Source organism: Agelaius phoeniceus, chromosome 1 (assembly GCF_051311805.1).
Source record: "Agelaius phoeniceus isolate bAgePho1 chromosome 1, bAgePho1.hap1, whole genome shotgun sequence".
In the NCBI taxonomy this organism is placed as follows: Eukaryota; Metazoa; Chordata; class Aves; order Passeriformes; family Icteridae; genus Agelaius; species Agelaius phoeniceus.
This window is the reverse complement of record NC_135265.1, coordinates 33,156,187-33,208,077: the sequence shown is the minus strand read 5'-3', so window position 1 is coordinate 33,208,077 and position 51,891 is coordinate 33,156,187. Positions and strand designations below refer to the sequence as shown.

The following is a 51,891-nucleotide window of genomic DNA, read 5'->3' as shown; positions in this document are numbered from 1 at the left end:
GAGGCAAAAAGACACAACAGAAGAGTTACCAAGAGTTGCCAGTTCCATATGGAGCTGATGAGCAACCAAATTAACATCTCCTACCAACAAGCAATATATAATATAAATATATCTGCAGATACATTTAAAATAAGTATGCTAAAACACAGGTTCAGAAGTGTTCTAAATTTAGTTTATCAAGTGAAATCTTAGAAATGGACTTCATCAGGAATTTTTAAGTATCCACAGAAGATTGACTAGAAACCTTTTACCTGTAACAAACCAGGGCAGAATGCGATCCAATGGTTGGAAATTGCAAGATGGACAAACCCCAACTAAAAGTAAATCCCCAAGTTGTAGCACATGCTTCTCTAAAAGCTTAGATTAGCAGTTGAACAGTTGCTGTAATTCATCCAGACATTAAATGGGCTGGATAACAAAAGACACTTCATTAAGTTCTACTATAGAAGGTGAACACAATTTATTCATTCCACACTTAAAAATATGAAACAACAACAGAAAAGATTTAATAGGCACTCCTGCACTTTTGGGCATCTCTGCTGACCAAAAATACACACTTTTGTTACAGGGTTCCTTCTGTTTTTCTTGCATAAGACAAGAGCTACTTTGTAAAAAAATACTGTAGCACACTGCATGAAAAATAATAAGGATCCCATCTCATGAAGAACACTTCCCAATGCAAGATTTCTGCAGGATATTACTTCAAAAACTAGAGGAATAGAAAGTTAGTGTAGCAGAACATTCAACCAGGCAACCAAACTCCGGTCAATACCAGTTCAAGCACTAGAGAAAATTTAACAGTCTACACATGACTACATGAAAATCCAGGAGCTCAACAGATGGCTTGGGAGCCACAGGACAAATCTCCTTCCAACTTGTGTGCATGAGACCTTTAATGGCTGAGATAATGCCCATTAGATAACTTCACAGAGCATTAAGTACACAGGCATCATTTTAACAGTCTGCTTTACAAAGATGCAAGCTCTTTACACTAGCAAACAGTAGAATTAAATTCCTTTAAAATTGCTAAAGGCTTTTCAAACTACAAAAATAAATTTATTAAAAAAAAAAAACCACCATGCAAACAACCTCACACAATCAACCACCAGACTCAGTCATATCACCTTCCAAGCCAGCTTCCCATCTTGTTTCTGATAACCATAGCAATGCTTATTAAAGTCCACAAGAGCAGGTCTTGGCTCCCTTCAGTGCAAGGGATACTTTGCAGTATATGGAATAGCTAAAGCTAGCTCTGGCATCAACTTGCATCCTTCAATGGCTCAAATTATCTCACCCTCCCCCACTTTTTTATTTTAATGAGCAACTGAATAGTTCCCCTTATAGTTCCCCTTTTTTAAACATTAGCATGAATATTTTTTTATTCTTCCCACCACAAAAAAAAAAAATATATATATATATACACTACAATCTCCAATATGTTTCAAAATTAAAATCACAAATTAGCAGACACATCCACATTAAACAAGCCACAGTGTCTGAAAAGTCAGTATGTACATTACACTCTATTAGTGTGAGTACCTACTGAGCTGCAATCAAGGGAACTTCTAATTACCCCTGTTATTTTATCTGTAAAGTTGCCATCCTCTCAGCAACATTTCCTAGGAGAGTTGGTAAATTGGTCAGCACCACTACATTCCTCTTTGGACACAATTTACATCAAGTTCTATTAGTTTTGAAATTATTTGTCAGCCTTTCCACTCGAGAAGAACTATCTTTGTTATTTTCATACACACCATGTCCGAGTGATATCCTAGCTCACTGACAATCTCCTTATGTTTCCAAGACATAAGTTTTACAAGTACTTCATTAAGAACAAATGTTCCAGTCACTCATCTTTGGTTTTGGGACAGTATCCAGGACAGACACAATTAAACCAGCATAAACCAACTAAGAAAGCACAGGCCATGACAACTGAAATAATGCCATTTACTCTGCACTCCAACTTCATTTGGTTTACTCACACCTGTGATAGTTGTTTGACATGCACCAGGTTTCCCCAAGGCATGACAAGATGTTCAGCTCCAAGAGCTTCCAAACAAGTGAGGCTTGTGGCAGTGGGAGAGGGCAGCAGCACCTCGGGGATCTTGAAGGAAGAGCACATTGCTCAGGCAACTGAACAGCAAGATCTAACTCAGTAAAGCCAATTTTGACAGTTAGGTTGACAGATTAGGCAGAATTAAACAGTCTGCTTCAGTTTAATAGCCAGCTATCTCATCCATCTGTTGGGGCTCACTGGGCTTCCTGTACAATGAATTTGCATGAACTTCATTTTAACTGAGCTGGAAACAGAATCAGTGACATCATCACACTTGGTTGCACTATCAAAAATATTAGCTCGTCTACCTACAGTCAGTATGGTTTCAGTGGGTATGGCAGGCAGAGTACTTCTACTGTGTGCATCTTGGACATTTCTTCTGTTCTCTTCATTTCTTCACAGCCAAGATTCTGTGGAATGGTACAACACAGAAAAAAGATCCTTAAAAATTAGTTTCAGCAAAATAAAAAGTTAAGTCACTACACTGTGCATTAAAACAGGACAACTCTAGCATGATGCCAGCAAAACTTGTGTTCTGTATCCTTCACCTACCAAAGATTTCACAACACTTAGGACAAGTTCCACAAGAGCCTGAAGATGGGCTGCTTCCAGCTGGTACTTAGTCATCTTGAAAACTGCATTAATTCTGCAGGGAGCTCTACACTTCCACACTCATTAGCACTTGCATGGCCTTTGCAGCACTCAGACCCTCTGGGGGATACCTGGTTCAGCAGAACCCTACTCTTCTTCATTGTTCCCCATTTAGAATATTTGTGAGATTGCTATGATCACTTCCCCACTTCAGATAGCAGGGTTTTTTCTTTTCATTTTTTACAATGGCATGTTCTTGAAAAGTCATATTTCATATCATCATTCATTTGCACCTTAGCTTACCAACCAGGAATAATGTCAGAATGGATGAGGAGATGGGGTAGGGGCTGTGGTGTTCCTTAATAAAAAGAGTTTGCAAGCCACACATGAGGCCACACATTGTCAACATGAAACAAGAGGGCTACACAAATATATGTGGAGTTACCAGAAGCATTAATGCTCATTTCAGCAGCACTTCAAATATTCTGGCAGTGTAAGACATGATGCATCATGCAGACGTGACTTCACTGTTATTCACAATTGAAACAGGTGTCAATGTCCAGACTGTCAAATATTTCAACAATTTAGTGCATCACTCAAATAGTCTTCAAGAACAAAAGCACTTTTCATTCTGTTTATCATGGAAGAATGCTACTTGCTGGGGTTGGGAACACAAAAAAAAAGAAAAACAAAAGAAAAATCCCAAAGCACCTCTCACACACTGTCATCAGAATGGCACCAAAGAAACTATCTCTTCTGTGAAATGAATGCCTTTGGGACTCCCCAGTCACAACACTGAATCTGTTCCAACTCTGGTCCACATTAATAGTTTTCTTTCCCTTTATCTCCAACCCAAATCAAATCCAAACCAAACTGGAATCAAAACCAAATTGGACAATGGGGTGAAAACAAGTTCCAAGGCAGCTTTGCTTTGCTCAGGGACTGTTGTTGAACATGGCTTATGGACCCCACTGAGCTCATTCACCCCTGTGATCTCCAGAAAGCTGCAACTGCTGCTATTTCGTGTGGGACCAGTAAAGTTTGTGAAAGTCAATCCCTAAACAGCCCTGCCTCACAACCTAGATACTTCTGCACAATACTCCCCCACACAGGATGCAACACTAAAAATGCACCTGCTCATCAACACATACCTCAATGTTATCAAGTTAAACATTGAAATTGGGATTTAGCAAAAGAAATAATTTCTGTTCTCCAACAGCAATCAAATGTATGCCATGCTCTACATGTTTTCTGTGAAAAATGCATATTTTATGATTGGCTTTTCGCAAATATTAAAATGAATATTATATGTGTTATGTTAGAAAGTTGTGTTGTATTAATTTTTTCAAGTAGTGTGTTAAATATAGCTTAGGTTATAACATAATGTTAAAATAGAAACTATGTATGTGAGATATTTTTTAAGAAAGGAATGAGGTACTCGCACCAGATAGCAGCCACAGGACACCTAAATCTTTCAGAGAAAGAGAATTTATTGCTCTCTTATCAGAAGAAACAAACTTCTTCCTGCCTTGCTCAGCCAGGAAGATGCCGTCAGGATTATGAGGAAGAAGCTGACACTGCCCAGGCAGAATCCTGTGTTTGAATGGAATTTATGCATCATGTATGAGGTGTATGAATATGCAACAGGCTGTTGCTTTTAAGGGTTAATCCTCTGTTAACGGGTGTCCTTTTTCAGGCTTATGTTGCCCAGAAAGAGGCACCCGGATATCCATAACTCTTTGTTTCTATTGTCTCATATGTCTCAATCCAAATTGTCCAAATTATTATTACTCTAATTATATTACTATTTTTATAACCTTTTTATTACTATTAAACTTCTAAAATTTTTAAAATAAATGATAGGCGTTTTTCACATTTTCCCTTCACAAGCTGTTAAATTCGGTATAAAACAGCAAAGCTTCTTTAGCAAACACATTTAAAATGGTTCAGGCTATACTTGAAAACAGCCACAACGTATTTGCTGTCACTGTCCCAGATGCACAGCTGCCATCCCATTCCTTTCCACGGCCCCTGCCGCACACCAGGGAATCAAAAGCTCCCAGAAGCAGCGCAGCCCCATCCTTATCACAGCTTTATAGTGGCACAAAAGCGCAGGCGGGCTCCTTCAGTTCTGTGGCTCCAGAGAAGTTGCGCTAGGTGGCAGCTTCCCCCCATCCAAACCCATCCTCCCGCAGTTCCCCCCATCCAAACCCATCCTTCCGCAGCTTCCCCCCATCCAAACCCATCCTCCCGCAGCTTCCCCCCATCCAAACCCATCCTCCCGCAGCTTCTCCCCATCCAAACCCATCCTCCCGCAGCTTCTCCCCATCCAAACCCATCCTCCCGCAGCTTCTCCCCATCCCAACCTGTTGTATTGCACTAAATAGTTTATTTAGTAGTTGTTCTGCCCTGGGTAACGGGAATTTTGTACTGAGGGTGGTATGTCATGTAGATTATTCCCCCTTCCTCACCACATGGTTTCTCCCCATGCTCTCCTTTCTACACCCCTGGTGGTCTGCCCCATGGATCCCCTCCCCTCGCCCCTCCCCAGTGTTATCCCATTAGCCACGGTCCTCTTTCCCCGCCCCCTTTCCCTTTGGGGATAAAACCCCACTGCAGGTAAGGGTTTGGCCTCTTTTGCCATCTGGGCGGTCGCTGCGCCTGGCAGTGTCCCATCCCAAGCCAATGAACAGGATACTTGTCCCCACGTGGCAGTGTCCCATCCCAGGCCAATGAACAGGATACTCGTCCCCACGTGGCAGTGTCCCATCCCAAGCCAATGAACAGGATACTCGTCCCCACATGGCAGTGTCCCATCCCAAGCCAATGAACAGGATACTCGTCCCCACATGGCAGTGTCCCATCCCAAGCCAATATACAGGATACTCGTCCCCACGTGGTGGAAGAGCGCTCCTCGTCTTTTATCTTCAGTCCATGCAGGTCCGTGTGGGCTTGGGTTCCAGCTAGCCGGATTGGACCCATACAAAGCCCAGAGAACCACGGATTATTGCACCAGCCCATCCTCCCTCATCTTCCCCCCCATCCCACCCCATCTTCCCGCAGCAGCGCGCTCCCAGCCCGCCGGAGGGAGCGCGCACCGAGCGGTGACAATCCTGCTTTTGAAAACGGGCACTGAAGCTGCACGGCTGAAGAGGTTTTTAACTATTTCAGGACAGAAACCTTTTAGCTACCGTGCTCTGATTTCCTTACATTTCTTTACAAAAGCAAGGGTGTCAAAAAGTTGAGATTTAACGCGCACAAAAAGTAAAACTCCACAAATGCATCAATTGTGGTGAAAGTGGCAAAGCCTTTCATGCTATCCAGCAAAGGACAGATGTTTTCATGCAGTGCTGAAGCTGTCCAGCTACTCATATAAAACTAAAAAAGTATGTAAATAGCTGTTAAAGTCTGGTTTTTAAGACAAAAATAATTCCAATATACCACATGTTTGCATAATTGTATCCTTTTTTGAGTTAAGTCATTCTCTGTCCAATGTTTTAGAGTCAAGTCACTCTCTGTCCAATCCTTTTTTGAGTTAAGTCATTCTCTGTCCAAGTCTTCTGTAATTTTTCCAAGGAACACAGAACAGTGAGACAAACTCCTGCAACCACTTTTATGGCTTGTGAGACCTGCTCCCCAAAAGAACTGTACCTATGTGTGATGCCTAAGTTGTAAGGAGGAAACAACATTTTGCCAGGATTTTTTTTTTCTACAACTCAAATAGTTTAAAAATTAACTTTATTCAGGCCCCTTGACCATACAGATTTTCAGATAACACCTGCTATGTTAATAATTTAGTTTCTTTCAAAAGGTAGCAGCAGTATTTTGTCTCATTCAGCTGTTAAATCATTTATTGTTTTTGTTTTCTTTCTTTTAAGGAATGTGGAAGGACCAAAAATACACTCATGGCACCTCAGTATTGACCAGGCTGCACATGGCAATTCCCTCCTGCTCCTAATTTCCCTTTTGTCCTATTTCCTCTCTTGGTAGTTCTTTAACTCCTCTTTCACACACACATATACCAATGTACACTTTCCTTCTTAAAGGAGCTGAAGCCACTTCTATATCAAATCTCTTCCCACTGCACTTTTGTCTTTTCTTTTAAAACTAGAGAAGTAATTTGGGCTACTCGAAGAGATACATCTCTTACAGCAGAACAAACACCCAAGGAACTACCCAGTTACCTCTAGCAGCTAGGTGCTTTTACTAATGGGCATCTTCCTTGGAGATGGAATTGAAATCTCTTCCAGTAAAGGGGCAGAAGGGAACCAAAGTCATCTGATAAGCACTGAGAGGCGGATAGTGCAAATTCCAAAAGGAGCTGCCAAAAGAAAACCGGGTTTCAGCCATGCTTTTGGGAAATACTCCCCTCTCCATACATGCAACACTGCATCTTTCTTAGAAAATTAAGAAAATGAAACTTTTGAGAAACAAAAAAGCAGGCATGGCTTCAAGAGATAAGCAAAGCAATGATTATAGTCCTATTTTAGAAAAAAAACATACCTGGTTTTTTTTTTCAATGCTTTCACCCTAGTAGCCAGACTTCATATTTTTGTTTCAATATAAGTATGTAGAGTTTGTTCAAAGCTTTCAACAGTTTTCTTAGATGCTTCCTTCTCTATGAATTATTTATCATTTTTGGAGCAGTGTTTCAACAAAGCCAGGGAAAGATACATCAAGAGTCACGACAGCCAGCTAGTGCTACTAACACACAGACCACAGTTTAGACTTCTGAAAACTTGAGATAAACACACACAGAGCTGGCCCTCTCAAAACACTAACAAAATGCCTAGAAAGACATACAAACCAATGAGAATAATTTTATTTTCTTTAATAGTTTTGAAAAGGTTAATGGCTAATTTCCTTCCTCTCATTTCAGTACTGCATTTCTCCAACTATTCCCCATTTGCTAGCAGGTCTCAAAAAAATATGGAATTTCTTCTTCCCTGGCTGAAAATTCCTACCCATTAATTCAGGGAGACCATGTCCAGGGTCTCATTAAACTCCTCACTCCCGTCACTGCCACACCTCAAAATGGTGCAGCAAAACTCTCACTCTGTGTACAGCCAGCCTGACCTTCCTACAAGGAGTATTCTTAAGACAAAATAAGGAATATTCTTGACCCAAAAAAGCCCAAACATCACATCAGGCTATATCCCTCAAGGGGCAACCTAAATTTTAAAACTCTTGCTCTCATTCCACAAAGATGTTTTTATAAAGTCCTCTTTAGTTATTGAAACAGTCTTTAAATGTCATAGCCTTTCAGACTCACTTGTATGATAATAAAACAAAAAAACAAAACCAAGAATACCAACAGAAAAACAAACAAACAAACAAAACAAAAAATAGAAGTTTTTCAGTAACTCTGTATTTTCAGATGTGCACCTATCGTATTATGATGGTGCTTTTTTTAAGTACTCCTCAAAGCCACCACAAATCAGCCTTCTAAAATAAATGATTGCCTACCACAGTGTTTTTAGCAGTGAGCAAATAATTTCTCACTTTTAAGTGAATATCCACCTTTTCTTTCAAAGTCATTTACTTGCATTCAGCACAAAATAGTAACTAAAATTTGTAGAAAGCAGTCTTTTTAAAAAATCATCAGACTGCATGTTACATTTCCTTACTTCAAGTATTTTTTCTTAGCTGTGTTCTGTGGAAATTTCCTTTGCACAGAAGTGCACAAACATTGCATCTTCAGTAGATGGAGGATCCATGCAATGACAGTCTGGTTTATGTAGAAACAGATGTTCTAGGAAAAGCTAAGCAAGTAACTAAGCTGGTTATGACTAATTTTAGTCTGCAAGAAAAAGAAACAGCTGTATGCAAGTTCAGGTTTGGGGGTGTCAAAGGCATTTCCACACTGACAGATTTTCCTTCTGTATCTGTTGTTTGCACAACATTTTTCCGAATTCATGCAAACATAACATGTTTTCACACAATCCCTTCATATTTCTACTGTTTATCACACTTAAAACCATTCACAGCCTTTTTATGCGTATCAGTAACTATTAATGAGTACTGTGTTTCTCAGATAATGCCAGAAACAAAAGCATCCTTTATATAAAGCAGCAGTTAAGGAAATACCCTAAAATTCCACAACTGCTGTGATTATGTGATGCTTAGGAACTTTTAGCCAAACACACAGAAATCTGGTTTTTCCTCTGTGTAGGGGAAAAAAATTACCGAAAACTCCTTTTGTTTTCCCAGTCACTAACTCAAAACTCTTTTTCATTCAAAAACCATCTTACAATATCTTATAATACAAGACCAATTCAATTGGTCTAATACAATTCAAGGTCCATTGTAGCTCAGATGTCCCATCTACTAAATAAGCCAAAGCACTCTAGGGTTGGTGTTTGGGATCTCTACCCTAAAAGTTGTTTCTGTAACAAAAAGCAGTGATGTGAAGCAATCTGTCTCTGAGTACTGTGAAGATACTGCACACTACCAAAGCTGCACTACAGCCCTCATCAACTCCATCCTCACCTGCATGGCTTTGGTGACATCCTAGCTTGTTTCCTTCCTGGGCATGCTACCCCAAAAATGCCTCTGATGTGCAAAACATACAGACATGGGACAGAAAATCTGCTGGCTGCTCCCTGCTCAGGCCAGTCAGGGCAGCTTTATACATAAAAGTATGTCAACACTGTGTGCCAAAAACCCAAAAGCCCTCTTCCTTTTAAAAAAATCAGATTCACAACTCTAACTCAAAAAACGGGGCAGATCAAAGTATCAAAATAATCCAGTATGAGGCATTTTGCTATAAATTTAGACTGTTTTGAAGAGCACCTCGTTTCATATTAGTATTTGTTAAAAGCACAGACTTGCCTAAATTATCTGACTTCAAACCAGAACTGGATACTCTGCTGGTATGTGGAAGGCTGTGCCCTCAGGTGATTCATTAACATGTTGCAAAAGCTCAAATTATGGAACATTAGCAAATCCTAAACAAGTTTTTTTGGAGAACATTATACTCCTTACACCATCTCAACTTTCTGAATGCCAAGTACGGTTTTTTTCCCACCCACAAGCATTTTCCTCAGCAGCCTGTTGCCATGGCAATCCTAGCAACTGCAGGACAAGTCTCTTAAAAAAGATTTCTGACAACAGCTGTATCTGCCAACTTAGCAGCACCTCTTGTCAATGTAATTCCAAGTTGCAGAGAAACCCGTTATCCCCTAACAGCTTGCTTCAAACTGTGATAGCTGGCTTTCTTTCATATAAGCACAACTACATCACCATAATATGTCTGTCCTGGTAGGCAAGTATGCTTTTGCAATCCATGGTTGTGTACAGTGAGTTTTTAATAGAGATAAATGAAGAGGGGATGCCTCGAGGACAAGCCTATGGAAATTACATGGATATTAAAGACACTGTGAAATCTGCTTAGAGGTCTCATGTCCTGCAACCTTCACTTTCAACAAAGCTTTTTGGTATCTTCTCCTCTACTTACAAGCTGCTACCCCTTCCTTCTTTTCAAAATCTTGCACTAAGACACATAAGATCAATCTGTCCCTGGAAATCAAACAAGGAAGAGCAAGCTCTCCAAGCAGCAACACTACTAATGAACCATTTCCTATAGATTAATGTCCTAATTCCCACCACCACAGCTTGCACACATACCCACAAGTATTTTCTTCCCATTGAGTACCAGTACTGCCTGCTGCTGAAAACACAGGAATTAAAATTCATATTTTAGCTACTCACTCCCATCTTCTCATATACTCCCATCCCAGCAACTAAGCTGATCAGATCACTCATACCAAGTGTCCTGTGACATTCCACTGCCTTACTTTGGGCCAAATAGCTACGGTTTCCAGTAAAATTCTGAGCTGGCAAAACTCAGAGTGTTTACTGAAACTATTCATGTAGAAATTGAGAAAGGCCAGAATTGGCAGCAACCAGTTTCTTCATAATATCAAAGAAAAAAAAGTTTTGAAAGACTGAGGAATGCACCCAAGACCTTTGCAGGATATCTGTGAGAAATTATTCTTTTATTAACAGGCTTTTCTTCTTATTACCCTTCCACTTCTGAAAATGTAGCATTCACATTCTCTGAAAAAATCCCTTCACCCACGATTTTTCTCCTGGGAAGCTGAGAAGTCTCAGAAAAAAGGAAAAAAATTCTCATCTCATTTACTCCTCCTCTGTTTTGCTCATGTGGAATGTGTTTGGAGATTGTTTACCCAAAGGTGATTGTCTGATTGAATTCTGGTGTGAGTTGTTTTGACTCTTTGGCCAATCAGTGCCAAGCTGTGTCCAGACTCTTTCCAGAGTCATGAGCTTTCATTATTATCTTTTTAACATTGAGTAAATAACCTTTATGTATCCTATAGTATAGTATTATAAAATAATAAATTAGCCTTCTGAAAACATGGAGTCAAATTCATCATTCCTACCTTCATCAGGATATTCCCAGCAAATACAATATGAAAACAAACTAGTTTTGCAGAAAACTAAGAGTGGAATGTATCTGGTCTGGAAAGCTACACAGGGAAAGCAAATAAAAAGGAACCTCAAGCAATAAAACTAAGAATTATTTATTATTAATTATAATATATTATATAATATTATATATTATATATTATTAATATAACTAATAAAAATTAAGAATTCTTAAAATAAGTTTTAAAAAATAGAAAAAATAAGCAAACACAACACTCCAGGAAACTGACAACAGATTTTCATCTGTTTTAAGTAATCACATTTAGCAATATCAGTAGGACCACAGGGATGAGGCCATGCACAAGGACTCTTGGAACCCCTTCTACATGATAGATGGATAGACAGAGCAACCTGGACAGAAGCTTCCTGCCTCCTCCTCTGGCAGCCTCTGCTCCCCAGCCACAGGCGAGTGCAGCATGGGCAGTGCCAGTGCCCATCCCTGAAGAGGCATTGAAAGGTGTCCCAGAAAGGGAGAGTGACACTAGCAGACCTTGTCCAAGTGTCACCAGTGTACCTCAGAAGGGCTCAAAGCTTTTTAAAGTCCTGTTGCCATCAGCTCCTGAGCCTTTCATGCTCAGTGCTGGCCAGGGGCAACAGGGCTCCTACTCCCACCTGCTATTCTCTCTTTGGAACCAGAAGTTTGCACAGCACCCAGGCATTCAAGCAGCTCACAGGTGCACCTGAATCTATCTCGGTTCTGTGACCAAGGGAGGTGTTTTTTCCCTCAGAAGGGGAAGAAGTTGTTTCCTTGGCTGTTTCCTCAGCACCAGAAAGAACTTGGGTCAGACATAAATAGACCTGAGGCAAATAATACTCTAAAAATCACTTCCCCAGCACAGCCTGAACCATTTTTGACAAAACCATTTAATTTCTAGAGTATGCCCATGGCAACAGATCAGACAGTCCTTCCCAGCCTGCCCTGCTTTCAGTTAGACTCCTCTGGGGAACACTGTGCTGCTATTTGGAAGCATCTGTTACACATCCTATCATCTAAATGCTTTAAAATTTGTTACTCACCTGGTCACACATGTTTAAGTTCAGACCAGCTGAAATCTGCAGTGCCCAGAGCCTGTACTTCTCATCAACTCTTGGACATTGCAAGTTTGGTGGAATTTTAAACATGTTTGGTCTATTCAGAATTTGAAATTTTCCACAGTCACCTGATAGTGCTTAATGAGATAGCATAGAAATCAGTGGAGATGATGCAAACCTCCTGCAGAAATGTGCACTGACAACTAGCAGAATATAAGCATGCTGCAGAGGTCAGAATCTTCCATACTATGGCCAGATGCCCTTCAGAGGAAGGAACTGAGAGAAATCTCTTACACTGGCATCTGTCTAAAAACTCAGTGACAAAACTTTAGGTAGCAGAATAGATCTCTGCTGGCAACTTTTTTTCTCTAAAGGCTGCAATTAAGAAGCAATATAGAAGGCTTTCTTCATGACCAGCAATATAATCTAATGTTTCCATGCCAAAGGACCTGTCTAGACATTAACATTTTAAATAGGAACTACTAGCCCTCTGTATCAGTCTCCTAATGCTGATTAGCAGCTCTTTCAGGTCATTTCCATCAGTGCTGACATGTCACACAAAGCCTACCATTTTCATCAGACAGAAGTTTTGAAATTAAATTACATTTCTTACCAACATTAACTATCTCTCATGAATCTCTTTATCAAGAGATACAAACAGCACTTTGTAAATATGTCATGTTTGCCAGTCTTTACAATTTTTTCAAATTACAGGTCACTTGAATGTGTGTCCCACATTATTCACTGTTTTAAAATGCATTCACATTGCAGGTTTCAAAAAGAGAAAGATTAATTTATGACTATCATTTTGTATGTAGAACTGACATACAATTAAAAACTTTAATAAAACAGTTCCTGCCTATTCACTGTTGATCTCTTGCTGTGCCAATATCTGTCTTCAGAAGAGCAGTCACCATAAATTTGGAAATTAAGGAAATTAGGAATTAAAAACATAAAGAATGCCATTATGAAAATATAAGTATACCTCAAACTGGTTTTTGTGGAATAGAATACAGATCTTATTTCTACACTTTCCTGTAATTATCCTGACAGAATTATGGGGAAAAAAAAGAAAGTAATGCATTTGATATCTTATGTCTCATAAAATATATGCTAATGCTTCATAAACATAATCCTCTAATCAAAAAACAATAGATCAAAGAAAGTTTTGTGGCTAGAAAAACACCAGCACATTACACAGCAGCCTCACGTAGCTTTTCCCTTAATGTTTTGCTACAACATTTTATTGACAGTGACATCTTAATACACATGACAAAGGAACAGGTCAGTCACAAAATAAATGTGCAGGTTTTGTTTCCTTCCTTTTCCAAGAAGAATGTAGAAAGTCCTTTACCCACACACACAAAAAGTTCAGACACATCTTTTGATTTTGACTTAGTTGCAATAGGCAAAACCACCAGTAGTTCACATACAAAACCTAAATCTGCCATCATCCTTTTTATGTTGTCGTAGAACTATTAAATATGTCCTTGTTGTCTTCTCAAGAGTACTTTGTCCAGCACATTCAACATTACAGGTTTTTAAAAGATCTTTTTTTGCTTCTTGAGATGGAGCAAAGAACCAGTTTTCTTAAAAAAGCTTTGCTCTCTTGCTAAAGAAATCCCATCATGTATACTGGACGAAGAAAGAGAATTCAGCATTCTGTATATATATATATATATATATATATATATATATATATATATATGTGTGTGTGTGTATATATATATATTCAGCATTATATATATTACTATATAAATCTTGTAGTATTTCCTGAGTGTTAAAAAAACCCAAAACAGTGTTTCCATAATTTCAATGAAGTGTGAAGTGCAGCAAAACTGCTCACACAAAATAAGCATTTTCTTTAGGAGAGCCAACAGTTCTTAAAGAGAACTTAAGAGAATATAACCCATAACATAAGTTCTGGCATACTCCTCATTCTCTTTACATGGAAGACTTAGGTTTTAGGTTGGCTGAGAGAAGCATAGTTTCCCCTCTAATAACTTAGTATCTGAACCATTGTAAAACAAGGTCAATTCCAGAAAGATCAAGCATCTTGAAAAGTGGTTGCATAGAATTAAAGCTTTTACATCCAGATAAAGAACAAACTCCACACATATACAAGCTACTTACCTTTCTAAAACCAGGTTTGCCAAAAACTGGTTTTAGTCTGCGTTAGTCTGAGGACAAGCTTTTGTCAACGCACAATTTGATTCCAAGAAGTCATTACATCTCCTGACATTCAAAGTGTGGAGAGAGCATACAAGTTATTAGCTGCCATTTTTCATAGGTGTTTGATGGCTTATAACAGCCAAAAATTAAATCAAAACAGTCTCACTGCTGTTGAGACAAGTAATGCCCCACCTTAAGCTTTCAGTCTTCATAATTTAGGTGCATTTGCAAGCCGGCTCTCATTTTCTTCCAAGAGTTCATGAATCAGATCAGGACAGGTAATGTACCTCAGAGAAATAGTTTGCAATGAACATTTTTAACAGTTTAATTACCAGCTAGCATTATGCAGATCTTACTTTTCAATCCTTCCTCACAAACGTTAGCATGTATCTGCTATCCTAAATTAGAGGAGACAGCAGTTCGGGCATACTCCTCATTCTCTTTACATGGAAGACTTGGGTTTTAGGTTGGCTGAGAGAAGCATAGTTTCCCCTCGAATAACTTAGTATCTGAACCATTGTAAAACAAGGTCAATTCCAGAAATGTGGCTTTTGGTAGACAACATTCTACCTGTAATTCAAGGAAAAGATCCAGAGTTCAGAGCTGGAAAGAGAACACCCGTGCAACTGAATATTTTGTTAACCTTAGAAGCACACTCCTACACTCTGTACCTTACAGTATTAAATAAAACACTCTGAGTCCTAATGCCAGAATAAGAACCCAAAGGAGAATTACTTATGAATATTAAATCTAAAACCCCCTTTATTAGAAAAAGTTATTCCATAAGCAGAATGAGTAAGGTTTGATCCACCTCCCCGAATTCCTACTGGGGACAAGACAAGCAGCATTTGCCTCCTGCAGTTGGCTCAAAGCCACACAGATTCTGACCAACATGCTCACACCAATTAACCTGCAGACCACAGAGGAAAGGCAGCCTGTGGTTCTCCTTCTGGATTTTCCCCTCCCCCTGCTGCAACCCTCACATTAAAGAAAACTATTCATTGTTTGGGTATTTTTACTTTTTCTCACTCTCCTCTTTCAACATCCTCCTGCCCATCTATGTAAAAATTGATGCTTTTAGGGCAGGAGATACGCTCCCAGCAGGACTCCAGCTGCCTCCCACAGCATTCTTCAGTCAACAGCAAATATTTTAGCCCTCAATTTATTCATTTTTTGGCCTACCAAATATTCAGAAAAGCATAGCTATGAACTTATTTGTGCAACAGATTCTCACTCATCATGTATTCATTTGATGAACAATTCTTTTTGACATTACAGAAAAGAATAACTCATTTCAGTTTGAAGGGGAACAACAGTACTTGAAATTCTGAAATCTGAATTAGATTTTTCTTTTTCCAAAACAAAATGCTATCTTTTGTTCTCACGTATACAGAAACTTGCTGGGAGAGGGAGGATAAGATTAAGCACCTCAGGTAGAATCAAATAATTTTGAATGTGCTCAGCTAGTGTGTAACAGGATACTCTGCCTGGAATGGGGTAAACCAACTTGAACAACACCCTATTTGCAAAGCTATCTGTGCTGCTTTTGGTGTTGAATAATGCTGAAAGCAGACTGACTCATCAGCTCCAAAATTAAGCATCCTGAGAGTGAGGTGAAGATGTAGCTGGCCTGGTGAAGTGCCTGATAAAAGAAGGGAAAAGTGATACTGCTGATAACTTATCTAAAGCTGCTGGACTGACACAGCTGGCTGGAGACTTCTGACTGATCAGTCCCAATCTTTAATGGCAGGGTCTTCTGACATCCCCCTTCTTGGAGTGTGTGGAGATCCTCTCTTGGGTTGGGGATGCCCCTCAAGGTCATCAAGGCTGAGCAAAAGAGATTTGCCTACAGTCGTTGGTATGAGTCAGTAACATCAATCTCTACTTATTTAATGGCTTTTCCAGCTTCCTCATAATTGCTTCAATTTTGCTTAAAAATAGAGAATTAGACTATACTAATAATTATAGCTTCTGCCTGTGGAATAAATAATTCTGATTAAGATATTTTAGTCTAATCATTACCATAATAAACATTTTATATAAATATATCTGTTTTGCCATCCTTAATTTCGCAGGACAAAGTTGTACAGAGGTTCAATTACACTTGGATAATCCTTTGGACATAAAGTGTTGACTCAGTCTGGGGCTAAGATTGGATCCAACCACATCCAGGTTCCTCTGTGAGGAGTTCAGAAAGCAAGGGGGTCCTTTCTGCACTGCATGACTCAACTAATAAACTTTGTGTGAGGTTCCCATTCTGTTTGTCACACAGCATCACACAGGTGACAGTTTATGGCTGAGCCTGGGTCCTTCCCTAGGGATGTGACTAAAGCAGCCTGTGGGATCAGAGCCCAGCCATGCCAGACAGCATGGGTACAGTGAATGGAAAATCAGAGCTGAAATCAGTGTAAAGCAACTCATGATTCCTTCTGCCAGAAGAGAGATTGCTAAAAGCTGCAAGGCAAGAGTAGGCTTCTAGACAAAAATAGTATATTTAGTTACAAAAAAAAAAAAAAAACCATAACAGGTACACCTGTGGGGTCTTCCAAACTGGAAAACCTGTTTTTTTCAATTATATTTGTGCTAAGAACAAATACTACCAGCACTTGCATGGCTATAAACTCCTTCTAGAGAGGCTCAGGGACATACAGCCCTGAGACCTGCCAGTCATTTAATATGCACAACGTGCTACAAGGACACTGACAACTTGACAAAGTCACTGCACGGATGCCATCCCTGTTGTGAATTCACACATCGCATTCCCCTCGCTCCCGAACCTCAGACAGACAGACAGGGTTTATATTTAGGATCAGAAACACAGGATCAGAATGGAGAGGAGCTCCTTTTTCTCCATGTAGGATCACTGACCACTGTCCACTATCCTAACAGCCAAGGAACATCTCAGCCTTTCCACTGGATGATCCAAACTAGGGAAAAAATGCTGTTGTGCACTCAAGGAATGTTATAATGCTGGCAAAATACTGATTTGAAAGCCAGGTATTTTAAAAATAAGACATACTTAAGCATTGCCCAGGGTCTATGCAATTATGTTTAACAGCTTAGAGAGCTCATGTGCATGAGAAGAAACCCTTTTCCCTGTGCCTGACTCCTTGGATTAGGCTCAGAAACAGTTAATGCTTCCAGCTGAACAACAGATGTACAACCACCCAATAAATCACACAGATGAATTGGTAACTCACCTGTCCCATGATATTTTGTTCAAAGTTCATGGCTGCTCTCAGGAGAAGAAACCATCAGCAATTACCTGTTAAACCCAGCTCTTTATTTAATGAACACTGCTAATGGCACAGGTACTGGAATTTGCTCTCTGCTTCTATAATTAAAAAAAAACCTATTTTCTAACAGACGTATAAAGAAATTTTTTTGAAAAGAATTGGAGGTTGCAATATTGATCCTGCAAAACAATTCTTGGTTTTTTAGGATAAATTAAAATTTTACTTAAGATATGACATCAGTGTCCAGTTTTCACAGTCAGTAACATTATGAGATATATTGTACCTGGTTTTTCATGTATAGATACCTATAAAGTTTCAGGAAAAAAAAGTAGTATGCAAGTACTAGGAAGTCAAAAACATGCCTTCTAGTAAGGAAAGCAAGTTTCTTTTGCTTGGACATCATCAACATGAGTGAAAAGTGGTCAGAACTCCTAAGCAGTATTTAATGGCATTGATATTTTTATGATCCAACCTCTTTTCCAACTAAAAAGAAATACCACTAAATAAATGTAGTAACCTTTTTATATCCTTAGAGTGGAAACAGTAAATAAGTTAAAGCACAGAATATTTTTTAAATTACTTTAATAAAACCAGTTTTTGATGATCAAAGTACAGTTTAGTAGGTCTGAATTTGGCAGAGCTAACACTTAAAACGGACAAATATTGTCAACTCAAAATGTAAAACAGTAAATTATTTCTTAGAATGTATGCTCCCAGTATCAAAAGGAACACAAAATAAAAGTTTTTCTATTTGTAACCTCTCCCTTTAACAATATTTTGCTGTGAGAAAGCTGACTTCTGCAACACACACATAGACATTTCCAGAAAAGCCTTCCCCAATGGGTATAGTAACAGGGATAAGTGGGAAACTAGAGTAAACTTGCACTATTATGTTTGTAATAATCTCTTCGAAAAATGAAAAATTCTTTTCTGTTTTGTTTTTTTTTTTTTTTTTTTTTTTTTTACTTTTCTTTATGAATGTTATTTGTATTTGTTGATTTCTTGTGATTACATTTATTGAAAACCCCATTTATTTTCAAGACCAAGCAGAGGACGTGTAGAATGGATTGCTTGCCAGGGCCAGAAGAGGGAGCCCAAATTAGTACTTTCATTTATTAGGCTAAAGCAGCTTGTAACTGTAGAATTTAACAGCAAAGGTGCTTTTAAAACATTAATTAGAGACTTTGATGCATTACGCATTTAAATTAAAATAACAGATTAGTCTCCCTGATTGGCATCTGTAGTAATGGCAGTATAGGTCAGAGTTAAAGGTAAAAAAGCACTCTTAAAACTGAACCTTCACACCACAGGTGATATCTGAACAAAACCCAAGTTGCCCTGCAGTAAATGCCTTCAAACTCACCTCTTTTCCTTTGCCCATCAAGCACATGGAGGCATTCTCTCCAATGGGAAACAAAGCTTTGCAGGCTTTGTTCTTGCTGTAAAGTCTCAGTACACACACCTCCTGTAAGGTCTCCTCTCCAGTCCAAGAGACACCTCCAGGTATTTTTAAGAACAAACTGACTTACACCTCTCTGTTCTCAAAGCACAATCTGTTAACCCAGGCTCTGCTTTTGCCTCCTAAGCTGCACTCTCTGGCAGTTACTCTGTACCAAGTTCTTGCTGTGCTGCTTTGCTCAATTAAACCACCACACATTCACTAAATTTTGTATTTTCCTGTGTACTACCTTTCATACAACATAAGTTGCCATAGCTGTGAATATGCACAAAGGAAACAAAAGCACATCTCCCTGAGGTGATTCAGTCTGTGCTGGATTAGACATGATGAATCTCTTGGATAAATAAGTTTGTACCAAACAGCATGCAATTATTGCTTTACATGCTATAAGTAACATACCATTGCTACTTAAAGTTTTCAGAATTTTAGTGTAATAATTGTTATGGACAGCAACAGACAAATAGAATTGGGAGAATAGTACCAACAGAGAAATCTGGGATAAAGTATACAAGCAAGATCCCTTCAAGTAGCTCATAAGCATGGAAGTTGGTTTGCAAGTCTATAGAATATCATATTTAAAAAAAAATATTTATATGATGGCAAGAACGGAGCCTACAGAAGTGTGAGAGAAGAAGGGTATGTTTCAATTTTATGTCAAGGAGATGAAATCAACAGAAAGGGGAAAAAGATTTAAAGAAAATATTAAAATGTCAATATTAACAGAACAAATCTCACCACATAAAATCCATAACCAAGATGAGTTTAAAGGACTCCACAAATAAAGAAAATGTATAATAAAAGTCTAAGACAGATCTTTTCTTTGCCCTCCTACAACCTAATACTTAAATACAAGGTTATTCTCTCAGAGCTTAAACCCTCTGACCTACAACTCTCTAAATATGCTTCTCCATTTTCAAAGAAATATCTTTGTAACAGTTCTGGAGATTAGAAACACATTGATTAAAGAACCAATTTTATTACAATGAGATAATTAAAAATTAATTTCAGCAAAGGAACAAAGCAACAGAATAAATAAATTAATAAATACAGATATGCAGGTAGGCACAGAGAAAAATAATCAATGCAATAATGACCAATGTACCAAATAATAAATATTTATTAATTAATCTCATTCCTTCTTTGATGGCACTGGATTCCTCTCTTTCCGTTTAGCAGCCTTCTCCATTTTCAGCTGTAACAAAAAAAGACACAAGCAGTGATTCAAACACTGGTTTGCAAATCGGCTAACAATGCAGCATTAAATTCCTACATCCAGTCACAAATTTACCAGGGTGCTACATGCAGTGGAGAAAGGTACACAACATTATTATCCCAAGCCAGCACTGCTCACGTTGCACCAGTAGACAAAGGAGCACTTCCATGGCGCTGCAGCTCCTCCCCTACTGAAAGCAGGCTGCCTTATCTCTGGTAATGGCAGCTCAGGTATTTGGGTATCCCTCAAGGCCAGTGTGTCTCAGGAACGGCCAGGGTTTATCTCCATGTCAATGAAAGGTGGAGCAGTTTTATTGCAGATGTCTAACAGACACAGTTAGATGAACCAGCACACATAACACCACACGGGAATGGTGCTGAACATTCATCTCAGAGCCTCCCTGCTGACCCACAAGGCTATGACTTCCTCCTGTAAGATTTTTTCTACACAACAGGATCTTGTAGCATTGTAAAATTCATCAACACATACACATTTCACTCTGTCATTTCGTAGTAAGACTATTTATCCAAAAAAATACATCTGTTGGTTTTAGAAGCTACGATTTTTCTCAAATACTGCTACATCAGTGAATGAAATCATATTTAGAGCAATTATATAAAAGGGATATGGAGACTTTTGCATCCCATCTAACACATACACTGCTATTTAAAATGCTAGAAAGAAAGAATTAACATGCTTTTTCCCATCATAAAAAAATACCAAAAGGAAACAAGACCTCATTGGGATGTCTACAAATTAACTTACTGCTAAGCAAATGTTGTTGGTCTACACAAAAATGCATTTTAAATCACCTTTCCCCCTTTGGAGGCTTGAGGTTTTTATCAAAAATTTCTACTAGCTTTTGCAAAGAAAATAAAATGTCGGGGGAAAAAAGAAACAAAGAAATTTGAATTTGATGTTTTCTATGAACCAATGTAATATTTGCAACATCTGTCCATATTTTCTGATGATTTACAAAGCAATGAAAACTATTTTGAATTTCACAAAGCTAGAACAGCTTTCTCTTTAACAAAACCTTGTTGCAAGCCAGCAAGCAAAATAGCAAAACAGTTTAGATTTTACAAGTTAATTATGCAACATTGCTTTACAAAAGAATTCATAAACAGTCGAGACATACTTCAGCTGAGATGGTGGAGCTACAGGGCTAATGTGAATAACCTACACCACAGGGCATTTAAACTAAAAATAGTGTGGTGGAGGAGGCACCTCTAAGTGAGTGATACAGATCATCTAAGAAAGACAGACCAAATTTAGCCAAACTTACACAGACTGTCATTAAAAAATATATATATATAAACTTCTATAATGAGGTAGCAAACACCTAGTCCTAAATGTCAAAGGGAGTTTCTGTGACTCTGCATTGTTGTTTCTTTCTGTCACATAGTAAAATGCTTTGGTTTTCTGTAATAGAGAGTTACCCTCAATTAAAATCTGCCTGGTTAAGGTAAATGCCATCCTACACATGACTGACCTCTGAAATCCTGTAGTAGCTCATAACTGTATTTTAAAATTTATGTTAAGAATTGAGAAGGAATTATATAATGCATTTTTATGCCACCTAAATCATACACTTATGGAGTTTAGATATCCTCTTGTGAAAGTGCATTTAAATTAAGCAATAAATGTAATAACTTGCCCGTTCTTGATAGCGTTTTTCAAAGTAAGCCATGTCATCAGCTTCTGATTGTTTTCCATGAGAAACCTGCCCTGTGGCACTTGAACTACCTGAAAAACAAAACATAAACAGAAAACAAAACCCTTTTTTTATTAACGATACTTGTTGTTCCGTTAGTTATGTTTTACATTCGGCAAAACCAATTTAAAATGGGAACTCGCCTTTATAGGCAAGTACAAAACACAGCATTTGAGACCAAAGAGAAACTTTTTTAATCCAGGCTTGCACCTACTATAAATTGTTTTAAAGGAGTTCAACTGTTATATTAATTGGTACATTTTTGTACTAAATCAGGGACATAAAATAAGTGTAAGTGATCCATAATCCCACATAGAAAAAGCTTTCTGGCACAAGACAGTTTCACAGGATTGTGCTGAATATGTACAACCCATTCAGATGTGATGAGTTTCTAAGAGAAATTAAGAATTTTAAAAACTGATCCAATGAATACATGACACCACTGATGGGAAATATAACAAGCACTAAGAAAAAAATAATTTCAGGTAAAACACACATCACAAGCAAAAATAACAAGTGTTAAGTTATTCTAAGCATTTGAATAGTACATTAATATTGTACTAACTTATCATACAGCAAAGCTTCAATATTCATTTTAATGCCCTGAGCATCCTTCAATTAATTAATAAAATCAATTAATTATATATTAAGTTCTTTTTACATAACAGTATTATCCTATTTGTACATCACCTGCTATTTGTGGCATGGATTGAGCAGAACTCGAAGGTCCCTGAAATGCTTTTAGAAATGGATGATCCATGCTAGTAATGGGGGCTTCTAAAAGTTCAGCAGAGGGAGCACCTGTCAGAAAATAAGGTGAATGGAAACAATAATTAACTCCAGGAGATACAATCCTAATACACATGCTGGGGTCAGAACAAGGTTACAGATTCATATCTACAACTATCAGTGCAGACCCCATAAACTGGAGTTAACAAAAGCATTACAAGGATGGCTTCAAAGGCATTGAAAAGCTTTGTTTCTTCAATTACTACAGTAATGTTTTAGTTTCTAAACTTCAGAAAAATCCGGGAATCCAGTTCAGAATTTAAAAAATAAATAATGGGTATGTGGCAATAATAGATAAAACAGTATTTCAGGACAAAACATGTGGATTACTAAATAACACAAAATTACAGAGCAGAAAAAGTATCAAGACCAACTAACATGTCTGTTAAAAAGTTCTACCAATTCTACCTCTTATTTTTCATGCTGAACAGCTATTAACCTTTGAGTTTGGAAACAAAAATGCTGTGAATATATAACTAAAAAAATACCTGGGCAGTATTAGGCTAAAGGACTAACATAAATAGAACATGGAAGTACTAGGTTACAGGAAGAATTAGAAGTTACAGGTTCTCTCTAAAGGATATGCTGCATTTCAAGAAGAAACAACTGGATTGAACATCAGAATTGTTGAAAAATAGTTTTTTTCTCAACTCACTACAGTGAGTAGGACAATGTGATCCCTTAAAACCTTGAAGACATCTGAAAGGAACAGTCTTTCTGCAGTTCTACTCCTATTCATCCAACTTGTCTTCAGACTTTGAAACTCTATTTTGATTTAGTACTTTTCAAAACTTAGGTGTAGAATTAAAATTTCAGCTGCACATACCTATTCCACTGTCATCAAGCCTCATGTAGCCTTCTGCTAGAGAGCTAAAACCAGTCAGTCCTCCCATGGCAGCGTAAGGAACATCCTGCCCCATGGGCTTTCCTTGGGCTAAGCGCTCCTCCTTGGTTTCCACAACTGTTTCGTGAGCGTATGCTGGCTGACCACAGGCACAGGTAAAGCAGCTATGAAAGCCTGAACACTTGGAACCTGAGAAACAAATAAATGAGTGAGATGGTGATGGGATTTAAGCATCCAGCTGTATGAAAAGGCTGTATAAAAGAGAAAGGATGACTCCTGGGATTAGATCATGAGGGCTATCCAGTCACAGGATCTTCCTGAGCCAAGTTTCAAGCACCTCTGAGGATGGAGATTCCACCTCTCTGAGCAGCCTGGACCAATACTGGATCAGAAATTTCTTTTCTGATATCTAACTGCATTTCCTATGTTGCAACTTGTGCTCATTGTCATTAGCAACATGCCTCTCCATCCACTTACAACAAACAAAAAGTTCTGACACTGGGTAAAGCCGACAATCTGCCAGCATTTTGGCAGCATTCCCTCCAAAGATGTATAGCACATATCAATGTTGCAGGGTGAAGAAACTTTATATCACAATTTATTACACAAATCACAATTTAAATATCTTTTAAAATTAGCGAAATTTTCTCAGAGACTGTGGAATAGAGAAAATAGAGACTGTGGAAGCAACAAAATGGGTTCTACACAGGAGTATCATTAGACTGACTTTCAGGGTTTTTTAAGCTTCCACAGCCACAGGATGGAATTGAAATAGTTATACAAATGTTATGTGACATTCTGAAACAGAGTAAAGTGACCTGTCTGCCCTAGCTACATCTAAAACTGTCATCAAAGCCCCTCTGGAGCAATGATGTGACCAAGAAAATGAGGAAGTGATGTTGCAAATGTTTCATTATACAAATCACCCTTGTCCCAGCTCACAGTTCATTTTGTGGAGCTTTGTGGAACTTTCATAATATGTTGATCACATTCTTGAAAATGTTAAAGGTTTTTTAATATTATTTTGGGCACTCCTCAGTAACAGAACTCTATGTTTAGACACAGAATACAGTATATGCAGCATATGCAGAGCAACAAGCAGTTAAATTTTTCAATTATAACTTATCCTTCATCTTAGATTTATCAACACTGGACAAGACTAATACCATTACATTAAAACAAAAAAATTCCAAAATAGAAGCAATTCTTGGCACTTCACTGTGAAATCTGTGAAGCCCTCAGATGTGTCTGGTATTTCTGAGAAACACTAAGCATAGGGCATTATATATATTAATATTGAAAACACTGTGTTCTATGGATTCAGTCTGAATTATCCAGCTGCACATCTAAGATTTTCACATTACTTTGTGCAAATTCTTGAAAGGCTGTCATGTAGACATTTTATGGTTTATTCTGTGGTATAGGATTCTCAGCCAGCAAAATCTGTTTACACTTTTTTTCTGTACAAAATAGAGACATTCCATGAAAGAAATTTAATAACAGTGCAGAACTCCAGCAAAAAAAAAAATCTTCATCTTACGTAATTTGAGGTTTCAAACTAAAAGATCTTTATGCATTATTTATTTCCTGTGGTTAATAATTACTGTTGTTTCAAAATATTAACCTCAAACAACTGCAGCAAAAAGCTTCTTCTTCATCCCTTCTCTAAGATCTTGCTGAAACTCCATTCCATTTGCATTTTTAGACCCACAATTTCTACGGCCATGAACTACTTCGTTAGAGTGCTTGCAATAGAATTATTTGGGAACAGAATACTACTTCCTGTTGACTTGAGAAAAGACATAAAAATATATGAATGTTCTAGTCAGCTAGGCAATAGAGGAATGGAGACCAACACTTTTCTCTCCCAAACTACCAAGTTCAGGTCGAAAAGGCACGTGCATGCAGCTGGAAGTGACAAACTGCAAACAGGGTGCTTTCATACTGTCTAACTTCAGGCACCTGTCTCCATAAGGACCAGAAGCATTCAGAGATTTAAACTCCTTCACAGGACGTGGCAAAACTAAGGATGTTGTTCTAAACCCTCCTGTGCAAAAGGTGATGTCTTCCTTCCCACTTTTCATCCTTTCTCGAGGATGAAAACACACATTGGTTAGAAGAGGAATAGAGGATTTGTCTTTACAAACAAGCTGTGGATCTGCTGGTAGATAAAACTAGCACTGGGAGATAAAGAAACAATGGGAAGAATTCCACTGATTGATGAATGGAAAAAGATATTTGCTTTTACAAATAAACTTTATGTTTGCTGATAAAGGAAATTAGACATTGAAAGGTGAAAGAAACAATGGGGAAGAAAAACCTCTAAATTGCGTAAGAATTAAAAATTAAAAGTGAGGGTTTTACATTAGAGGGAAATCTTCGGTATCAGGTGTTCCAGGAAGTCTGTACCTCTCAAGTACCTCAGCCAATTGGGAAAGAGAGAAGGGAAATGCGGCTGGGAAATTAGGATAAAAAGGAGGCTGCATCCTCCAAAAATTTGAGAGATCCCAGGGAAATGCCCCATGGCCTCTCCCTTTATTCGAATAAAGCCAAAAAAGGACTCCTCTGTCTCCTCTGTCTCCTTTTTGGACATAAACCTCTGGTGTTTGTGGATTAATTTTCCTAACAGAGACAAGGGCAGCGCACACCCAACACCCTGGGCAGAGCACAGATCCCTCAGGCGCTGTTCCTGCTGAGTCTCCTGGCGAGGAATGCCGCAGCGGTGACTTACAGGAGTTGCAGGGAAAGCCGGGCGCTGCGCTGTGCTGGTCAGCGAAGTGTTTGCAGCGGCAGCGCACGGGCTGGGTGCCGTTCAGGGGCACAAAGCGGTAGGACTGGCACGGGCAGCCCTTCACTCTGCAAGGCACACTGATGGGCCGCTCCTTGGGAAGCACCTCGTAGTCTGTTTTGTGTTGTTTATACCTAAAACAGGAAAAGTAATTACTTTTATAGCTTTGTTAGTATTTATCAGATAACTACCTGAAAAGCTTACTATTCACTTCACAAGTTTTGTTTTGAAGTAGCTTTAATTGTGCTTTTTACTCTTAATTGTGAGTATTTACTTTTTTTTAATTCAAGAGTAATTTACTCTTAATTGTGAAAATTCAATTAAATGCATATTAGCAGGTGGTCTTACATCTATTCATTACATAAATACCACATATCCTTATGTTTCACTTTGAGAGCACTACCAGAATCAATCAGATCTACGTTAACTCATGCCTTGCAGCTGCATTTCTTGAGACTACAAAACCATTTTGTTCTCAAAAATATATTGACATTTGCATTTACAAACAGTTGTTACTATTTAAAACCTAGTTTTCTCAACCCTTAAACCTTAAATAAACTTGCCAATGTGCTACTTTAATGTGTCTGGGAATACTTCACATTTCCCTGATTTTTGAGAACACTGAAGTGTGAAAGGAGGGAAGCTACCCACCGGTGGGTGCAAAAGCACAGTGTCTCTGGTCCCACAAGCTTACAGTCCATGCCAGTTGGTGATCTCCAGCTCACATACAACCTGTTCTGCAGCCGAGCTGGTAACACTTTTCTTTTGTACTCTTCATATTGCTCAGGAGTAAAGAGCTTTCCTCCATCATCATCACCTACAATTCTGTATACATGGCATAAAAAAAGCCATAAGAAAATGAAGACAATAAAAGTAGATTTCTCATTTTTTTAAGTATATAACAGAACTTTATCTGTAAATGCAAAACAAATCCTGTATTTCATATTACTCTTCTAATAATTTAACAAAACTGCAGCTAATTTTTAGAGAATAATTTTTTGAATAATACTCTTTTTAAAAATTTGCTCTGATGGACTGAAAACCAGTTCTAAGAGAGAAGGAAAAAATTAACACAGCAAACTACCAGGGGTTCTTTTGGGGAAAAAAAAAAAGGAATGAGAATCAAGGGTCATGTAACCAGCCAGCTCTGCCTCAGACTTCTTGGCTGACCTCTGGCAAGTCACTTCACCTATCTACACCTGACTGTACTGCAAATTTGTATCAGGAGATTAATCTTGGTCTAGTCTAAGTATTCAGCTGCAAGCAGGGAACCCCACTGCCATCAAAGCAACAAACATCACATCCAAGTTGTCTTCTGATTTGCAAGAGACTATGTTGTTTTCTGTAGCTGAAGTTAGTGGGGGCTGTAGCACTCGATTAAGCTATCACTATGGTCAAATTCAAGGTCACTGAATAGCTGGAACTCCTGAGCAGCATCCAAATTCTGCATTTATGGAATTAATTAAGGACAAAAAATAAAATGTGTAAAATACAATTGAGACTTAACTGCAGCACTTACCTATGCTAAAAGTGATTTTATTAATGTCTGTAAATATTTCAGTTATTATTTATTGGATATGCTAAAATATGCTAAACGAGTGATTCTTTGTCAAATATTCTGTGGATTTGTGCACTGCCAGCAGTATACAGCACCAGAATAATGTGCCAACAGAACGCTATCATTCGCATGTCAACCCAGCCAACACCCACTGAATCACTGCACATCTTATGTAAGAAACACCACTGTGCCTTCCTCCGGTGTTTTACTCAAGGTTTTCCTAAACTAAATTAAGATCTCATCTCAGCACAACGACTGTGTTTATTTTTGTTCAGCCTTTCGAGAGAAGCCCTGACAAGACTAGCAAAGACATGCAGCAGTGTAAGGGATTTATACAATGCAAAACTTGGAATTTACGATGCACAGAATTCCTTGTACTCTGAAAGAGCAGTACGGCTGGCAGATTATCAAGTAATGGCTTGAATTGGACGGGACTTTAAAGACCACCTAATGCCAGCGCCCCTGCCGTGGGCAGGGATGCCACTGGTAGGCCAGATGGCCTCTCACAGCACATCTCACGCCGCCCTGGATGCGAGGGACGATGCGTGACTTCACCGCTGACAGCCACGGCTTGCAGCGCGTCCTCACCGGGGCACACCAGCCACGGCACCTCCGGCCGCGACAGCGAAGGGCGGGCGGTGCATGCGGCTCCACGAAGCCGCCGCACAGCCCGAAGCAGCCAATTCAGAGGCGGGCATGCCTCCGGGAGGAATGCCGGGCCGGCTGCAGGGGATGCGACACGGCTGGAAACGCCCGTCCCCCGCCCCGGCGACCCCAGCGCGCCGCCCCTGTGCGCTCACCGCCGGTACTCCGCGTACTCCTGCAGGGCCTGCGCATCCACCTGCAGCCGCTCCATGCCCGCCGGGCCGCCCGGGACACGGGGCTGGCAACGGGCAGGGCCCGGCCCGCGCACGGAGAGCGGCAGGCGGGAGGCAGCGGGGACAGGCGGGGCAAAGGCGGGGTACAGGCGGAGGAAAGGCGGGGGACAGGCAGGAGAGAGGTGGGGGACGGAAGGGGACAGGCGGGGGAAGGCGGGGAACAGGCGGGAGGCACCCGGAGGTAGCGGAGGGGAGGCGGGCGCAGGCGGGCGGCTGGCCGCAGCACGCTCCGCACGGGCGGCTGAGGAACGGGCGGATGCGGGAGGCGTGTGTGGGCCCGAGAGCACGGCCAGCCCCGAGGGCACGGCCAGCCCCGAGAGCACGGCCAGCCCCACAGACACGGCCAGCCCCACAGACACGGCCAGCCCCGAGAGCACAGCCAGCCCCGAGAGCACGGCCAGCCCCGAGGGCACGGCCAGTCCAGAGAGCACGGCTAGCCCCAAGGGCATGGCCAGCCCCGACAGCACGGCCAGCCCCACAGGCACGGCCAGCCCCACAGGCACGGCCAGCCCCGACAGCACGGCCAGCCCCGTGGGCACGGCCAGCCCCGAGGGCACGGCCAGCCCCGAGGACACGGCCAGCCCCGAGAGCACAGCAGCCCCGAGGGCACGGCCAGCCCCACAGGGCACGGCCAGCCCCACAGGCACGGCCAGCCCCACAGGCACGACCAGCCCCACAGGCACGGCCAGCCTCGAGGGCACGGCCAGCCCCGAGAGCACGGCCAGCTCCGTGGGCACGGCCAGCCTCGAGGCCACGGCCAGCCCCAAGGGCACGGCCAGCCCCGTGGGCACGGCCAGCCCCGAGAGCACGGCCAGCCCCACGGGCACGGCCAGCCCCACAGGCACGGCCAGCCCCGCCCCGGGTGTTGTCCCGGCCGGGGTGTTGTCCTTACCAGGCGCGCAGCGGGGCGAGGTGCGGCTTTGTTTCATGCGCAAAGCAGGTAGCTAGGTGGCAACCCACAAAAGGCTAGGCCATAAAAAACTTTACACTGTTTATTACGTTTTTAACAAAGGCATCGGCATTCATTGGCTACAAATTGCGCAATTTTTCTACTAATTAGTATTCAGCCCCCTGTTTGCTAGTCATACCTCTCGCTTGTCATGCTAATTAGTACACGGGCACAGTTCTGCCCTTTTGAGTCTGGGGTCTGTTTTGAGCTGGTGGTCGTGATTGCCCACAGCTGGAATTCCCTTTCCCGCAGTCACTGCTCAGTTCTGCTGGCTTCACTCCTGGTGGCTCTCATCCAGACAGTCCATTCATTTTGGAACTGTCTTCTCTTTTCCTTAAAACAAAAAATTAGCCAAGAAATTAGCCAAGCATACAACTTTCACAATGCAATTGCTCAACCATAACTGTCCAGCTATGGCTATTGATCAACACTGAAAAAAATTGCAAAGTTTGATTCAAATCTTGAGGGGCTCGATATCAAGCACAGGACACGCGTGGTGTGCACAGACTCTCTGGGAAGGCAGTCGCTCCCTGTGCCCCTTGGGATAGACACACCCCCGGAGCAGCAGTGCCAGGGCACAGCTGCACACACCCACCAGTGCCGTGCCTCAGAAGGGCACCCACAGTCTTGGGTGCCACCCAGCACAGCACCCAAGCCCTCCCAGCGCCTGCCCTGCACCCACGTTGCCCTCTGCCTCTGTTTAGACCCCACTTTTCTGGTGGGTAGGTGAGGGCTACTTTTGGCTGGTCACCAATTCCTCTTCCTTTACAAAATAAAATGTATGTTCCATTAGAAAATATGTTTGGCTCGTAGTTCAAGACTACAGGAGGCCAAATTTGGAAATATTCCTAACCAAAGATGGTTCTTAGACTGGCAACCTGCAAGTCCCAATTCCTCTCCATATGCCACAATCAATGTAACCATATTGGAACAACTCCTCCAATGTGTTTTTAGTGAATCCACCACAGGCTGCTATTTCTGACACTGCACTCTCTGTGTAAATTGACTGCTTCCCCTTGATACAAACAGACTGGCCACAAAGTGATCAAATATGTGAAAAAAAAATATATAGTACGTTTTCCTTAACCAAGCTTTAGGAAATTGGTATTTAAATTGTGCTCTGCCTGCTAGCATAAGCTATGAGCCTTCAGACTGCCAAATTGAGATCCAAGAGGAAAGGCTTTTTCCATACCATACAATGATACTTCCCTGGAGGAAAAAAAATTAAAAAAAAAAAAAAAAGGAAAAAGAAAAGAAAAAAAAAGATACAGCAATTCAGGGAAATCTCCACATAGTTTTGAACTGGGCAAGCCACCAGCAATGCAGCAGAAGGTGGTGAAGAGGAATGTCACAAGGACCATGGCGATGTTTGGCTAAAACATCCCCCAGAAGGAGATGAAACAACAGGGACACTCTCAGTATCCAAATAAGGTGATAGGGCATATGGTCTGCGCATTTGTCCTGTGGCTATGCCACATGTATAAGAAATTTCAGCAGAGCAGGCAGCACTGCAACACAACATACACATTCTGTCCCACTGAGATCTGAACACAAAGATCACCCTCAAAGGCAGGAAGATAAGGGAGCAAGTCCTCACTGCCCTCAATATATCTTCAAGTAGTGGAAGACAATAAAATCACACAAAAAACCCCTGTATTGTCAGGGAAAATCAGGGAAGAGAAATTTTTTCCTGACCAAAACATCAAAAAAGAAACAGATGGGGGAAAGGGGACCTTGAAAGCAGGATTAGAAGCTCTGCAGACAGAGTTTGAACATACTGAGGAACACATTGCTCCACAGGAGCTGCACAAAACAGAAGATCTCTGAGATACCTTATCTGTATGCACATTTTGCTGGTGCCAGAGATCCCAGCCCTGCCAATAAAGGGGGAGGTGTGGGGGTGGGGGCAAGAGCTCTGGCAAGCCTGGTTCACACAGAATGAGCAGAGCTCCTGTGTCATGGGTTGATGTGCCTCATCTGTGCAAGATCTTTGTTAAAAACAGTCCCCTGAAATACAGCTTGGGTTTAGAGAGAAGAACCAGGTTTCATACTAAAGCAGCTTTCAGTGAAGGGTACAAATGTTAGTCTATATGTCACTCATGTCAGTGTTTATGCATGAACAGCCAGGGAGAACTTATTGAGAGTAGGAAATCAAGTCATTTTTTGTGAGGCATCTGTCTTATGAACTACTTCCCATTAAAAAAATAGAGGATTTTTTCCCTGGATTTCATCGCAGCAAGAGTTTTGCAATACAGACAGTGTTCAGTTTATTAGCACCCAGTGCTAATAAGACTCTCACAAGATCTGCTTGGATCCAAATCTAGATCAGTAGACTTACCAGTAGACTTACTTGGGATATAAAAGGTACTTTGTAACCTTTTACAGATATAAAAGGTACTTTTGTAACCCAGAAATGGTGTTCTTAGCTAATAAAGGTATCTCAAACACTCTTTTTACTGTCATAGCATGAGTATTGGAATACATTTTGAATATAGAAAACCCATTCCTGTCTCTCATCCCTTTGGGAGATTGTTAATAGCCAAAATAAAATTCATTAAAGATTGCTCAAAACAGATTTTTTTTTTTTGTAAACTACCAAATAATTTTGAATAGCAGGGAAAAAAAAAAAAAAAAGAAGAAGAAGAAGGCTTTCTGCTACCATGAAGATGCCATGACACAAGGTAAGTAAAAGGACCAGGAATCCAGATGGCATGTTTTACCTCCTGGAGTTGTGATGTAGCATACGGATACTGCTGGCCCAAGATCTCTGAACACATCAAAGTGGGTTGAACATATGGACACATACTTACAGTACAGCTCTGTGAGACCTAAGGTGCTGCTTACACATCAAAGGCAACAGCTTAATGCTTCACAGGGTGTTGACAGTCTCTCTCAACACCCTCTGTTAACAATAAAACGTGTGACCCTTTAAATTTTTTAAGCCCTTACAAATTTGACAAGTGCTTAAAATTATTCTCAGTGAAACATCTATAAATTGAAGATAGCCACTTCACTAATGCAAAAATAATTAATTTAGGAAAAACCTGTTTTAATATTTTAAACCTCAAGTCATCATTCTGAAGTAGTAGTCAGTCATTCTATTTCTATGGATCTGGTCAATGACTATCTGACTAGCTCTTCTGAAAGCAAGAAGAATTTAAGAGGCATAAAGCATAACAGAAAGAGTTTCCATCAAATTGTTTCCTCCCTCCACATGTGCTATCAATATCCCAATATACTTAAAAGTAAATGCAAGCAGCACTCGCTTTTATAAACTTCTAACCATGACCATATACTATGCTACAATAAAAATTAGCTTGTGTATTATTAAACCTAGTTTACAGGACTTAAAAATGTTAACATATTTTCCTTCAGTTTTGCTTTTAGAAAACCAGAACGCGATTAGACACCAACTGACAATAAGTTGATGAATGCTACAGGGAATGTGGAAGTTCATGTGGAAGCAAGGATCAATTAATAATGAAAGTTTTTGCTGGAGGTACTGACAAATACAGTTAGGAAAGTTGTAGTAATTAAGATCACTTAGAGATAAGATAATTCAGCAGCATGTGATGCCACTGGTGCTTAAGAGCACCATGAATGTATGTAATGTGATTTTTTTTTTTTTAATTTGACTTCCTTTTAATAACCTAAAGGATATTTTCAAATGCCTGTGTGCATGATTCCTTACAAACTGAGATTAGTGAAATACCCATTCAGTACCAGTCACACATGAAAAACATAGCAGAAGTCCAATTCACTTTTTGGCTGCTGTAAAGGGAAGTCTCCCATTTTGTTCTTGCCTTTGAAGGTGGCATGCTATCAGATACACTAAATTGAACCCCAAAATAGCAGACTCTTTGTTTTGTAAAGTACAAAATTATAAAAGAGCACACTTGCTAGGTAAGGAGGATCATATTTGGATTAATTGTTAATTTACATATCACCTTTAAAAATACCACATGAATTTTACATAAGAATATTTTAGACATTCAGCTAATTCAATTCGTCAGTGTATTTTGGGGAACTAAAAGGTTTTCAAGAAAATATAATAAACTAGAATGTTAAATTTTATGCAATCATTTTTCTAAATAACTTCTTGATAGAGGTACCCAAACTTACTCTGCTTCTGCATTCCCATGAATAAAGGCTGAGAGCAGCAAACAGCCCCAAAACATGTACCTGCAAAGGAGGAGCTTAGTTGCTAAAGCAACTTGCACACATCACAAACATGATGTGGTTTGGAAACCTCTGAATTAGCAAATATTTTAAATTAAAATTCAGATCTATCTAGTCAGCTTCTTTAAATTACTGTGTTATTAAAAAAGGATTTAGCAGTCACTTGGAAAAACAGACAACTGTGCAATATGTAATGCATAATACTGGCTGCCAAGGATACTGATGTTTCACAACACTAAACACAAGAACCTGTACATCCTCAGCCATGTTTCTGTATTTTTAAAATTATTTCATTTAAAACAGATCAGCAAACTTCCGTGATCTCAACAGTGCATAGGCAGCTTGTTAAGAGTTGTATCGGTGTGTTTCAGAGGAGTGTCTGTCCATCCATTCATCTCAAAAGTTCTTTAATGTGGAAATGCTCAGCACTTCTTCTTCTTCACACACAATTGTGAAAAATGCTTGGATATCTTCATTACATTAAGATTACTAGGCAGAGATTCAAAACTATTTATTTAGATGAGAAAAGCAACAGAAGCGAATAAGCGAGCGAATAAAGACAATTTCCCCAAGATTTTTGCCTGCCAGGTACTTAGTTATAGAACTCAAGGGCTGTATTGAGACCTGGGCTATTTCTGTCTATTTAGACAGCAATCAATATATTCCCTTCTCTTTCCATTTTTCTTCATTAGAACTTTTGTTTGGAAGTGAACCTTGTCATTTTTTGCTACCTACATTAAGCAATCACTTAGAGGCACAGAAGTACTGCCAATTACCTAGTGAAATCAGCTGATAAACACCCATGAGGAAAATTACAGCTGGGAAAATTCAAGTCCCCTAATTTACCAAAAGATTTTAAGAACAAAACAAAAACACCCCCCTGTCCCCAAATCAGCAGTTGTTTATATAAGAGAGGTTATATGTCCTTCTGCCTTCTAAAGAATAGAAGAAGAAAGAAAAGGAAATAATATCCCAAACCCCATCCAGCCTAAGAACCAACCATAAGGAGATTCCATACACACAAGACTTGAATGAGGTCACTTTGGGAGGTTTTGTGATGTCATCTGAAATGGGGAAATACACAGCTGCATCATAAAAAATTGAAGCAGAAATACAACTTAAATATTACTCAGAGAGAAAAAATATGCTTGGCAACACAACCAAAAGCTGTGATACTATGAAGCATTTTGGACCTGGGGTAAGTTGTAGGCTTTCTGTAGGCTTTCTTCACAAGCCCTTGGGTTCTTTACAAGGCCTCCCACCTTGGTAGGGCTGCCACACCTCTCACGTGTCCTATACAGGAGGCTGCAAGCTAGAACATGCAGATGTTTTCTTACTACTGTTAACAGGAAAGTCAGCTGAGACCCTCCCTTTATCCCTTCCTTACCCTTTTTTACCTTAGTCTGCACACCTGAAGTTTAGTTTTGCCACTCTGAAAAGAACTATGTGTTTATAGCACAAAGGTTTCAGTTTGTAACAAGCAAGTATCTAGGAAATAAACCAGACAGATGGATATAAAAATCAATCTATCTATCTATCTTTCTATCTATCTATCTTTCTATCATCTTCACACTGTCAATCTGCAGGTTCAAAAGAAGTTCTGCACAGATCTTCTTTACTCTTAGGTTAAACAGTAAAGTCTTTGCCATTAAAGATCTAAATCAGTTCTTTTATTTTCAATTCTTTCTCCCCTCACCTCTAACCTGAGGAAAGTTTCAGGGCATTAGAATTTCAAGAGCAGAAGAAGTCAGTGACTAAGAAGGAAGAATACCAGAAAGAACACTACTACAGCTCAGAGATGTACAATTATCCAATCCAGAAACTGATAGAGGACATGTAGCAAGAATGACAAGACCATTTAATTACAAACAAACAAACCCAGGAACATTTACAAGTACAATTAAAAATTTATTTTACTCTTTCGGCATTGAAGTGAGTACATGTTTACACACAATGTGACAAAAAAAAATCATCTGGATACTAAGTACTAATTAAGATTGCAATTGTATTTTCCTTTATAACCATCAAGAATATAAGCAGGGAAACAGAAGAAAGGAAAAAAACACAACTTTGCCTGTATATCACCCAGTGCCTCTGGTTTTACTCATCCCCAAAACCTCACTTACAGGACACTTTTGGCAAAAGTCCCTGAACATTCTGTCCCCCCCACACATTCAGTACAGTTTAAAAAACAGGTTCAGTGGCACTTCAATATGATTTCAGTAACATTTGAGATACAGTGCACCCAACACTGCATGCAATTCACTTTGCTGTAAGGCTGACTTAGACGTAAGGCAAACATTACCTTGGCTCTCAACTATTCCATGATTAGACACCCTTAGTACACATACCCCTGTTAAATGCAGAGATGCCTTGATTCCCTTCTTTGCTTTTCCTTCTGATCAAGAAAGCAATTCAGGGAGATGATGTGCTATACTAAACACAAACTGCAAGGCATCAAAATGTTAAAACAAACAAAAATGAATAAAAATAAACTATATTCACATATTCAAAACTTATTTCCATCACTTAAATAATTTTATCTGCAATTACAAAGTACATACACTTAAATATCTTTTAAAGAAATAATCATCTAAGATATCACAGATGATGATTTGCTTTTCATAATCTAACTGCCCTATCCCTGGCATAAAGATAAACCTGGACAGTGTTACTACCTAGAATGTTATCCTATTATAATAAATTTTCTTAAATATACAGTAACTTCTCTTTAACTATTCTGACAGATAGTGCAAATAAAGACATTCTTTGGGTCACAATTTTAAAATATTACCACCAACGCTATCCTCAATTTAATATTGTTTTAGTAAATAAGTAAGAAAATATTTTAAGTGTACACATCTTCTAACATCTGTTTAGCAACACATTTTCCTCAGTTACCTTGGCTTAATGCAGACCACAAAAAATGAATAAACTACAATATTGCTCACCTATCCAAAAGATATGTTATATTCATACTTAAATAAATATATTTAGAAATCTACCTATAAGTTTCCCATTGCTTTCCATGTATTGTTATTATCCAATGGCCTACTACATCAAATCATATCAAAATATCTTTAGAGACAACAAACATCACTTCAGAAGCACTGCTCAAAGGCAATGAAATAATGCTCTGAGAACCTAAGCACGTTAGGCCTACACAGATCCAAGCATGTTGTAGAATACAATAGTTTATGCTTGCTTTAGAGTCAACTACTGCTTTGCCCTAGCCAGAGACAAAAAGCTTATCTTAAATATTATCCATCAATGGTGCAGCAACACAAAGTGGGCCTGTTTGCTATCTGATGTTGCTTGCTGGCTTTGCACGTTTGTTTGCAGTCACTGGCACCTGGTGGTTCGTTCCATTAGTGGTGTTTGTTGCTGAGCCATTCACAACGATGTAATCAACCTTGTTTTCCAGTTTCACCAGACGTTGTAAGATGTCATCCAGAAGAACAGCAATTGTTCTCTTAAGATCAGCTGAAGATAATGGAAAAAACAAATTACAGCCTGTTATTTACTCTGTGTGGAAAAGAACTGCCATTTCAACACATTCACATCTTAAGACTTGCTATTCTCCCTAGCATACTTTTTGGAAAGGAGTGCAGATTGATTAAGAAGTAAACAGCTGCTTGAATTTTCTTTAATAACACTCCTTTGTTATTTTAGGGAAGGGAGATACCATTATAACAGGGAACTTTGAGGCAGCCAAGTGGCTATTCAAATGTATTATTTCAAATTTCATCCTGACAACAGCATTGGAATACTCAGCTATGTCATCTTTTAGCCTTGGATGCAAGAGAATATATCTAAATACTTTCCACCATAAAAAACATAGCTAATAGCTTTCCCATAAATGACAGATTTAGCCCACAGAAAAGCTGTTATTAAAAGGTATCTTACTGCTTCTTACATAAGCTATAAAGCAAGGGTTAAAAAAATCTATTTACATCTTTATTGACTGAAAAATAAGAGAAAAGATGGTAAAAAAATTCTCATGATCTGGAACAAAAAAACAGTAACATCTTTCAATAAAAAAAAAACCTATTTCTGCTGTTGCCAATCGCCATCTTCCTTCAGATTTGAAAAACATTAACAAACTTACCAGGTTTTACAAGCTGTTAAGATTCCCCTTACACATGAAGAAATCTACAAACTCTGTCTCTATCTGCTGCCCTCTAATCAGTTAACTAAGCAGAAAGATTGGGGAGAAAGATCACAGGCATCAAAGTGAAAAAACAGGAGTAAAACAGATAAAAAATTAGTAGTAAATTAAATTTCAAAAAAATAAGTACTTCCCTCTAAAATTAACTAGTTCTTATTTAGCAATGTTAACTTTGAAAAAAATTTTTAAAAAAATTGCTAAACAATTCAAGCCAGAGAGCCAGAGCAGGGTCTGCTGTCAATAACAGAGGGGGTGGGTCATGTACTTCGTAGTATCATTTTATGCTCAGCAATCTGAGGGAGGGAATTGTCAAGTTTTAATTCTGATGATCAGCAGATGGATTAAGAGATGACTTAAGTTCATATTAAACTCCAGACAAAACCACAGAAGACAAGTCTCATCTGGAAATATGCTGTAAGACTTATAGAGCAGGAGAAAGCTGCAGTACATGAGTAAAGGAACAAAGTTCTTGATGACAAAAAAAAAGATGGGAGGAGAAAACAGGGAAGAAAAGAGAAGGCAGTCTCTTACTGTGATAAAAATTAATTTTAAGAATGAAAGGATTAATGGTTTAAACACTTTTTAGTCTCCTATTCCTCTTGGGTTGTTCCTGCACTTCTTGTCATCACAGACTTTCTTCCTTCTTCCTTAGCAGCAGCAAAAAGACTTCAGACACATTTTTGCTGCTTGCACTCTTACCAAAGGCCTGCAAAGGGCATCCTACAAAAGGCAGAGCCATTTAAGCAAATCTTAAGGGGATCGAAGTTACTATACATCTTTTGAGATACTATTTTTAAAAATAAACAATTTTAGTTATCTTTTCAATATTTCAGAAGATAGTAAATACTGGCAACCTATTTACCAAGTTTGGTACAAATTCACAAGACAGGCAAATCAGAGATATGATGCACCAATTATTACAGCTCACAAGACAAGGGACGTTGTCTCTTATGGCTACTTCTAAAACAAGGAGAGATTCTGCCAAATTCATAATTGCCTTGCAGTCTCCAGACTGCAGACTCAACTAGTATCTTGCTTTTTCATTGCTTTTTTAAGGAGAAGAAAATCCAAGAAATAAAAGCAGGAAGTTAGCAATGAGGTACTAGAAGAATCTTGAATGTTGAAGTGACTTAATATAAAACTTTGTCCCTTTTATCAAGCACCTGCTTATTCCTCAATAGCTGAAGATTCAGAAAAAGTCAAATGTGCTGTTACTTCTGTAAGTAACTGTAGTCGTGTACCAGAAGAGATCTAAAAAATATCCTGGAAAGCAAAACTTTCATGTATTAAGCTTGATTTTGCAACTCATCTTAATCTTCAACTTTGTTGAATAAACTAAAATCAAATCAGTTAATACAGAGAGGTTTTTTTCCTGCTGAAGAGCATATAAATTCTCTTTTTTTTTTTAAGTAGTATAACTTTACAGTTTTCAGAAAAAGAATATATTCAAGTAACTAGTATGGCTTTTTTCCTCTTACCATATCCTGACATAGAGGCTCCACCACCACCATTCATCAGGTTTTTATTTTCTTCTGCCAGTGCTTTGACATATCTTTTACTGAGATCTAGTATCTGTCCACGCAACTCAGCACTGCTTTGGCGTCTTGGATACTGAAAAGTGTAGCGCAGCAACATCAAACCCCAGATGATTCCAAAGACTAGTAAAAACATACTCAGTTTCTGGGACATATTTTTTCTTGAAAATGTTAGAAACATTTCTGATGAAGGCCACAGGCGCGTCCTAATTTCATGAAAAGTAACTGAATTTGGCTTTGTCTAAATTACATTACATATTAAACAAAAATAATATTTCTATGAAATGAAAGATCTTCTGGCTGGATCATCTTGAATATATCTTCTCATGTTTTAGCTGGTCTTGATTCCTGAAATTTGTAAAGTACCACTTGGTTATTCAAAACTGCTACAGTTGTTGAGATCAAGAACAAATATCAGCTTCAAAATATGGTATTATTGCATCATCTAGCAAACAAGTTTTTTTATCTGCTTAGAGGTTCAGTTATATTTCCTTCTCACCTGTTATTTACAGGGTTTCCTCTTCCTATTTTTACCGATTTTTATCCTCCAAAAATCAAAACTTCTGTGCTTCCACAAAGCACCACAAGTATTTTAAATATTGTAATTTAAACTGAAATTAAACTCAAATGCATTTGAAAAAAGATGCAGTATCTAGAAGAGACCTGTATAACATTTCTGTACAATACTGTTTGAGTTATACACATACATCTAGACACAAGATCTTGTGAAATGATTCACTTGATTCTTGTTCTTCACTTTCAAGTACAGCACAAGTGTGAACAGACAACATATGGAATGATGTTTTTTGGTTGGTTAGCTAGTTCAAAGCTTCCTCTCCTGGCTCTGTATACCATTAAGATTTTTTATTTGTTGTGGTGTCTTATTATTAAATAAAGAGATAAAACCAAAACAAATTGGCACATTGCACTTCAGCATTTTACTTCAACTTAAAAACATGTCTTACCATAGTACCCAATTCTGATCCTTCAATAGATGAAGGCTTCAGGAAGAAAGCAAATGGTAGGAAAGCTTCATCAGTTAAATAACAAATGTTCAGACAGTTTGAAGCAGTTTGAGCCACACATCTTCAGGGATATCTGTACTGGGAGAAAAAAAAAGATTTAAACAAAAAGTGAAGATATCTTCATTTACTTTACCAATCAAAGGCTTCAAGCTACATGCTTTTAAAACAGAACTACATTTTCAAACCTAACTTCAAGGAATTGTTAGGGAAGAACATAGAATTACTCTCCATTTTATTACGAATGCATGCACTTGAATGCCCAGTAACTGACTTAAAAATACTTTTAAAAGAAAGCTTGGTAAGAATCTCACTGAGCATCTCCATCTTCTTGTGTTATAAGACAGTAACAACAGATGTTCCAGATTCATTGCATATGTACATGCACAGGGCATCATCCTCTTGCTAATTTTTACGCCTCAAACAGATCCCACATTTTTAGACCCTTTCCATGTGCATACCTCATATTTCTCATCTTTCATCCATCTCTGACACTACTCCAATTATTCAATACTTTCTTAAAAGAGGATTTCTATTATTTAACATCATCCAGATAAAGCTACTCATTTTACACAATAGTTACATTTTTCCTCACTATTCCCAGTTCTTCCCCATGTACTACCTGACACAAGTACTTTCTGGACTGAAATTACACATGTAATAGAGTTCCTCACCAGACTTTCTATAGTGGCACTTACACCTCGGTTTGTATTAGAATATTGAGACCAAGTTTCTTGTGCTGCTGAGCTCTCATCCAACCCTACCTCTGCCTCCATGGCACTTTTCATCCCCTGCACTGACCAGTTCCATCGCCCCTGTGCCAACACAAGTGGCACTGCCAGCAGGGCCTCAGCGCTGCTTGTCCCTACCCTTCACTCTTCACATAATCCTCTCAGCAGGCCAGCCAGCATGCCTGATTCAAGTGGCAAAATTTTCAAGTGCTCTAAAATCAACATGCATATCTAAATTATTCTGAAAATGATTAACCCAAGGCAGAGGCGACATTGGGACTTGGACAACAAAGCTGCTGTAAAGTAACAACCAGTTGTGTGTGAAATGCCATATGGCAGCCACTGCCAGTACATAAACTGACTGCTGGGTGCACCAGTGCAAGTGGCAACCCCAAGTCACTGAATGAGGAACAGCTGACCCTCCACTGTGGGGTCTGACTGTGCATAAGGACAGACAGCCAACATGCAGTAATTTGAACTCTCACTGTGTGGTATTTTCAGGGTCCCCTGTCGTGGGGAGGAAAGACGAATCTGACTCCATGTTCTTAGAAGGCTTATTTATTATGTTACTATATTATATTAAAGACTACTATACTAAAACTATACTAAAGAATAGAGAAAGGATATATATACAGAAGGCTTAACAAGATACTAACTAAAAACTCATGACTGCTTCCAGAATCCCAACACAGATGGTGATTGGTCATTAAGTAAAAACAATTCACATGTTGTATAAACAATCTCCAACCACATTCCAAAGCAGCTAAACAGGGAGAAGCAAATGAGATACTATTCTTTTCCTTTTTCTCTGAGGTTTCTCAGCTTCCCAGGAGAAGAAATCCTGGTGAAGGGATTTTTCAGAAAATATGACAATGACACCACTGTAAATGCAGTGGGACATACTTTGTTCAAGGAATGTCCTTAATCCCCCTAAAACTGGTTTTAAGATACTAATTTGTCTTAAGTACATAAAATAAGGGGGAAAATAATAAAAATTTACATTCCATAGCATGAATATCTGGAACTGTGTGGCTTAAGATTTCCTGAAACAGATCTTCCCTAACATGCACTAACCAAAATTTCTTTTCCCTAGCTCTTTGCCAAATCCATGGCTCTGCACTCAGACTTTAATTAATAACTGCACCCACATCATTATGTATCTATATAATCTCTGAACAGTATGAAAAATTATGGAAAACATTATGAGGTCGAGGAGAAGAGTCTTCATGTGATGGCTCAGAAGACCAAACAGTATCTCTCAAGAAGACACCATAAGTTTCAAACCCCATTCCCAACAGTCTCTACTACTTCTATTAAAAAAAAAAAAAATAACAAAACAAACAAAAAAAAGAAACAGTGAAAAGAACAGATAGCTCTTGCAAAACGTAAATTGAGTTCACCTCTCCACAGATCTCCAGCCATATCTCATCCTGAAGCATTTAGACAGTATCACTACAGTCCTTTGGAGTAGAAATAACTCTGCCATCACACTGTAAATAAGACCACAAGCCAGGATAAGCGGTCTAGCCAAGAGGAACAGATTGAATAAACTCCTGCCAAGCAGCAGCAGGAATTGCAGACTGGGCCATCGCCATGCATATCTGATTCACAGTGCACACGCTGACTACCGAAACTAATGGAAATTAAGGACTTCACCTGCTGGGAAATTGCATAACAGTCATATACTGACACGAGGCAAAGGAACTCTGAGCAAGGTTTACCAAAATGAAGGGGACTATTTGTACTTGCCACTTTTCCTACACATTTTTTAAAGGCCATTCCCTCTTCATGAATTGCAGTGTAATCTCAAAGTTCTGGAGATCTGGTCTCCTCTTTCCCCCTGAAGTGCACGCACTTGTAGTGACTCATAAGACACTCCCTGCAACACTCTTGGGGTTAAAAAAAAATAAATTAAAAAAGTAAGCTTATGCCCAAATGATTTGGAAGTAGGAAAAAAAAGAGTATCAGAGCACATATTAAGAAGGAAAAAGCACATTAAGATGGATGGGCTGGGATATTCTTGTACCTCTTGTTGCCCTGAAGGGTCAGCACTTCTCTACAAGAATATTATAGTTTCAACAAAACTTGGGCTCAGAATGGACCTCTGTTTTCAGTAATTTAGAGGTAGTATTACAAAAGATAACAGCACACATGATAGAAAGTAAGTGTACTTTGTGATCTTTATTCTCCCTTATTCTCTCAAAGCACAAAATATGCTGAGTTGGAAATCCTCCCTGAGCAGGAAAAAAAGGAAGCTGAGACTTCCTTTTTCACACTGATTTATCCTGGTTAGAAATGCTGGCATACCACTCTTCCAACCACAGCTGAGGGACTTTTGTGGCAAAGGCAAAGCACTGCAGAGAGCAACGGGAAAAAGGATGCATGAGAGCCACACTTTGCTGCAATTCCTACCATTTCTAATCACAGAGACCGAGACAAAAGGCAGACAACCATGAAGATGAAGCAGTACAACCAGAACAAAATTTGAAAATCTGAGGAGGGAAAGAAAAGAAACAAAATCCCAAAACAAAACAGACCCAAATCAAATAAAACCCCTGAGTTAACTGCAGGCAAAATGGAAATCCTAGAATCCATGAAGAAAAGAATGTCTTCCAGATAATCCTTTCCATTAGCAGCCTAAAGTAACTGATTCAAGTGCCAGTTTCCCAAAGTACTTTAATCAGCATAGCACTTTAAATCAGCATGCATATATTAATTATTCTGAAAGTTGCAAGCCCAAACCAGGAGCAACATTAGAACTTGGAGCTACAACCAATTCCTGAATGAGGATCTGACACTAGGTCTGCCTTTCACAGACATATAAACAGCTTGGCTTTCTTCACTCTTGATTGTCTAAGAAAAGTACTGCCAAAAACCTACCAATGTGGATACAACTTTATCCAGTGGTACCACAACACTGACATTCATCTGGCAACAAAACAATGAATTAGGCACTCATCCACTCCAACATAAAATCATGTCTCTATCCTGTATACCTGTATTTCAAAATCAGTCATATATAAATTATATTATTGACTGCACAAAACAAAAGGAGCAAAGATAAAAAAAGAGCTCCAGAAAATGCATTATATGTTCCATAATACAGCAAAGTTATACTTAACTACTACTTAACTAGCATCAGACTCCAGTTTGAATGCTGACCCTTCTCCATGGAAACTAGCCCATACTTACAAAACATCCTTCTTAAACTTGTTGCGAAGTCTTCCTCTTTCCCAGAAAACCCAGAAAAATTCATTCCCAGAAAAACCAAGAGATTATATTAACATACAACACAAAAATTAAACAGTCTATAATGCAAAGGAATGCCTTGTACATGCTCTGAAACAACCTCAGGTTATCAGGAAAACAAGGCATACCTAAATCCTTAAAAGCTTATGTCACCTTACAGCACTGCCACTTCTGCCAGTCCATCGGCCCATGAAAGACTGGCACATATTCATCAGCATTTTTCTAGCCTGCCCAAGAGACTCCAGCCTTCCTAAACCACTAGAAATGATTGCAGGGCAAATTTAAACCTATCCTGCAGAGATGATTTGTGTACCTTCTAGTTTTGAAAAATGTACAGGACAGATGATGGTAATTATTTGTAAGAGGAAAAAGAAAGCAGCAGGTCCATCAGGTATTTTTGGTTGTTATTAATAAGCAGTTTGTAGATGCAAAGAATACAGAAAACCAAAGGCTGAGAGAAACCCACTTGATTCAAAGATGAAAAAATACTTTTAAGAATAACGCCAAGAAAAATGCAATGAAAATAATATCGTTAAGATACAGTCCAATAAAGTCACCTCTTTGGTCATATATTTTGCAAGACAGAACCTCAAATACTAAGGCAGTAGTTCCTCAGTGATACTCTAGAGACCTAGTCTCTAATGCACTCATATATTAGGAAGGTGGGTCTGATAAGTGGGAATTTTATTCCATCTATTACTTACTACCACAATATTTATCAGTTCCTCACTTTCAAACTATGATAAACAACAACATGACACTGTGCATTCAAGAGCAGGCCTGGTTTTGCAACCAGATAAACTGCATAAAAATAAGTGATAAGAGCTTAAAAAAAAAGCCATACACAGTCCTTGAGGCATACATCCAATTAAAGAGTAAGTGGAAAAAATCTTGCAATAGAGCAGACAGCAGATAGAAATCAGGACAGTAAAAATAAAAGCTGACATTAATAACAACTATAAAATAATTATACAGTACAAAATTGGAATTTATTACCGTCTCAGTGGATGTACAAAACGTTTATGAAATTGTTAACAATTTTAAATTACCATAGTAAAATTACATCTGTACAAGAAATTACTATTAAATTCATGGCAACAAACATCCCTCAGTACAGAGAGGGTACTGTATCAGTAAACAAAAAACTGCCTCTAAATATGCAGAGTGATACCTCATTGCAATAGCCAACAAACATTTCAGGAAGACAAGAATCACTGGGTATTACAGAATACCAGGAAAAAAATTTCCACAGTAGCATCAAACTCCATTCTATTATTTTCCCCTTTTTTGCATCTATTTACAGAGTGCACCTTTGGGCCCATTTATCTCTGTGACCTCCAAAGTATTTTATTTTCTAATTTTCCAACAGAAAACTTTGAGCATCACTCAGCTGACAGGAATCAATTGTGCTGACCATTCTGAGAGCAGACAGGCTGGTTCTATGTTATTTGGAAAACCCTCAGTCATTTCTGTGAAGCAATGCAAATGGGAAGTCTAAAGAATGACTGACATACAGTGGAACAGTACAGAAAATACACAATTAATTGTAAAAGACTGAGACAATGAAATAAGCCCCTAGAAGCCCAGGAGCTCACATGCTGAGACTTTTTGGAATGCCAAAAATGATGTTTGTATTCTGGTAATCTGCAGTCTTAGATGGTTGTTGCTTTGGCAGCAGATGAAAAATCTACGTGAGGTGCAGCTGGCAAAGAGGTGCCCAGAGAAGTGAAGTGTTTACACAGAGCTCTGATTACAACTGGTGTGTAAGGAAGAACCACATTCCTCATATTTTCATGAGTACAGGAGCTCTCGAGAAGAGGCCAGTGAGACTACTGTCCTGTACTGGCACACCCATACTGGTGACTGTCCTTTGGTTCCCAGGTTCATTAATCAGGTTCACTCAGACAGCTGCACAGTGCCATAAAAGAGCAGGATATTCCACTTGGAACCAACCATTAACAGCAATGCCAGTTCCCAGACAAGTGAAACCACATTTAGCTGTCTTTTGATAAAATTTACTCTCCACACTTCAAGTATTCCTATTATTGCTGCTGTAAAATTTGGTCAACAGAAAAATATCACAGCAGAGAGGGAAATGAGGATCTGTACTGACAAAACATCAGCAGTGCCTGACATAACACAGCCCACCAAAACTGATGAAACTCAAGGGTTTTTCCAGACTGCATCACAGATGAGTAGATAGAAGCAACCATTTATATTAATTGCTGCTAGACACACGTGAAAATATCAATACTATAAAACATGCTGCTATCTTAAGGACAGGTAAGAAGGCATAGTTCTGAGCAAAAAAAGGCTGCCCTATCGCTATGAAGGCTGCTGGGCTGTAGGTTTTAGCAGTTCTATACCACATTCAGAGCATGCTGCCAAAGGAGTCTGCCTTGGTGTCTTTTCCAGGACATCTATCTTTATAGCTTCTCCTACAGCATGTGTTCTTCCATTCCCTGCTTCTACATGCCCAAGACTTGCAAGTACCTTGGCACACTAAAAAAAAAAAACAAAACCAAAAACCCAAAACAAAAAAAAACCCTTTTGCCTTATTGCTAGCTGCCTCTTAGAGAACATCTTTAATGGATATTCCAAGTGAAAGAAACATGAAGTTTAAGGGAATAGCAAAAATGGGTAACTACCAAAAATACCTACTCTTCTACAAAGAAAGAAGAAAAATCTTGTGTGTTCCTAACAGTTCCTGTCTCTCAACACAGCCAAAGGAAATATGGGCCAACAAAAGTCACAGCTCATCAAGCAGACACAGTGCTGCTGCTGACGAGCTGCTGGGACTACCTTAAACACATCTTACACCAGGAAAGGTTTTACCTCCTACAGGCTTCTAAGAACAGCACCAATCTGTCTCATAGATGAACTTTAAGTTGAGAGCACAAACATACTGCTTTCGACTTGAAAACCCACACAGCAAGCTTACATGGTTCTGGTATAAAATTATCTGAGAGCCCAAACATAAGACCACCTTTTGTCAGTATTTTAGAAATACTGGAAAGCTGTTTCTATTTAAATGTATGCATTCCTATTTTAATTGCTTTTGTTTCACACTTTCTACCAATAATTATTTTCATTTTGCATTGTGTCTAAGAAGTCTTTTAAAGTACCTTAAAGTATCTTTTTTTTTCAACACCTTCCCCCTTTATTTTGCCTAATACTGCAACTGAATGCTTCTAAAATAAACCAACCATTTAAAAACAGAAATTCTTTGTTCCTTGCCTGTGGGCAGTCAGCCAACATTCAAGATTTTGAGAGGGGAAATGGCTTGGCAAGAAAATTAAAGCAAGCAGATATCAATAGGGACAGTACATCAATAGGGACAGTATGCTACACTTGCTGAACTTGCCCTCCTCCCACTGGGCCCATCTGGGCCCCAAAACATTTCTACATCTCTGTATCAGATTTTTAAAAATAATAATAGTGAAAAAAAAATTTAAAAAAAAAATCTCACCTTAATTTTCCCTGGCATACTTTTCTCTATTTTCTCTTCATGTTTTTCTGCCACCATTCAGGTCACTGTAGGACCCTTGCTCCTTGAGAAGAGTCACTTATGACAGAGCACAAGGCACTTCCTTGGCTTCTCTCTTCCCAGTAACACTGCCACGATTTATTAATTGCAGGCTACGACAAGTACCCCATAGTACTCCCTTGTGGAATTTCACAGCTGTCCTTGTATCACTCTTTCCAAAGCCTCCGAGACTCCAAAACTTCCTCCTGAGATGTTTAGCTAATTTTGACTAGTTTTACAGAGGCCCAAGCCTACAAGATGATGCATGTACGTTGCTGGTAAGAGAGGGATTTTCACTGAACATTTTAAAGAGACCTGAAAGGAAGGCAGGTGTCATTAAAAAAAAGCAAAGAGGGGAGGGGGGAGACAGCTAACAAAGTGACAGCTGCAGTGGGGGAGAGATTGCCACTGCTCACACATGCACACACAGGGCACCACACAAACACTATTCCTGTAGAACGGCAACAAAAAAAGCACTTGTTCCACTGGGGAGAATTTAACTTGCCTGATTTTCTTTCAAGGAACCTGTGCAATTCAAACTGCCTATGAATTTGTCCACCAAAATTATGTTTCTATGACAAAGCTGCAATACAGACAAGGTTTTGGATTCATGCTCCTTCCCAGAAGACTGACCCAGGTGAATATTTCAGAAAAATAACACTGGAGGAAATATTAAAGACAAGTGATTTCTTCTATATCTTTTCTTCTACAATCTTACTTCTGGATTGACTTGCAGCTCAATGTAGCATAGCAATGAATTGTGACAGACATTAGTTAACAGTAACACCTCAGTGGTGTGCACTGCAAAATACTTTATTCTTAACATTAAGGTACCTAGAAATTTAACTGGATTATTTATAGCATGGTAGCCTCCTATTTCTTTAGTATTACTGAAGAAACCAATTTCTGGGAATAAGTTTTACATTCCCTTGTCTATGCCTCTAGTTCAGGCCCTATTTCACATGGGCAAAGTACCCATTCAGTTCTGAGCAATCCAAAATTAATCTTCTAAATTACATACCCAAATGCTAATATACCTATTTTCTGTAAAGTTCATAAAGTTTTTTTAGTAAACCATAGAAGAAAATATAAGAGGCTGTTATTAATAATGTTCAGTAGAGAAAACTCAGCTCATAAAATGGCACAAATTATAAATCACAGGTGAAAGAGGTTGCTAATAAACAAATAGCATGTGAAGTACATTTTATCAGTAAACTTGTACCAGGAAAAACAGATTCATTTGAGTGACTGAGCCTCACAGATTTTTGACAGCTACTGGAAAATGGCTATTTTTTACACTTACTAGTCTTCAGATACGTTGACTACACAGCTGACAATTTTAGCTGACAGCATGCATTTATCCTACTTACAGTTTAGGCAAGATACAAGAACTACTCCCCTTTACTATTCTCAGAAAAGGTACAAGTGATCATGAACTCCAGGGGAAATATCTTACTTTTAGCAGCTAAATGACATCCAGTCCCCCAGGATACATCACAATTTGTGATTAGCTGATACCAATGCCTCCTTCAAGGAGGTAACAGCCAAAAGGAGTCTCTAAAAGCAGATACTACAAAAGCTTTAAAAAGAAAAAGCTGTGGGGGGCGAAGAGGAGGAGGAGGAAAGGAAGTACCTTTATTTCCAACTGTAAAAATCTTTAGGAAAAGGACCAAAGGAATTCCAGCATAATTGCTTAATACTCTGGAGCTCTCAAGTACCTATTAAACAGCTACAGATTTTAACACCTAAAATACCAAAAAGAGCTCAGAATAACTTAGGCTTTATACACATGGGTATCTGCAGTCAAAACAGGAACAAAGATAACAATAAATTTCTACATTTGGTCTAAAACTGCAATCACACTGCTTGTAGCACTACTCTACTCACAGTCTAATATCATCTTCATATTGTCTCCTTTCTATGATAGTCTCATAAGAGTAAAGCAGGGATTCATTACATTTATTCCAAAATTAATACTATGTTACAGTCAGGACAAAACACATGCACACAAGGATGTACATCATGTTCACATTCTCAGGGCTCTCTTAAAATAAAAAGTTGCAATTCTTACAAAGATCACTTTTCACAGTGAAAAAACACATCCATCTGCCCCCAGTTCACCCACTTGGGGAAGTACAAAAAAAGCCCCCAAAACAGCAACCAAAAAGAACTAGTTAACCCAATCTGAACTGTTCTAAGGAAACCCCACATCATGTCATCGCATAAACAGAAATTATCTATGCTTGTTTTGTGGCACACAAACACAGAAATTACACTGCACTCTAGTTGTCAGTATCTTTTAGATGACAAGAGACATGAAAGAAAATTTACAGGATGCTACCATGTTAGGTTAGGGAACCGAAAAGAGAGTTTATTAATAATGAATGATGAACAGAGCTACCGAAATAAGGTAGAGATAATAGTACGTTATACATGTTTACCAAAATCGAAGGTAAGTGCAGTCAAAACATCATCAGATATTACAAATAAAACCAATTTTCTTATATTGTAAGAAGGAAGCACTGTTCTGCAACTCTTACCGTCAAAAAATTCCATATATTATAACCTCCTAAAACTGAATGTTTCAAATTTTGCAGCCTTCATTCAGTATTACTTTTTCCTATTTCTTCAATATTACCAACGAGAGCAATTTCAGTGGAATATTTACCCGTTTGTTTTGGGGTTTTTTACGCAGACTTGCTAGTGCCGGAAGATCACTTAACCTGACATTGGAAAGGATCCTGCCTTTGCCTGAATATGACTTTTTTCTTCCTTCCCGTGAGTTCCATCACATCACTCTAACATGCTTTACCTCTCTGGAAGTTATGTCCTTAGAGCAGAAGGCATCGATCTTGCAGAGTCACTGCAGCCACAGCTTAAGCCTGAAGACCGCTGCTAAGGGCGGCGAAGGAAACCAGCAAACCCTCGTGTGCTCCGCCGCTTCCTGCCCACCCAAGGACACTGCATCACAGCCCTGGGACACGGAGCGCCCAGGCACAGCTCACCGCCCCGAGAGCCGCGCAGGAAGCCCGAAGGAAGCCGAGCCCGTCCCGCAGCTCCCGAAGGAGGGGCGGACCGAGGCGGCCGCTCAGGCGCGGTGCGCACCCGCGAGTGCGGGAGAGCCGCAGCCGCCCTGCGCCATCCCGGTCCCGCCCGAGCCTGCGGCCACCCCCAGCCCTTCCCCCGGGAAAACACAAAACACACACGGGCGGGTGGGCCTCCCCCACACACAGTCCCGCCGCCCCGGCCCTGTGCGCGGCTCTTCTGGGGCTCTGCCGGGGCCGGGGCGCCCCCTCCGCGCCACCCCCCGCGCAGCGCCCCCCGCCGGCCGCCCCGCGCTACCTCCGCTCGCTGCCTCCGCCTCAGCCACCTCCTCCCGGCCCGCGCCCGCGCGCCGCTTCCGCCCGCGCCGCGCGCCCCAAGCCCCGCCCCCGCCGCAGCACGCGCTCCCCCTCCCGCCCGGCACTGCGGGCGCCCCCCAGCGGTGGGAGGGAGCGGCGGCAGAGGCGTGAGGGGGCGGGCTCCGCGCCCCGCGGCTCTACGGGGAGTTTGTCCTCGTCCGTGCCCCGGGCTGCGGAACGGGGGCTGGGCATGTTTAGTGTGGAGAAAACTGAGAGGGGGCTCATCAGTGCTTTTAAATATCTCAACTGTTGGCGAGTTATTGGCCAGGAGGGTGGTGCCCCGCGACACGACGGCGAGCAAAGGCCGTGAACTAAAACAAGTTCCGCCTCAACATGAGGGTGGTAAAGCACTG

At 39.6% G+C, this 51,891-nt stretch overlaps 2 protein-coding genes across 7 annotated transcripts; both read right to left on the bottom strand.

Moving 5' to 3' along the window:
• Positions 1-19,950: 19,950 nt before the first annotated feature.
• Positions 19,951-28,912, bottom strand: FAM221A (family with sequence similarity 221 member A). Its single transcript, XM_054643299.2, has 7 exons — positions 28,701-28,912; positions 26,994-27,167; positions 26,286-26,476; positions 23,537-23,743; positions 22,612-22,722; positions 21,865-21,953; positions 19,951-20,186 (listed from the first exon to the last, which is right to left on the bottom strand). The coding sequence occupies exons 1-7, from the start codon at positions 28,754-28,756 to the stop codon at positions 20,124-20,126; spliced, it is 891 nt and encodes a 296-aa protein (XP_054499274.2). The 5' UTR covers positions 28,757-28,912; the 3' UTR covers positions 19,951-20,123.
• Positions 28,913-35,793: 6,881 nt separating this feature from the next.
• Positions 35,794-51,591, bottom strand: CCDC126 (coiled-coil domain containing 126). 6 transcript variants are annotated; one of them, XM_077176094.1, is made up of 5 exons: positions 51,480-51,585; positions 50,950-51,081; positions 40,575-40,707; positions 39,553-39,957; positions 35,794-37,389 (listed from the first exon to the last, which is right to left on the bottom strand). In XM_077176094.1, the coding sequence occupies exons 4-5, from the start codon at positions 39,788-39,790 to the stop codon at positions 37,208-37,210; spliced, it is 420 nt and encodes a 139-aa protein (XP_077032209.1). In that variant the 5' UTR covers positions 39,791-39,957; positions 40,575-40,707; positions 50,950-51,081; positions 51,480-51,585; the 3' UTR covers positions 35,794-37,207. The 6 variants fall into 6 exon arrangements, with proteins under 6 accessions (XP_077032209.1, XP_077032215.1, XP_077032221.1 ...); XM_077176100.1 differs by lacking the exon at positions 51,480-51,585 and adding an exon at positions 48,081-48,452 and having other exon boundaries at positions 50,950-51,336; XM_077176106.1 differs by lacking the exon at positions 50,950-51,081 and having other exon boundaries at positions 40,575-40,712; positions 51,480-51,591.
• Positions 51,592-51,891: the final 300 nt, after the last annotated feature.

Excerpts from the sequence above, each read along its gene's own strand:
- FAM221A (XM_054643299.2), bottom strand. The coding sequence starts at position 28,756 with ATGGAGCGGCTGCAGGTGGATGCGCAGGCCCTGCAGGAGTACGCGGAG. Across the intron at positions 27,168-28,700 it reads GAGTACGCGGAGTACCGGCG|AATTGTAGGTGATGATGATG; the intron begins GTGAGCGCACAG and ends CCATGTATACAG. Across the intron at positions 22,723-23,536 it reads GCTTGATGACAGTGGAATAG|GTGCTCCCTCTGCTGAACTT; the intron begins GTATGTGCAGCT and ends ATTTTCTGACAG.
- CCDC126 (XM_077176106.1), bottom strand. The coding sequence starts at position 39,790 with ATGTTTCTAACATTTTCAAGAAAAAATATGTCCCAGAAACTGAGTATG. Across the intron at positions 37,390-39,552 it reads AGCCTCTATGTCAGGATATG|CTGATCTTAAGAGAACAATT; the intron begins GTAAGAGGAAAA and ends CATTATCTTCAG.